The 72,089-nt window shown below is 48.5% G+C and overlaps 1 long non-coding RNA gene across 1 annotated transcript; it reads left to right on the forward strand.

Annotated features, from left to right (window-relative positions):
• The first annotated feature begins 13,394 nt into the window (after nt 1-13,394).
• Nucleotides 13,395-60,368, forward strand: LOC140218815 (uncharacterized). Its single transcript, XR_011895004.1, has 3 exons — nt 13,395-13,448; nt 15,859-15,963; nt 60,155-60,368. It is a non-coding gene; the product is annotated as an uncharacterized lncRNA (long non-coding RNA).
• The last annotated feature ends 11,721 nt before the right edge of the window (nt 60,369-72,089 follow it).

Consider the following 72,089-nt stretch of genomic DNA (forward strand, 5'->3'; position numbering starts at 1 on the left):
CTGTTCTTTTTGTAACGAGGAAGAGACGATACACCACTTTCTTCTATCTTGTCGCCACTTTACTTCGGTGAGAAAAAGATGGTTGGCAATACCTTTTCGAAGAATTGGCCTGGACTTGACAGAACCTGCAATTCTTTCGTTCGGAGCGTCCACTTTGGGATTTAGCCACAGGGATGCATGCTTCGCTGTCCGAACATTCCTTACGGAATCTAAACGAATGCCCTGCTAAATTCCTTTCTTTTTGTATTTACTTTTAAATTAATTATTACTCATTCAATATGACCTTCCTGATCTTATTTAACAGGTAATTCTGCGCTATTCAATGCTATTTCAATAGCTATTAGGAAATTTATGCTCCATAATAATTTCAAATAATCCACCCATTTCTTGGCCAATCCCCCATCGTGGTTAGGAGCCACACGCATCTCAGGCTACAACAACAACAACAACAACAACAAACGTCAGCAACCACGTCGAGAAGATCATTCCACAGTGAGATTGCTCGTGGGAAAGCACACAAATTGAATGCGCGTGTCTTACCAAAAATGAGCATGCAGCTGCGCTGATTTCGCAAGCGTGCCGACATGCAATCCGGTGCGTGCAAAGCAAAATTGTATAGTTGTGGGCATCGAACGTACTTGTGAAACAAGACAAAATAATTTATCTTGAGGCGGGATTTTGATGGCCGTAGGCTAACATCACGTTTAATTTTTTGTAACACGGCAACGACATCGGCAGTTAGTTGTGAAACAGGCTTCTCTGTCTTGAATTGCTTCCATCGTCTGCATTAAATAGTATTGATAAGGTGACCATACTGGCGAGGCGTATTCTAGTTGTGGACGTACGAAAGTTAAATAGGCTCATTTTCGAATGCTGATTAAGGAATGATGATGATTTCGACGCAAGCACCCTCGTAATTTAGACGTTTTTGAACAAACGGCAGTCATGTGGGAGGACCAAGAATTTTTTAGGCTTGTAGCGCTGCTCAGAACGAGCAAAAAGGAAGGTGGAGGGGGTAATGAAAAATAACGCAGAAGAGAGTGAGCGCTCACTTTCTTCTGCGTTCTTTTTCATTACCCCTTCCACCTTCCTTTTTGCTCATTCTGAGCTCCGCTGCAAGCCTAAAAAATTCATGACGTACCAACTCGCCCAAACTGCCACGCTAAGGACCAAGAAACATTACTATCAGTAACAACACCTAAGTATCTGTATGCCGTAGTTCGGGACACTTTACTATTGTTTATATTTGGTACGAAAAGATAGAACTACAACGCTTTCGGGAGACAGACAATACCTTACATTTTTAGTTCAACTTCACTAACTCCTTAACTTGATTCCTTAACTTCATTAATTTGTTCCAAGTGAATTCGCCTCAAGGACTCCACGGCTACAATTTATAAACTGGAATATGTGCCATAAGGGAATTTGATAGAAAATTAATTAGTGAATTTCTGTTAGTTAGTCGATCACGCATTTCAATATCTTGTGCAAGTAATGTCTGCTTCTTCGAGTAGACCAGCTGATGGACTAGAATTGCGCTTTCTGCTACAAGTAAGTATTAAAAGATTTGAAAGTGTTCACGGCAACACCCGGTATATGGCTGTTGCCCTTCTGCCTCATAGTGTTTAGCGGGCTTGGCTTATGCCTACGCCTGATCATGTTGCTTAGTAGCCTTGTAGAAGTTGATGTAATTTGCATGGATGTCATAGGCCGGTTATGACAGTGCTTGAATTATTGGTGATCGCGCTGCCTTTTGAAGCAGGCGCGAGCTTGTGCGCGAGAAACTGCACGAATTTCAGTGTAAGCAATGTGGAAGTCTCGAAATGTTAGCTGAAAAATCGACCAGCATCAATTCAAGCCTGCGTTTTGAGGTTGTGCGTGGGACCAGCAACATGCAAGAGCCCGTTGCATATAATGCCTGTTTCCCAAGCAGATTTACCGCAATACAGTCATGTCATGCAATGAAGCGTAAACAGTATATTGCGGTAAAGAAGACCCAAAGTGGTCAGGGCACTAAGTTACTATGGCGACTCAGCCCCTTATTCCGGATCCATTACCGCGCGCTTTTACAAGGCGCGAGCCGAGAAAAAGCGCGGTCGCAGAGCATGGTACGAACTCTGCCTATGCACTACATGGAAAAAAAAAAAGATTCGTCAGAGTTTCTTAAGACTGCTTACGTGTGGGAATGCCGTTTGCAGAGTTCGGAACATCATGAACGCGCTCATTTTATACCCTCAATACGTGGCGCCACCTCCTCCCCATTGGCTGCGCCGTCACGTACCCAATGACGCACGCACTAGACCACATGTTTAGTCAGCCAGACGACTGCGATGTGACGTGTGCTATGAGACACGAAATAGGCACACCTTTAGTCAGTCAGAACCGAGGAGCCGGCGTGGCGTCGGCCGCTCCACGGCGGCTCCATATATATTGTAGTGGGGAAGAGTCAGGATCCCTTGAGAGGAGATGACGAGGTCCGGCAGCACGGAGAGGCGCGAGATATAGCGACTGACGCTCCTGGGCCAAGGCTGTTGTTGCGTAGCCCTGCTTGTAAATAAACCCCCTTACAATTTCTCTCTCTCTCTCTCTATATATATATATATATATACATATATATATATATATATATATATGTATATATATATATATATATATATATATATATATATGGTAGCTTCTGTATGTAGCGTATACATATGGTAGGTGGCGTCCGTATTAACAATTTAATAAATTAATTAATAAGTAACTCTTTGTGGTCTGAATTCTGGCGCACAGGTGCAGTAACAAATATTAAGTGCTACCAGAAAATGTAATAAAAGAAAAACCAGGAAAAATGGAGGGAGCGCCAGAATATAGCATGGCGCTGGCGCGATGAGAGGGGCACTGATAGATTAAGCAAAAGGAAATAGGCGAAATGAGCTTCACCAGTGGTTCTAAACGGGTGTTCTAGCGCTTTCCCATTTAATTATATTTTATCATAAAATCATTCACTCCCATTTGTCTATTTTGATTCTAACGTAGCTACGTAAATAAACATATTATTTTCTTATTTCTTACATTTCTTATTTCTTATTGTATCTTGAACTACCCGGTTCCTGGCCAATGGCCTAGGGTGGATCATCATCATCATCATCATCATCATCATCATCATTATCATCCTATCTCTTTGTCCCCTGTCATTACCCTTCTCTTGAGCTTATTTCAAATCGTGCCGGCAAATTTCCTAATTTATTCACACAATCTAGTTTTCCGCCGTCCTTGACTGCGATTCCCTTGCAATGACATTCATTCTGCAAGTTCCATACGCCTTACATAACCTATCCAGCTCCCTTTTAAAGCATTAGCTTGTCTTTGCTCGTAACTTGGTGCTGCGCCAGTGGCGGCGTCCGGAGTACGAGTCGATCCCGGAGATGTGCAGTTCCCATGGGTATGGACCTCTGGGTATGTTCCACCGAGTATGTCTTCATGCCGCTGGGTATGTGCCACCACCATCACGGCGTCCTCGTCGTACAGTCGTCTTCACGTCATCACGATATCGTCGTCATGGGACACTCGACATACAGTCCTCGCTACCCGATCGTCGTCACAAAGACGTGGACACGCTGTCATTGTCACGCCATTGTCGTCGTACAGTCGTCGTTGTACAGTCGTCGTCATGCAGTCCTCGTCACGTCATCGTCGTCATTCCATTGTAGTAATGTCGTCGTCGTCATACCACCTTCATCGTTCAACCGACGTTATTCCTGCTTCGTCATGCAATCGTCACCGCTACGTCATCGTCATACACTAGTAGTCACCCCATTGTGATCGCGGCAGCGTCGTCAAGCCATCGTCGTTTCCTATCCTCATCATTTCTAAATTTTCATCGCATTGTCTACATGCCGTCGTCATCCTACCACCCTCGAACGGATGGATTATGGGATTTAACATGCCGAAACCACGATTTGACTATGAGGCACGCCACAGTGGGGGACTTCCGAGTTAATTTTGACCATCAGGGGATCTTTAACGTGCTCCAAATGCATGGGACACGGGAGTTCTTGCATCGCCCCTATCGAAATGTGGCCACCGCAGCAGGGATTTGATCCCGAGACCTTGTACTTAGCAGCGCTACACCATAGCCGCTAAGCCAACGTATGCTTCGAAAGCCGGCGAGCGCTCAAGAATCGGGGAAGAGCGCAGTAGTTTAAACGAGAACGCTGTGAAAGGTCATTTACATTCAAATGTCGTAGAAGAACCAGGACCTTCAGACACCCAAGCGATACGGCGTACTCGAGATCGGGAGAGAAAAAGCTCAGCACACACTACAACGAATGACTCAACAATCGCGTTACAAGCTCCTTAGTGCCCTGTGACTTTTTTTAGAGCGCAGTTCTTAGGCGTCCGTTCCTGCGTTGAGCGTCGGCGTCGGCGTAACCGAGCGAACGAGCACAGCGAAGGATGAAAGAGCGAACGCGGAACGCAGTGGGGGGATGAAAGGCGTCGATAGTGAAGTGAGCGCGAGAAGGAAAGTGGAAGAGAGGTTATGGCGATAGCGTGAAAACAAACGCGCAGTGCCGCGCAAGAGCGGCTTTGCGCTGACGACTGCTACGAGATGGCGCCAGAGTAGAAAAATTGTCCCTATTCTGCTATCGCGAAGTTTGCTGCTGTGCAGATAACGTTCTGGTATTTTAATCGCGCGGATCAGAAAACCTCTTCGAGTAGAAAGCTTCTAGTAGAAACATATTTAGGCCACCGGGCAAACTAACCTATTAAAAATAATTTAGAAAATGCGGGATTTTGTTATATCGTATTATTAGTGTAAATTATTTTTGGCCACTTCACAAACTAGACTTATAGTAGGGCTCACGTCAACCGAGGTCGACGTAACGGGGGGGGGGGGGGGGGGGAGGGGGGGCGGCAAGCAATCCACTGTCATCTCCCCGATGCTCTTCAATCTCGTCTTGATGGGACTCCCCGAAAAACTAAATCCAATAGAGTCCTTCAATCACACAATCTACGTGGACGATAAAACTATGTGCGTCTGTGATGGTAGCGACGGATCAATAGAACAACGACTCCGGACCTCGATAAACGTAGCAGAGGAACACATCATAGGAACAGGCCTCACATGCTCTGCAGAGAAATAGGAAATACAGCCCCACACTTAGGGGCAGGCCTCCCAAAGGATACAACAGAAACGAGGCTCATGAGGAAATCAAGCTACACACCAAGATCGGGCGGAATATCCCAATAGTCAACCAGCTCAAGGTGCTGGGTCTAGTAAGCGGGAACAAGAGTACAAACGGGGAAGCCATAAAGAAGTTAGACACAAAGGTAACAAACACAATCATATTGTCACTGTGACGAACACAGTAGCAAAACTGTAAATGGCGAAACTAAATCTATTGGGCGAACTTGTGCAGTCAAAAGCAAGTTACACTTCAACACAGCGATAGCGGCGAACACAGCCGGCGATCGCCGAAATCTGATCAGCGGGTCGAGCGCGTGGGCTTTTATAGATCAGTCGTCGAATGTTCCGGACTAATCGCTGGGACCCGCGTGCCTTCCACAAAGTTCTACGCCATTCGCGTCGCGCATGCACGCAATCAGATTACACAAGGTTCGGTGACAACAGACAGCGGGTGGAACCATCGATAACTTTCGAGAAACTTCCGATACATGCAGGCGCGGCCTGCGCTGTGCGATAACAATTGTTAGGCGGTGAAACGTGCCCACCCGATAAAGATAAACAGGTACATGTGTCAATATCAATCAAATGAATTATTAACAAGCACTAGGGTATGAAGGGAGAAAGTATCATACGGCTGATACAATCATTCGTAATCAGTCGATCGCGTACAAAGCAGCCTTCCACAATTGGTTTGCAATTGAAAAGAGCAAAATTAACAACCTGATAAAAAAAGCATACAAGCTAGCACTACGGATTCCCATCATTACGACTACGGATCTTTTACTAAAGTTAGGAGTCCACAACACACTGGACGAACTCATAGCAGAACAAACATCTCAGGCGGAACGACGAACCAAAATCAAAACGGCAAGGCATATACTACGCAGAGTAGGAATTAATTACCACACTCTACACGGCGAAAAGAGGACGATAACGAGATAAATTCGCCACAAACTCCTAGTACGAAATATACCGAAGAACATGCGTCCAGTTTACAAAATGGGCAGACGCACTAGTTGAGCAGAGAAAATGATCCAAAGCTATGGTTCAGACGACAGAGAAACCGTTGTAGACGCGGCTGAATACCCACACAGAAATAGCTACGTGGCAATAGTCGTAAATCACACCCAAAAATACCTTACAAATGTGTCGGTGAATACCAAGCATTCCGAGACAGCAGATAAAGTAGCCACTGCAGTAGCATTGGTCTCCACGAATGCTGAATACATGATTAGCGATTATCAGGCGGCCATTAGAAATTATGCTACAGGTAGGATCTCTTCTGAGGCGTGGCACATCATCAGAGTCAATGAAGCAATATCATCCAACGCAGAGAAGAATGGCATGCTCTGGTTCCCAGCGCATACGACTCCAGGCATTCCGGCAATCAACCCCAACGAGGAAGCACACCGCGAAGCTCGAGGTCTTACTTGCCGAGCTGAGCAAGGAGCGACTTCCATCAGTCAGGAGAACGCGGAGGAGGAGATATGGAGAGAGAAAGACAGATTAACAAGATTTGGCCATATTACCAAATTTTATCAAAGCCTGAAGCCTCACACTATACTGAAAAGAGCCGAGTCCGTTTGGAGGCGATTACAAACAGAAACCTATGCGAGCCCCGTGCAATTAAAGACTTTCTACGCCGAGATATACGAGAGAGATATATATGCAAGCTATGCAAGTCTGCTAGAGCCATCCTTCAACACACGTTGTGGGGCTGTAAAATATATCAAGATAAAATGGCAGTCTCTCCAGAAAATCTACGGGCATGGTGGCCGGCCGCGCTGCTCGGCTCACAACTCCAAGACCAACCTTGGGCCGCCCAGCGAGCCATAGAGGCCGCACGGGAGAAACAGCTCCCAGTGACCATCTAGGCGGACCCAGACTCGCGCCTGCCAATCGCCGGATTCAGATTCAAATAAAGTTGTCTGACTCACTCACTCACTTCATAAAATGGTCAATCAAATTCGAATTCATTCTAACACCGCCATGTTTCCTGTCCATAATTAAATCATACGTTTTTTTTTTCTTTTCTTTTTTTTTTACGCGCAAGCTTACACGCTGCCTCTGTGAAATCGGCGAGATTACGTGCGTCGCCGCGCGGGAAGCGAGCGGCGGAGGAGGAAGGCGCCTGGAGGTGGAGAAGAGAATCGCGCGCCGGTCAAAGCACGGCGGAGCGGGCTGAGTGCTCGGCAAAGCAACGTCACCTATAGAGGAAAACCTAGAGGTTGACCGCCTCCGGCAGTTGCTGCGGGTTCTTTGTGCGCTGTGGACGTACCGGGTCCGTCTCGTGATCGAGAGGCCGAGCGAGAAGGACGGAGCAGCGACGCAAGCGGCGGCAACCCGAGCGCGTGTCGACCGACCCTGGCGTCATCAGCTAGCGCTGGGCAGGAGCTCAAAAAGCCCGGCAAAAGGAGCGGGCTTGGCGTGCACAGGAGACTCCAGAAGAGGAAGAAGGAGAAGAAGGGGAGAATGAATAGTGTGAATAGTACATTACCAAACTGCCTGAAATAATAAAGACTGCGCTTTTCCTTACAGTGCCTTACCATTTTTCCTAACGGCACTTACACTTTATAAAAAATTGAAAAAAAAATTATGGAGTTTTACATGCCAAAACCACTTTCTGATTATGAGGCACGCCGTAGTGAAGGCCTCCGGTAATTTCGACCACCTGGGGATCTTTAGCTTGCACCTAAGTCTAAGTACTATATAAAATCGAGAAATGGACACAAAACAAACAAAATAACAAATAATCCTTGAGGAAATCGCAACACTTTCACACCGTGAAAGCATTTTTAAAACATTCTACGCGCAATGCACGAAAAGTGGAATAGCACCCATACGCTCGCGCGTAACCTTGCGTTCACCAAGTGAAACGTCACTGTAACTTTCTTTTTTGAGTCTTACTAAATTTCGTACACTTGCACATTACTCGTACGATTCAACCCTTACCTTCCCTCCCTTTCTTTTCTAAATTTTCCCTTCCCCGTTCCTTTAAACCTCCGGCCTCTTGGCGATGTTCCGTAGCGGATAAGGCGCCATGGGGCAAGGAGTAAGCAAGCAATCCAGTGCAGCTTTGAGAAGAAGAAGAAGATCAATGGAGACCCCACGGCGTAAGCTCATTTCTTCCGACCTTATGTTATTTTGAACTTACACTGTAAAGCTCTGAGCAGCTTTTAGCGACGTATTGTAATTTATTCTGGCTAAGCGTTAAAATATCCAAACGTCTCCGTTTTTGGTGTAGATCTAAAGATTCCTGCGATAAAAGATATTGTCCAGGCATACCGAGCAACGTTCGTGAGAGCTTAGCTATAAGAATGAAGCCACTGATTTCACTTGAACAGACCGTACACAGCGTTTGAAGCACTGAATATTGAGTCCATATTGAGCAGGCAGGTTAGGCAATACTTGCTTGGCCGAGCACGGCAGTTTTTTATCGTCGTTTCAGACTAAACGATCAAATGACTTGGATCCCCATGATTCAATTCAGTGGTTTACGCATGTAGCTTCAACTCGTACATAGTATAAAGCAACCAAGTTAAGAGTCAGCGTCTTTACTGTTCTTGTAATCCTAATTGCTGCAGCCGCTTTAAATGTACTATTAAAGCAGCAACCGCTTTAAATGATTTTAAATGAGTGATTAGAAACGAAACGATCGCTTTTGCTACTCAATACACATCAAAGGCGAATAGAAAGAATTGCATATGCTAATCGCCAATAATTAGGCTCTTTAAGTACTAAAGTAGCCCTACGCTCCATTTCACAAGCACTATGGAAAATGCGGGGCTCCTTAGCCAATAGGAAGGCTATATGCTCCTCTACGTGTGTTCATCCGCGCAGCGTCGTCTGTTCATCGTCACAGTGGTTCGCGGTATAAGCGTGCATACCAAAGGTCCTAACATGTTCCGTGTAGCTGTAACGTATCACCTACCAAGCAAACATTAAAGATCCGTAATACCGCCAATAATCAGACAGTTATGCGCAGAACTATTTTCCACTGCAAAATGATATTGCCTGTGCACGCCTCGTACCTTCGGCGTGCTGCAAACGACTTGTGACTTATATGTATAGTGTACAGTGTATATATATGTATATGTATATATGTATCTGTATATATGTATATGTATAGTGTATATATAGTGTATATATTGTATATAGTGCACCTTTTTTTTTTAATCTGGAACTGTATAGCGCTCATATTGCAGTTGCGGGATTGAATTCGCCCAGTTTCCCAGGCTCGGTCAATTAGTATGAATCCAGACACTCTACAGGGTGTCCCAATTATCATGATGATTATGATGATGATGTCGTTAGTGATAGCGGGGCCACCTTTTACGTGTTACTGGTGTGCTTGATTTCGATATTGCCTGGATTTACTGTTGAGATATCTTAATTGTTAGAAATATCTCTAATTAGGTGCCACTTTCAAGAACTTTTAAAATAAGAAGGTGCACAAAGATGTGACTGCCGTCAAATCCACCATTTAAACAAATGACAGGCAGCAGTAAAAAAAAAAAACTAATTATCGAATTTTTGTTAATTAGTCTTTTGAAGCTCATGTTATTAGTGGAAAAGCATGTTGCCCTCACCTGGGAACTCCTCTGCAAGAACGCCACGTTTGCTTTACTTGAAGCCTGATACGATTAAATCTGCATGATTCGTATCCTCCCCTTCAACAGTGTGTAACGTCAATCCGTATGCGGTTACAATAGCTCTTGGAAGTTTTGTCAAACATGGGACAATGATTTACTCACGTTAAATAAGTGGCATGCACTTACCGAAGCACTTGAGGTTAAGCTGTCGTTTTTCTTGTATGATTAACACAGCCGCTAAGAGGAAATATTTTTTTTCGCAATACTGCAAGCGTTCAACAATTAAAGTTAGTGCTTATCGCAATGTGTTAGGCTAACTTTGGTGTAATTGTTCTTTTGTTTATTTCTTTGTACGTAAACAACAAATAGCTAAAAATCCTGCACCGCACGTCTTTCAACACTTGTGAATACTAAAGCGGAACTTTTTTCTACGTGCTTGACAATGCCCGATCATTTATAACCTTTACTTTCGCACATGTTCTTTTTGTCCTTAGGCATGACTTCAGAGAAGTCCCTGTGAGTATTACTACCTCATGTAACAGAGAGAAAAAGGAATGTTTTGGCAATTCGGTGACGATTCATCATGCGGGAATCACTAATCACATCAGTAAGCTTGATCTAGCCGGATTCATGCATTTCAACTTTCAGTGAACGCTGAGGATCCTGTCGGTGAATCTGGAAAAAAAAAAAAACTCAAAGAAGGGCTCGCAGTTTTCTCGGGGCAGTCGCGAAGAACCTAGTTTGCGCCGGTCCGCGAGACATTTGCGTATGCGCACGCACTACACGCGTGGTGCGCGTGAGTGGGGGTTGGCGGTGTCAGCTCATGAATCAATATGAGGTTGTTTTCCATCATCATTAGCTTTAGGGATTTGCGTAGCTTTCGCACGCCACCATTCACCAGGATAAGAGGAGGGCCGTCGCAGCCTCGGAAGTCAACTCCTTGAACCCGCCACTTTTGCTTCTGTGCCCGATATATGTTGATTAATCTATCCAGTGGCACTGTTTAACCTCCCGAAGCAAACACGAGAGCTGTATAGAGACGCGGTAGAGAAGGGTACCGGACTAATTTCGATCGCGTTACGTTTTAATGCGCGCTCAACTCTAACCACACGGGCGACTTCCCTTATCCTGTCGATCATGCATCGTGTTGACGAGGGTTGTTAAATGAACGACCTCGGTGTGCTTTACTTTTTTTTTTGATAATACGTCGGACTTATCCGGCCACTCTGAGCGCGTAGCAACGAGGCCTGCGCGCGCTTGGTCTCGTTTGCAGAACTGCAAGAAATTTCCGAGCCCCATTTCCCTTACTCAAATTGTTTGCATTAACGGGTCTCTCATTACTTGAATTTGTCTCACTGGCGTGAAGTGGCACAAGCAATTTGAATGGCATTTGAATTGAGCGCGAGCAAAAAAAAAAAGTTTGCGAGTATATTTGAACACCGTTTTCTAACCTAACCTAAACTAACCTAACAAGTCTGGATAATCATCCTACGCTTCCTACACTCTACACAATAATCATCCTACAGTTAGCTGCATGCGTAGTTGTACCGACGTCTTCTTTTTATACAGAATCATTCATTGAATTATCACATGTCCCGATCTACTATAGCTTCTTTTTCACGGCGGGTGCCGCAGAAGGCTGCTACGGAACATAAACCCTTTCCCCGTTCCTGCCTCTTTCAGCAGACAATCGCCTCTCCAAAGAATGCAAAATGTTTACAGCTGACATTTTCTCCATCTTGATATCTTTCAAAACGTGCTGCCTTCTCTCTGTTCCGAGCTTCGCCCTCTGTGTTGCACCTCCCTTCTACCTGCGCTCCTCGTAGTTTCTCTCCTCTCCTGTACATGTTCTCCATATTCAGTTGCGTGTTATTACTGTATTGTTGTTCGTTATGTACCTGTTTATTTCGCTATTTCCTTTCTTTTATTTCATTGTTTTTTGATCCCATAACTTCTGGCCGTAGTTGTTTTATATTATTACTTTTTTATGTTCCCTTTTTTTTTCTATGCACGAGCACCCAGACCACAGTGTCGTTGCTGGGCACGTTAAATAACTTATTGCTTGATTGATCGATCATTATTGCATTCTTGGAATATTGTCATTAATCTATAAGCAATAATGCAATAATATTACGTTATTGATTCCTTTCCACTGGCGCCATAATGAAAGTGACACGAATGTTTGTCACAGAGGCTAGCCGTATCAGAGAGCGAGGTAGAGGGAGAGAGAGAAATCGGCTGTCAGAGAAGAGGAAAGCTGCGTTTAGGCCTGACGGCCTATGCGTTTTCCTTTCTCAGCTTGAGTGACTGCCGCAGTGTCGTCCTGGTATCTCGTCGCGAATGACACCCTTTCCCTGTATACGAAGCCTAACTTTCGTATGCGCATGCGCCGCTGCAGAAACGACGACGACGCCGAGCGCAGCGCACAGCACATGATCCTGGCGCTCATCATCGTCGTGGTGCCAATCTTGGTCATGGTCGCGGTCGGCGTCTGGCTGGGCCTCTCTCTCTCCGACTCTAGTGAGTTTGTTCGCCGCTCGCTCGATCCAACAGAGTCGCAGAGCACAGTAACGAAGAGACTCTCGGCGTCGCATACCCGTTTCATGCGTATAGCCTTCAGAACCGCGGAAACCGAAGTCAAGGACGACTGAAAGCCTTACGGAGAAGTGCCAATCGAAACACCGCATGCCCGGTATATTACTAGCGCGAAGCCTCTTTCTTTTTTTTTTTTTTTTCTGCAGAACCCCCAGAAATTTCCTAACCGGGAACGGCTACTGTGTGCTGATGTTGGCTTTTAAGTATAGAGCTCACACTAAAAAAAAAAAAAAAAAAAGAAAGAAAAAAAGAGAGTTCCGTACCCGGCAGAGGGATCGTACCTTGCTTGGACCCCCGACCCATGTTCGAAATGCTTTGTCCCTTGCTCGATATGGTGACCGAGGAATCGATGCCTGGGAATCGGGTGCAGCAGTGGTGGGAGTTAGACAGTTTCGCCTTTGCCTTCTGAACGAAAAAGGCCGAACTGACGTTGTGCTGTGTGTGCAATAACTTGAATCGTGTTTCGCATGCGTGTATGCTTTTCACGTCCTCGAGAGCTATTCTGAAGAGAGCTTTACATTCCGATGGCAGCGTTTTTGATCTGCACCATGTACGTGGGCTTTGCAGCATTACTCACATGGTGCCCCTTGCGAAACGATGGTGCCCCTATACTTGTTCCTCTGAACCTTAACATTCAACAGACGCTCTAGCTACTTCTCACAGTGCGTGTTTTCGTGTATGGTGTTTATGTTTGCTATGCATAAATGGGCCCCTTCATGTACAACCCTTGTCAGCTGAAGTAGAAAGCTAGGCGCACTGCAAGGGAAACAGAATCGAAATCCATTGAATATGTCTTTTTCTCGCTCCAAGCTCAAGTTCTCGGAGACCATGGCACTGAGAACTACATTTGCGGTGCACCTTAAGTGTTCCTCTCGGACGCAACATTTCTGGTGGCGAAAAGCACCTCGTCCTCTCCACTCTCTTCGCTCTCGTCTTTGTGCGCTTTTACACTTTTAAGATGCAAGTAAACCACTTCGCCCAGTTGTCTGTTCTGTTACTGATGACTAAACTGGCTCAAAACTTTTCCTTTGCAGGCGGCGCCTCTACTCTTCCAACTTTCTCGAGCATGCGAGACACCCCATCGACCAGTAAGTGACGACGTACTGGCGCGGGCTCGCGTCACCGCCTTCGCGCTAATGCAACTATTGCGTCCCGATATACGTATCCGCCAAACAGACCAAGTACGACAAATTTTCAGAGAGCGGGTGGCACGCTCTTTTCCGAGCGCTCGCGGCACGCGTTCGTGCAGGTGGTTATTGTCGCGATCTTTGTCGGGCTACATCACCAAATGTACCGCGTGCACGCTTCGGTAACGAACGACCGCATCAGAGTGCTAAACATATAGGATTCGGCACGAACTGCATGACGAACTTCGTAGCAACTGTGGGGGTGTGGATATCAAAATTTGTGCGATGATTTCCGAGCAGCATTATTAACTGACATTATTACGCATTATTTTATCGATTAAGGAGTAGTAGGGGTACGATTTATTAACCTACATTTTTCAAATACTGCAGCCACGTTCAGAGCTATGGAAGGGATGGGTGCAAGTACGAAATGATAAAAAAAAAGGCACTTTCGAAGCTTTGACAGTGACAGCAATGCTTAGCGTATCGCTGTAACTCCTCGGGCGATGTTCTAACTATACTCAGATACGACAAGGGGTGGTGCTGCCCGCAAGGCGGCTGCAGCTGGGTGTAAGTAAGAGCATCGCGGCAGCTACCAGGGGACGTATTCTCGGACGATCACCTTTGGCGATAGTGTTCGCCAACCAGCCAATCAACTCACAGGGTTTTTCTCGACCAGCCAATAAGCGCGCACTGAAAGTGATATCGCCGAAAGCGGCGCGTCTGAGAATACGTCCCCCAGACGTCTCACTATACGCTTGCGGCGTGGGGAGACCCGCCACTGGCTCTGCAGGCGTCGTGCCCAAAACTCCTCGGTCCCACCTCGATGGTGGGACTATCGAGCTGTGCACGCGCCGTCGTTAGTGGGACAGCACGGCGACGGCGGCGGCGGCGGCGGCGGCGAAAAGTGACCCTCGAGCTTCCTTGTAGATGCCGTAGCAAGAAAAAATAACCTGCACAGCGAAATTAAATACTGGGCGGTACATTTCAGTGGGATGACTGGAAATCCCACAGTCAGCAGTTCGCGGGAAGAACTGGGCATCCAGTTGCGATATACGATAACGCCTGAAATATAATGCCTTCGAATTTGTTGGCGCGCTAAAAGAAAGGGTTGATGCTGTTGCATCTTTCTTTAGTTTAGAAAATGCAATAGAAAAAGCGGGGTAAGTATCGGCAAATAGACAAGGTGAATGAATAAAACTAATCGAATCAAGGTGTTTTACGTGTCAAAAATCACAACTCGATCGTGAGGCATGCTTAGTAGGAGATTCTAGATTAATTTTGGCCACGGATGCACGGTAAACGAGTGCAACCTTTTTCATTCTGTCACTGTTGGAATGCGTACGCCATTGCTGGTACCGAACCCGCGACCTCGTGCTTAGCAGCGCCACGCCGCAGCCACTGAGCTCCCGTGAAGGAAGATGAATGAGCTTTTTCTCACTTCTGCTGCAATCCTATAATAAGGCCACAGTATGTATAAATACATAAAATAAGTAAATGTAAAATTAAATAATACAGCGTAATAGTCCACTAGACTCAACGTGTCGCCACGAATGTTTAGTAGAGGAAAATTCAAGGATCACAGGGCGGGCGATCGAGGAACAAATCCCTATCGCCGCTATCACAAATGAAACTTGATAACGTCGGAATATGGGTTCGTTGGGTGATCATCTTGACTTTATAACATCGCAACACGGTACGAGGACACAAGGGTACGCACATAGCGTCCGCCGTCTTGCAACTCCTTTATTCTGAAGTAGTAGACGTACATAAAGAGACCGAATTCATAACAACACGCGAGAAAAAAAAATGATGTGTAATCACGTCATGTTACTCGCGTCATTGACACCCAGATAGCGTAACTTATTATCGGAAAATACCGATGACGTCACATTAACGGATGACGCTCCTAAGCGACTAATTTCACTTGCTTCGATGATTCAAACTGATTGCAATGCCCGTGAGGAGTCTTTGTGTGCCTGAAATCTACGCTACAGCCACACTCCTGACAATGACGTAACGATGTACTATCTTCTCTCGTTCTGAGGTTCTTTTGATGTTCATTTCAGCCTGTCATAAATATACCTTTTGGCGCAAGAAGGGGACGCACACAGCGCTGTGTACGCCCTCCTATGAAACCGAAAGATTTGTCAAGAGGATATCTATCATAATATATAAACTCCACAGAATAATGTCTAAGGAATGTAGATGCCCGCAAATGAGGTTTTCTGTAGTCGATGGAAAATAAAATCCACCATGTGTGTATGCAGCATAAATGACGCTTCGCTTTGGTTGTGTGCCGTCGTTCAATAGTGAAAATAACTGCAGTTGTAGCGCTGCCACTACACGCTATACTATTCTACTTTTGCAGGTGCTACACCTGATGTGGCTCTTAATGAGACAGCAACAGATGAGCAAACTACAACCTGATGTACCGCCTCAATGTGCAAGCCTATACAACGAAGCGGATCTTCTGGTGAGTACTACAGCATCGGCTGTTCGAGAGAAAAAATTCAGTTGTGATTTAGCGGTAATGCGCACTTCTTTGAGGTCCTCGATCCGTTATTTAAACCGCGTTCACCACGTTGCAAAGTGCTGTTCAGGAGCTCAATCGAGACATGTCCTGTCTCTTCAACAAGAGAAGTGCAATTGACGGTCTGGAGCAACCCACCGTCAGTTGCAGTACACACACACACACACACACACACACACACACACACACACACACACACACACACACACACACACACACACACACACACACACACACACACACACACACACCCACACACACACACACACACACACACACACACACACACACACACACACGCACGCACGCACGCACGCACGCACGCATGCACGCTCGCACGCACGCACGCACACACACACACACACACACACGCACGCACGCACGCACGCACGCACGCTTTTCCCACTTCGACTATCCTCATGCGCACGCATTAAAAAAGTAGCAGGTGCAACCGAAAGGCGAAACATCGATTGCGATAGCAAATTATTAGGTATTATTAGGTATACGAAGTAAGGATAGTAGTTGTATCGGCCGTATAAACTTGCAAACATTCGCTTACTAAGTGAATTAGCAAGCATAGCGTCACCCGCGCACAAGCAAACATGAACACGTCTTACTCGATGGCCGCACATCCTCGCTGTCAAAGCGCTGGCGTTGAAAAGCGCGGCAGCAGCAGTGTGCGAATTCACCTTCGCGCTGCCTCTCGCTTCAACGCGAACTAAGCGGCGAGAACACAGCGTACACGAAACTATCAGCACAGATCGCTTTCAACATAGGACCCGCGCGGCCGCGCCAGACGCAGCCGACGCCGTACTAGAACGGCCTCCCCCCTCCCCCGGTGCCTTGCGCGCGACGAAAGACGGCGCGCTTCCTGCCCGCTCAAGCGGGGAGGAAGCACGCAATCTCGCCGGCGCAAGGGAGGAAATTTCCTCCCTTGGCGAGATTGAGATCGTCGGCTTACCCTCGCACGTACAGCACACGGCGCGAGGTGACGATCTCATCGCACTTGGACTTTATACGGAACATCGCTGCAACCCCGACGACGATGGCAGAAAGGCGCCCGGAATGTCCGTATAATTGCAGTAAAAATGATTCACGTTCAACTCGTGCTGGATGGTTGGAACAGGGCTATCTTCAAGCGTCTTGCCCCGCGTTGTTATCCTACGTACGCTGTGGCATCGCTGCATGGTTCTGCCACGACCAGCCTGGAGAGCGCGCCTCGCGTTTGGAATTTCCAACGTCAGACGAGCGCTCTCGACCGGCGCTCGATCGGCATGCGCGCTGCTTCTTCTGCGCCTCCTCCTGCAGCAGCACAGTTTATCGCCTTGGAGACATGGAAGAAACTAGCGCTCGAGTAGCTTGTCTCGCTTAGAGAGAGAGAGAGCGAGAGTGATTTTGAAGAGAAAGAGGCACTCTCGCTTACATAAGCAAACATTATTATTATTATTATTATTATTATTATTATTATTATTATTATTATTATACTATTACTAATATTATTATTATTATTATTTCCTATAGTGCCAGTCTCAGTGAGGCTAAAGGAGGTGGTCACTGTATTAGACCGTCTTAGAAAGGAAACAAACAGCTCATGCTAGATAGTACAGTAAAAAACAAAAAAAAAAACAAGAAAAGCTACTTGAAGTATTGCAAAATATGTAGTGGTAGGAGAGTAGCAAGTTTGACAATTAGTCCTTCGTTCGGTGTATTTTAGTCTAATGGATCGAACAAAAATTAAGCGCCGTACCCAAACGCCAGTCCGCGGCACCGTAATGATGACTATACATACTATATGGTTAGCGATAGGCCAAAAATGCAGCGGAAAGTGCCTTGTTAGGCCAATGAATCACCTAGTGTATGGCACCTCCTCTCCATTCTTGAAGTTTGTATCTTTGTCCCCGTCTTGACGCTTCCTTGTCGCGCAAATCCTAAACCTGCTGGGGTATCTTTTTCTGCGTCAGGCGCGAGCGATACTCATTGTGTCTGGAGGGATCGATCGGTCTATCATCTATCATCAAATGATCAATCAATCGGTATATTACGATAATGGCGCGCACCCACGCATAATCTGAGGGGACGGAGGGTTGGCAAGGAGGTACTTTGTGCACGAGGAAGGTGAAATAATTATTCTTATCTATCTATCTATCTATCTATCTATCTATCTATCTATCTATCTATCTATCTATCTATCTATCTATCTATCTATCTATCTATCTATCTATCTGTCTGTCTGTCTGTCTGTCTGTCTGTCTGTCTGTCTGTCTGTCTGTCTGTCTGTCTGTCTGTCTGTCTGTCTGTCTATCTATCTATCTATCTATCTATCTATCTATCTATCTATCTATCTATCTATCTATCTATCTATCTATCTATCTATCTATCTATCTATCTATCTATCTATCTATCTATCTATCTATCTATCTATCTATCTGTTTTTAATTAATACAACAACAGTAATTCATTAGGAAACATGCGAAAAGGAATCCCAAGGTTACAAACAGCAGGTGCTACCTCGTGTGCAAGTACACTGAAACAGTATTATAGCAAACGAATAACAAAAACTAAAATCAGGAGGTTAACAGTTACGACAACAGCATAACACATTGGTAGTTTCGTCCGGAGACGAGGCATTGAAAGGTTCCATAGCAGAGTTTAGCACGGCGCTGAAGACGTCTGAGAACGCCGTTGGGACGAGGAGCGCCTCCAGCGGCGTTGCAGACGTCGCACTTCGGTGGTGCATGAGCTGCCTCCCCTTCTCACGTGTACAACCCGCTCAGCCAATCAAAACTTCAGCATCAGACGCAATGGAGATGTCCACTAGCTAATGGACGCTCACAGTATAGCCTCCTCCTGCCCCCTAGCCCTTGGTGTCGTAGCTGTTTCAGCCAAACGCAACGCGGGTTTCTGGAGACCTCCTATGCCACCCCGCACGGACGGCGTGAAGCCTCCTGATCGCTCTTGAGCAGTCGTGCTATCCTGTTGTCGATAGCGAATGCGCGGCCCTGAAGCCCCTCCCTCGATGACGTTTTGCGCCTACCTGTTCGGAAGGGCGCCGACCAAGGGGCGTTACGCCTTGAGCATCCGTACAAGTGCTCTTGCAATAAAAGTTCCGAGGTTAGCACGCAAACCCTGATGAGCTGCTTGGGAGAGTCATCTTCGTGCCAGTGAAATTTTAAAGCGCTGAGCTTTCTTTTGTGTTCCTTTTTGCGAGAGGCCTCTCATGCTATCTTGACTTCTGACTGACCATAGTGACTGCAAAGCTTGCTATGCAGTGTCCGGGCACGGCTGCTGTTTGCCTCATGGGCAGACATCAACCACGGACAAGTTTATGCCTGTATATAGTGGGACAAAAAGAAGCAACATCGAGTCACGTATACCTAATTTTGTGAAATATGACTAATTGTTAACAGTTTTATTTCGCAGCGTATAAAGTAGACGGATCAAGGACGATTAATAAAGCCTGTGAACAGAAACGGGCACTTGCTTATAAACACCCCAACGCCAACCTGCTACGCCTTGCATTCCGCCCGTATATAAAGTATGCGTACGCTGCTATACGGCAACCGATAAGTCAACATTACAGTCGAAGAGGGAATTCGAAAGCGGCTGAACTCGTAATCATGTGCCTCATTTTCTACTACTTTCAGGTCACTCGGCTGGTTGAGAAGCTGTCTCGGACCAAGCTCAGTGATGCATCTACATAAACTGCGTGTGCATTTTTGCGCGCTGTTTCGAGGATACTCGAGTTTTCGATAGGGTAACAGACTCTTCTTTGCAAAATAGGGCGAACTGGCTTGCCCGTCATGAGGAGCATTGTGGATTGCACGCGGCAAAGCAGGGCCGCTATTTTGTAGCGATGCCTTTTGCCTTATTCTATGCTATTCTTATCATCCACCACGCACGGCCACCTGATCCCGTTGATAATGTGGTGAGACCGTCGCTCTGACCACTGGCCAAGCGCAAAAAGTCTGAAAAAGCGTAGAATCGGAAAAGGCATCGCTACAAAATACCGGCCCAACTGCGTTCGGAAGGCCCGCCCCATGCTCGCTACTTTCTCCCCAAGCAGCCAATGAGAACCAATTGTGCGGAAACACGCCTTCTTCCGCAGCGTAGCGCGAAGGCAGTGTGGTTTTTGGTTGACATTAACAAACGCGTGCTGTGTTTTTTTTTTTAATTGTTGCTATCGCATGTCGCGAATACCTTATTTTATTTGTTTTTAATCATGTTGAAGCATGTGTACGCATGCCATTCTTCGCGGCACGTGGCTAATTGCAGCGTCGGTGCTACGACGAGTAGCAACTCTGAATATTGCCGTCAGCTAAAATGTCAGAGTGCTGCTATTACGGTCGAAGCTATACTGTAAAATTATGGACATTTACTATCGCAAAAAAAAAGTGATGCTTCTGACAGCACTTCTGGAATCGTGGATTTTGCCTTTCATCAGATTTTTTTTCCACTCGATAATATACGAATAGCAGACCGACAAGAACCGACACACGACGTGCGTGCGTGCGCGTACGGTGAAAATAAGAGGACATTTGATCAACACGTATTGCGGGGATAGCTGGTTCATAACGGCAGCAAACAGCACCAGAGAGCCCCATAGGCAATATGGTGGATAGTTGAGCTAGTTGGTATTGGAGTCTTGGGTAAAAAATCCAGAGCGTATATAGAACTACGAGACATGAAGAAGTGTCGTGTTCTGTGTCACCTTGTTCGGGGAGGTCTCACCTTTCCTCCGCTCAAGGCTTTTCCGAGAGACAAGCAAGCAGCGTGATCGACTCGGTCTCGTTGCTTGTCCGCTGTGTTCGCTGGCGCCGTGCGCAGAACAGTTGAGGACCCTTACACTATGCTGCAACTAAGCTTTCGCTGGTGTATAATTTCACTTGTACAAGTGTAAGCGAAACCATCTAAACACACGAACAAAGGGGGAGGGGGGGGGGGGGGGGGCAAGGGAAGCGGCCACCTGCCTGCTACCGTATCGCACATTTTTTTTCTTGTAACGGAAAATAAAAAGGAAAATGAGTCGTTATAGGCAACGAGTAATAGCATTTTCTCTGTGAACAATCTAGGAACAAGAGAAGTTGTTGCCCTGCGATTCAGCTCATTAGAAAACGGTGAAGTGGGCAGTGGTCACCGAGTGCATCAGGTCAGCCTTATGAAGAAATCATGCACACACAAAGGATCGTTTTGACAAGCAGATTGCAAGGTTGGAAGAAGCTGGTTTCCCGCAATCACTCATTTCAGCAGTAGCCGATGCAGTGCTCAAGAATATAAAAACGGAAATAATAGTGGAAGATGCAAGGGGACGCAAAGACGAAAAACATGATGTTGTGCCTTATGTTCACAAGACGTCCCAAAAAAGGTTGTGAATCGATATGGAGTTGAGATTGTGTCCTCGGCTCCCGGCAAGCTCGCAGGAATACGCTCGCGCATAGGAAGTGGAGATAGGTTGCAAGGGTGCGGGGAAAAGAACACCAATTCCTACGTAGATTGCAGTGTTGGGATAGCCTATCAGATACCTATATCATGTGGCAAAGTCTGCGTAGGCCAAACAGGAAAGTGCTTGAATGTGCGCTCGCGTGAGCATGGGTTGTCAATTGGGAATAACGCAAGTGGGCACCTTCCTATCGACTGCTTGGCGCACACGTGTAAGCCGATCCCGAAAGAAGTAAAGATTTTGTGTAAGACAGCCGAGCCACAGAGATACGCGAGGCGTGCCATATAAGAATGAAGGGACATGATTGTGTCAGCGATGCCCCAGTTTATCCGCGCTACAGTGAGGTTAGGCTTATTGAAGAGCGTGGTCAGGTTCCGTGTTGTATGTACAGAGTTTTTTTTTTTTTTTTTTGTGATCTTGTTTTTGCTATGCACGCGCAGTGGTGCATTTCTGAGATTTAGTAATATGTGGCCTTTGTGAAATAAAAGTTTGCTGCAAGTCTGCGCCTGTCCCTGTTTCATGCTCTCTCTGTGGTCGTCAGTTCACGCAGTCAAAAAACAAAACAAAAAAAATGTTTGCTAGATCTGCTTCTTTCGGGGGCGCTGCCAGCCCTGCTGCTCATGCTGGTGGTTGTGCTTCCAAATCCTGGGAATTCTTCGCCGCCTGAGCTCCACCGACTTTCTCTCGCTTTGAGCGTGTCCATGCGTATGTTGAATGGCGGCGGGGTGGATTTCAGTTTTCCTCGCAATCTCTGCTTGCAGTTTTATGTCCTTCTCGGCATAAATTACTGGTGGGTTCGCACTTATGGTCCGGTAGTTGGTCGGTTTTGCCACATTTATAGCAGAAGGTTGGTAGTGGTCTTGGGCGGACATCTTGGTGGTGTCCCGTGTTGCCGCAGGTTCTGTAGTACTGCACCGACTTGCGGTAGGATGGGCATCGCAAGCCGAGACTCTGGAGGCGGACGTAATAGGGCACGTACGGTGCTTGGAAGAAAGATCACCGCGGACGGTTGCCCGAGCATACGGCAGACGGATAGGTATTATTTAATGGTAGAAAGGTGGAAAGGTCGGCCTGCAGAGTGAAGTGCCTCTAGCCTGCTACTCCACGCTGGGGAAGTGGGTCGGGGAATAAGAGAGGTAGGATGTGAAGAGGAAGGAGGGTGGGGGTATGGTGAATATGAGGAGGGCTGCACAGTATGCTGTTTCTGTACAATGCATACGTGTTCACTTCACAGCACAGCACAGCCATCTTCGCGGGCAGAGGTAGAAGTTACTGCAGTGTAGCCAGGAGGCTGTGTATAGCGTTCATAAATTTTGCCGCTGTTAGCACCACTGGCGTATTTAAACAGGACACTAGCAGCTGCAGGCAATCGATTATCTGTCGCAGCATGACTTTGAGGGCAGAGTCCGATGGTGATATCTGAGTGCACAGTCCTTGCTCGCGCTGACAGTCTAAGACCCGTGTGCGCGGCGGCAAGCGTGGTCATACATTCGGTTCCGCATACGGCAGTGGATGACCGTGCACATTGCTGGTGCGCGAAGACTTGCCTCGAGTTTTCTTCATTCATGGCGGACTTACTACGCCTCTGGATACATCGTCCTCGGTTCAAGCGTTGCCTTTTACGGCGAAGGAAGTGCCGCTAAGTTGCATTCCGCCAACATTTTCGAGTTTCTTGTCGTCTTCCCACTCGGCCGTGCTCGCAATAAACACGCTCTCGATTCTCCAGACTTGAACGCACGCTTTTTCGCCGAAGTCTTGCTGCGAGAAGCCGCTGGCTCTTCCGATGGCGTGCACGATGGCAACATTGTTCCCCTTTCCAAGCTCGAGGCCTGCTTGTGGGCCATATATACGACCTTGTAGTCGTCGGCTGGTATAGAGGCGGCAGCCTGTGCTTTCGCTGTTGCGCTACTGGTGGCTTTCTGGTCGTTTCTTCCTTGGTTAGGTCGCTTTCTTGTGCCGTTTTATTCTCCGCGTCCTTCTTGCCTTTTCTGCCCCTCGTGGTCCAGACGCACTAATGTTCAACTGTTCTTCCGCTGCTTGCGTCATAATTGCGGGTAGTTCCTGTGTTGTTTACTTCGGTAGGGTCCATCTGCGTTGTGCTTGTATCTTCCAACTGTACTCTTGGTATTTCCATTGGTTCTACTACTGCTCGGTTCACTTCGAGAGCTCCGAGTTGCCGCACAGGCGGGCGCCCGTGCTCTGCTCATAGATACGCCAGCACACGACACGCACCACAGGTGCAACAGCGCGTTCATGGACGGGGTTGCGGCAGCTCGTCCGGCGTTGGGCTTAGCCAGACGGGTGTGCGGCCGTTGCAGAAATCAGTAAATAGGGTACTCACTTGGTGGTGGTGGTTCGTGTCCGCCGATTCCTCTCGACTTGCCAGTTATGCAGTTTGCAAAATTAGGGTAGTCACTGGCCGTGATCCTGTGGTTGAGAGGCAACGATAAGCGGCAGCCTATGTGCGGCACGTACGCTGTTGGATCTCTTTGGACGAAGGTTCATCCCTAGCGCTGCCACCAGTTGTTGTATCTGGAGGACAATCCCAATTGCTGTCCCCCAGATTTTGGACCTTGCCGTTGGGTGCGGGAGTTGGCCGAGGTTGAGGAGGGCTTTGACATGAAAACTGGAGGTTTATTTACATTATTTACAGTGAGAGCACAAAGAAATTAACAGTCATAAAGTCATTACGGGCCGGCAGCAACTCGGACGCTGCGGCCCGTGGCAAGAAGCTCGAAAGAGAAGAATGAAGGAATGCTCTCTTGCTGCTCCCGGTCTCTGGCTTTTAACCCCTTCGGTGTCTCGAAGTCACGTCCCGTTCGGCCAATCGTCTAGCCCGCTCAGGTGTCATTTTTGGCCAATGGTAGGCGCCCGTGCGAGTGTACGTCACATTCGGCTCAGAGGGTCACTCCTTGGGCTCCAATTGTCCGAGGGATTATTTGTCTGCGGTATTGCCTTCCCGGTCTGCAACTGCCTTCACAAAGGCAGATGGGGGGATTGCTGCCAGGGCTTCACGGTGCATTACAGCCGTCTTGCCTCGGGACCCACGTTACCTGGAACAGTGCCAGGCTCTCGCTACACTTTCGGGAAGAGTCAAGCAGTGAATAGCTACACCTGCGGCGCACGGGGTGGGGGACGCCAACTCATTTGCACGTGCCGCGCTCGGGAACGGGGTAGATGTGCTTCTGCGCTCCTTAATTAGCTGTGACGCGATTCGATGTGGTCTGGTGAACTCGAAGGAGGCTCAGGAAAAGGTCCCGTATCTAACACCGCTAACCACGGCCCTTAGCGGGCTTTTCTCGGATTTCTGACAAGACACACTAATTATTTTTTGGACATAATTATACGCTACTGAACCCACAAATTACATTTGTGCATTGCCGGCGCTGTGTTTCCTTCCAGAATGCAATTTACGCGCTTGTCTTCTATATTTCAAAAAAGGGGGTGATCGAAATAGTCTGGGCAACTGTCGTCCGATATCAATTTTAGCTATATTCTAAAGGTTGGCTGAAAAAAATTATTTTGTCACTTCAGAGGCCTTGAAGAAACACATGACATACTCTTAGATTCCAAATATGGCTTTTGCAAAGGCCTCTCTACAGACTGCTATCTCGCATCAAAAGGAATTTATAGTAAACGAAATGGAACAGAACAGAATTGTGATCGGAGTTTTTGTTCATTTTGCTAAAGCCTTCGACCATTTACGTCAACAACTGCTAATTCGAAAGCTTGAGCGCTATAGTTTCCGCGGCCATGCCACTTCGCTTATCGCCGTTGTATCGAAGGCACCACAAACAGGCCTTGAACGGCCTTGAGTCATGCGCTGAGCCTGTTCGCTGCAGTGTTCCGAATGGAAGCAGTTGTGGATGACAAGAAAATTCAGAATGTCCCATGAATTACAAACCTTAGAAAACAAATTGCTTCGTTTGCTGAATGTACTACACAGAAATAGACTCGTTCTATATGACCTATGATACCGGCGTCACACGTAATCTTCTGATCGCGATCGGGGCCTGTCTGGATCGAACTCTATCCGGATCGGGTGTTGCTACACGGTCATTTGCGATCGCAATCCTGCGGCATCCGGATCTGGGCGATCGCGATCCGAGAATCGCGATCCGCCCCTTAATCGCGATCTCTACGCAGTTAAGGGGCGCCCTCTACGCCCTCTAGCGCAGTATTCTAAAAACGCTAAAACAAGAAGTGAAGCCAGTGCAATAAAAAAACGTTTAAAAGTCTTTTACGAGCAATAGTAAGCAATAAAATTGAATTATTCTCAAAATTTAACCATATTTTGTAAATCTCAATTTGTAGCTAATAGATTATGCAGTTCTGAGAGTTTCTGACGATCAGCACACGATAATAACTCGATCCGGATTGTTGGACCATGTAGCAGCGACCATCCGATCGGGATCAGCACCGGTCGCGATCAGATATGAACGTGTGACACCGGTATAAGGGTTTGCTCCCTTATTATTTTGTGATCGAATAAGTTTTGGTGTGGTTTCGTGAAGTTGTGTGTTATTTATATCGTGCTCTCTTTCTTGTGCTCGGTATGCCATATCTACTACGCTTTTTTTTAATGCGCCTGAACCCGTATGTATTGTTTTGAGGATAATATGTATTTCGTAATCTTACTTGTTTGCTTTTTTGTATTTTGTTTTTACGGCGGTAGCTCTTATTGTACACTCCAGGCGCATTTCTACCGTCGGCGTTGCCGTCGCCGTTATGTGCCGTGTAAAGTCCAAGGACGATAACACCGTCTCCGCGCGCCCTACGCTGTATGCGACAGTGAAACGTGGTAGGGGAGCCGACGATCGTGGCTCAATCTCGCACGCGCGAAAGGGAGGAGAGCGGGGAGGAAGCGCACAGTCTTCCGTCGCGCGCTGGGCACCCAACGTTGCGAGGCACTGGGAGGGGGGGTAGAGGATGGAATGTTGCGGCGTTCTATGCCGTCTGCAACTGCGTACGTGGCTGCTGCGCTTGGTCGCGTGGCCGTATTTCGAGAGCGATCTGCGTTGGGGGCAGAGTCTAGGTGCGCGTATGGCTCGTAGCTTTGTGCGTGCTGTGTGTTTTCGGCGCCACGTTTACGTCGAAGCGATAGATATCAGGAAGGTCCCTTCGCTCGCTGCAGTTGCCGCGCTTGCTCACGCCAGCGTTTCGAGAGCGAGCGTCTGCGATCATCGAGTGTGATGTGTTCGTGTTTACGGTGCGCGCTGTGTTGTGCTAGAGCTCCCAACAAAGGTTCGCTTTGCCGGCATGCAGCTGAAGCCGGGCGCCGAACGAATTCGCCCGGCCCGACGGCGGGTCGTGTTCGGTTTACATCCGGTGGCGCCGCCGGAGCGGCGCCGTTGAACCACTTCACCGGGATCGCCTGATGCAGGTGCCTCTCGTCCATTCGTCGAAATTCGCACAGCAACCCGTGGTGGGTCCTGATTGGAGGTTCGAGCCGATGGCAACTGCATCGACTCCTGTGGTTATAAAAGCCCGAACCACGGGACGACGACGACGACAGCAAGCAGAGGCGTGCTCCCGTTTCTCACCGCACGCTTTAGTGCGAGTCCATTATGCCCCGGCCTCTGGGCCGTTCATGTAACGCCCTTGTACATACTGCATATAAATGTTTCGTTTAATCACCGTCGCCTTGGATCCTCCTTCGCAACAGTGGCGGCAGCGTTGAGACGTCTCCGTCACAACAGTTGGTTGGCAGCTGCGGGATCGACCGGCGTCAGCTACCCCGGCGCGGTGAGTGCCTGATGTTTTCCCCTCAGTTCACCAGACTTCTCTAGCACAGGTTATCGTAGTTTAGAGTAGGGCTGTGTGAAGCACTGTGGAGAGCTTTGATTGTTTCAGACCTAGTGAGAGTTTTGAAACCAAAGCTAGTGCCGAGGGAATAAACAAGACAGTGTAAAGAATTACCTGCGCGTGTCACGCTAGTAGCTCGATAGTAGTGAAAGGCAAGGGAATTCTAGCAAGGGCAAACGGCAAGAGGCCACTGTGAACAATGGAGAACTTTCGGGTAAAGGAACTCATCGAAATTTGTGAGGAGCTAGGCCTTACCGTAGGCCGTGCGAAACGAAAGCAAGCAATTCTTGATATCATGAAGAACGAGAACGTAACTGCTGAGGAGGCCAATGAGGCCTGGGCTGCGATCAAAGAGCGCCGTGAACGCGAGCTCGAGGAGGCCGAGAGGCAGGAGCGTATACGTAAAGAGGAGGCTGAGAAGCAGGAGCGTATACGTAAAGAGGAAGCCGATAGAAAAGAGCGGCTCGCGACAAAGAGGTTGGAGTTAGAGCTTGGGCAGTCCTCGCCGGCGGTAGCTTCTACGACAGTTCAGGCGAGCGGTCCAAGAATTCGGGACCAACTGCCGCCGTTCGTAATTGGCGAAGACATGGCCAAGTATCTCGTCAAGTTCGAGCACGTTTGTGAACGAAACGACGTTGAGAGGTCCCTTTGGGCACAGACCCTGTTAGCTATGCTTCCTGGGGAGGCATCTGACGTGATAACGTGCCTGTCAAAGGAGGCGTTTGAGAGGTACGATGATGTCAAAGAGGCTCTATTGAGGAAGTATAGATTGTCACCCGAGGCTTTCCGGCAAAGGTTCAGGTTCGCAAAAAAGGGCAGTGAGTCGCACATCGACTTCGCATTCCGCCTTAAGGCTGATTTGATTGAATGGCTTAAGGGCGAAGAAGTTTATGACGATCGAGATAAAGTGGTAGAGTGCGTAGCATTGGAGCAATTCTACCGCTGCATCGAAGATGACGTCAGGCTCTGGCTGCAGGATAGGCTTCAAGAAGTAAAGCTGAACAAGGCAGCAGAGCTAGCTGAGGAGTACTATATCCGCCGAAGCTTGCATAATAGGGCCGTGCGAGTGGAAAAAGCGGAGAGGAAGGACGCTTTTACAAAGCCCGATGAAAGGAAACCGTTCGCGTACCGCAGTTTTCGAAAGGACTCATCTCCTCCTAAAGAGACTGTGAGGAAAGAGTTATATGAATCGCAAAAATCAAACGATGATGCCAAGCAGCGAGCGGATGCCGCACGTGCATTTGAGACGCGGAAGCCGCTAATCTGCTACAACTGCAAAAGGGAAGGGCACATCGCGGCAAACTGTAAACAGAAGGTTGCTTTTGCAACGATTCGAGGAACAGAAAAGAACATGCGGTTGTTGGAACCCTATATGCAGGAGATAAGCGTTAACGGAAAAAAATGCCGAGCACTCCGGGACTCAGCGGCCACTATGGACGTGGTCCACTCTTCACTAGTTTCTCCAAACGACTTCACAGGAGAATGCGCGTGGATAAAGCAGGTTGCTGAGGAGCAGTGTGCTTGCTTACCGATCGCTACGGTGATCATTGAAGGCACTTTTGGTAAGCTTAGTACCGAAGCGGCCGTGTCGGCAGCCCTCCCAGAGCATTTTCCTTATCTTTTCTCTAACAGCTCGGAGCAGCTCCTAAAAGAACAGGGAAAATCGTTCTTTGCCAGCTTGGCGTGCATGGCCCTCACGCGATCGCAAGCGCGGAAGCTTACGCAGAAACTTGATGCTGCCCCAGAGAGTGAGACAAAAACAGCGGCCGAGCAGCGTAACCCGAGCAGTCAGTCGACCGGGCTGGAGAACTCCCGCAATAGTGCAGTCGGGCTGTCTGCTGCGGAAGAGGGTTGCATCGTCCCCACCGGCGGAGAAACCGAACCAGCGCCGTTGGGCGAGGTGAGCTCGACGTTGACCCCAGTCTCTGACAGCTGGAATGAGCTACTGAACGTTGACCGAGCGACGTTCATTCGAGAACAGCGGGGGGATATCTTGATAAAGGACTTGCTTGATAATGTGAAACTGGGAGCAGCGAGAAAGAATGTTTCATTCCATGAGAAATCTGGCTTGTGGTACCGCAGTTATACGGATGTACAGGGTCGTAAATATGAGCAGCTTTTAATCCCTCTAAAGTATCGCCGACAACTACTGGACCTCGCGCACGAGAACGCGTGGGCAGGGCATCTCGGCTTGAAGAAAACGAAAGCTCGACTTGCCCAAGAGTACTATTGGCCTCGTTGTTGGAAGGACATTGAAGAGTTTGTGCGCTCTTGCGATACATGTCAAAGGGTCGGCAAGAGTACTGACAAATGGAAGGCACCAATGAAGTTGGTACCAGTCATAACTGAGCCTTTCCGTCGGCTGGTAATCGACATAGTAGGGCCACTGCCCGAGTCCGAGAACGGATGTCGATACATTTTAACTGCCCTGTGTGTCGCAACGAAGTTTCCGGAAGCGGTGCCACTCAGAGAGCTCAATTCTCCTCAGGTCGTTGACGCGCTCCTTTCTATATTCGCTCGAGTCGGATTTCCATCGGAAATTCAATGTGATAATGGTAGCGTCTTCACTAGCTGCCTAACCTCTACTTTCCTGGAAAGGTGCGGAATCAAAGTGTTCCACAGTTCGATCAATCACCCGCAATCCAATCCAGTAGAGCGAATGCATTCAGTGTTGAAACGAATATTGAGAGCTCTTTGCTTTGAGCGGAAACGTGATTGGGAAGCATGCGTTCCAGCCGCAATGTTCGCTTTGAGATCTGCTCCCCACGAGAGTACGGGCTTCAGCCCAGCGGAGCTTGTATACGGTCGAAGTTTAAGAACCCCGCTGCGCATGCTACGAGAGGCGTGGGAAGGCTACGAGGAGGACCCAAATGTAGTTGCGTACGTTCTTAACTTGCTTCAGAGGCTCGGAAGAACTAAAGACCTTGTCGAGAGCCACCTTAAGGCTGCACAGGCATTGTCAAAGGTTTACTACGACCGGTCAGCAAGGAAGCGTACTTTTGAAGCAGGTAGCCAAGTGATGTTACTGCGGCCTTCTAAGAAAAATAAACTCGAGGTTCATTGGGAAGGGCCAGCGAAGGTTGTATCGAAGCTTTCCGATACAAACTACGAAGTGAAACTAGGCAAACGACCGAACAAAATCTACCACAGCAATTTGATGAAACCATACATTCAGCGTCACGCAGTGGTGAACGTAGTTTTGAGTATTCAGGACGAGGAAGGTACGGAAATCCTGACCACTGCTGACATTAAAGAAGGTGGTCCGAATGTCCTGCTGGAACAAGTAAAGTTAGAACCTCGCCTAAGCGAAGCCCAAAAGGAGGACTTGAAAATAATTGTTTCTGAGTTTGAAGAGGTCTTTTCCGATCGGCCCGGAAAGACGACGCTAATTGAGCACGACATTGAACTAACGTGCGAAGAGCCGATACGTAGTAAGCCGTATCGTTGTTCTCCTGTACAGAAACGGATTATAGCGGATGAGATTCAGCGCATGTGTGACCTAGGAGTCATTGTGCCGAGTGAGAGCGACTACACCTCCCCTCTAATACTAGTCCAAGTACCGGGAAAGGATCCGAGGCCGTGCATCGATTATCGACGCCTCAATGCGATAACCCGAGATCAGACCTATCCGATACCGAACCTCGAGGAAAGGGTGGAGACGGTATCGAAGTCGAATTACATATCCACACTAGACCTTGTGCGAGGCTATTGGCAAGTCCCCCTCACAGAGCGGGCCAGTCGCTACGCTGCGTTCGTTTCCCCGAGCGGAACGTTCCGCCCCGTCATGTTGAGTTTTGGACTCAAAAACGCGCCGTATTGTTTCACCAGTCTAATGGATCAAGTGCTTCGTGGCCTGTCTGAGTACGCACTCCCTTACCTCGACGATGTCGCCATCTTTTCAAACACCTGGGTAGAACATCTGGCGCACTTACGAGTCGTGCTGAGCAGGCTGAAAGAAGCAGGTCTTACGGTAAAACCTGTGAAGTGTCACCTTGGTTGCGCCGAAGTGACTTATCTGGGGCATGTGGTGGGGCGCGGCCGAAGAAGACCGTCTGAAATCAAAGTAGCCGCGGTCGTGAACTACCCCCGACCAACCACCAAGTCCGAGATAAGGGCCTTCTTAGGCTTGGCTGGATATTACCAGCATTACGTGAAAGATTACTCTGCGCTTGCTTGTCCTCTAACTGACGCACTTAGAAAGTCTGAGCCAGTGAAGGTGCAATGGGACACGGCAAAAGAGAACGCATTTCAAATGCTGAAACAAGCCTTGAGCGAGAAACCAGTTCTACTGGCGCCAGACTTTTCAAAAGGTTTTTTGATCCAGTGCGATGCGAGCGACCGTGGTATGGGAGCGGTGCTATGCCAAGAGGATGATAACGGCCATGAACGGCCAGTTTTGTACTTGAGCCGTAAACTAACTTGCAGAGAAGAGGCTTACAGCACCTCTGAAAAGGAATGCGCCTGCGTCGTGTGGGCCGTGCAGAAATTGGCCTGCTACGTTGCCGGTTCCAAGTTTGTGGTGGAGACCGACCACTGCCCACTGACTTGGTTAAATAATATGTCGTCTAAAAGCGGCCGGTTGTTAAGATGGAGTATGACGCTCCAGCAGCACAATCTTGTCGTTCGCTATAAGAAAGGAAAGTTGAACGCGAACGCAGACGCATTGAGCCGTGCGTTCTAAACAGTGCTGCCTTCGAACTCCTCGTAGCTTGCATTTCGTTACTTCACGAAACGCTAATGGTGTTGTTATTAGCTGAGGGCAAAATTTAGACACCTCATTTTCAGCCTCAGCTTAGTGTTTTCTGACCAAGTGATCTCAAGAAAACCAAAATTTTGTTTTGTATCCTAATCATTACGGGTCATGTAGTGACACATTGTTTGTGCCGCGCTTGAGAGTTCTGTATACCACATGTATCTCTTGTCGAAGAGGGAAATAAATTGGGACAGAGACAAAGCTAGAACCATTTCGATACGTTTGAGTCTGGTATTCTGACGGGTGACAAAACGGCACTTGCTCGTGTTGGGGGTTGCCTGTTGTCGGTTGGTTCCCTGATGCTGCAGAACTAACCCTTACCGGTGCCGAGAAGAAAGCCTGTCGGAGCTGCCAAATAAAGCTGGTCGAGACACTTGGGCGACAAGCCGGAGAACGAGTGACCCTGGCCTGGCGAGTGGGGCCTGTTCACGGGAAGGAGCGTGGAGCCACCTATTCCCCGGAGCACGGAGGGGAACCTGGATGGGCCTGACCAACAAGCGCGCCCGGCATCCGAGCCACGAGGGAGCAGCTCGTCTTCCTGGCGCATGGTCTGGCGGCGGGGGTGCTGTTGTGCTAGAGCTCCCAACAAAGGTTCGCTTTGCCGGCATGCAGCTGAAGCCGGGCGCCGAACGAATTCGCCCGGCCCGACGGCGGGTCGTGTTCGGTTTACATCCGGTGGCGCCGCCGGAGCGGCGCCGTTGAACCACTTCACCGGGATCGCCTGATGCAGGTGCCTCTCGTCCATTCGTCGAAATTCGCACAGCAACCCGTGGTGGGTCCTGATTGGAGGTTCGAGCCGATGGCAACTGCATCGACTCCTGTGGTTATAAAAGCCCGAACCACGGGACGACGACGACGACAGCAAGCAGAGGCGTGCTCCCGTTTCTCACCGCACGCTTTAGTGCGAGTCCATTATGCCCCGGCCTCTGGGCCGTTCATGTAACGCCCTTGTACATACTGCATATAAATGTTTCGTTTAATCACCGTCGCCTTGGATCCTCCTTCGCAACAGTGGCGGCAGCGTTGAGACGTCTCCGTCACAACAGCTGACACTATGCTCGTTAATTTAGTTAGCAAGCGAAGGTGGCAAGTTGATAAGGCCGATAAAAGTGCTATCCTTATCTGGTGTGGCTGTCTGCTAATTTGCTATCGCAATCGATGCTTCGAATTTCTGGCAAAAATGCGACTTTATTATGCAAATTAAGATTCTACAAAAGCGGCAATTTGCAGCTTTGTCAAGATGCCGATTTTTTTTTCGGCTGCTTTTACTGCTTCCTTCCACCATCATATGAGGAACAATCAAATTATTATTACTAGTGTTGTTATTACACAATCTCGTGCATAGAGAACGTCATTCTAAGTAACGCTGAGAAACACTTGAATCCACGGGAATATAATTACTATGTTACTGCTCATTACTAGTTTTGTTTTCAAAGTAACATTTCCGCATAGTAACACATAGTAACCCATAGTAATGATCATCTAACAATAAATCATAATTTGAAGGTATGCAACATGCAAGCACACAATTCACGCATACAAAGTGCGAATTTTACGTTGGGCATATTATAACCTCTGTGTCAATGCAATACAGTATAAATATAAGAGATGCATTTTATAACGTCTAAACAGGCGGAATCTTCTTTTACATGTCATCAGGTGTCTTTGTCATTGGAAAGATATGCGTCACGCAACGATCGGACACATAAGATCACGCAACGCCGGTTACGTCTAGCGGTCAAGATTACAAAAGAAAAGGAGAAAAAGAACGCGACAATACTACATGCGACAGTCGCCCATGACAAAATCGCTCCTTTTGCTGCATCCGAAAGTGTCGGCGAAGGCCGGCATGTTGTGCATGGGCAACAGGCACCGCTCCATCGGGGTGAGCGGAGACGGTTGCTGGCTCGCGCTGCACGACCACAGGCAGAAGCGCAGGAAGAACGTGGTCTGAGCCTCGGGCCACAGGGAATCGTACGTCTCCCGGTTCGGGGCCGACGCTTGCAAGTTCGCCGCCAATCCGGCGTGAGCCAGCACGACGCCCTGTGCCAACGCAAACATGGCGTCATCCTGCTCTTGGGTCGACCCGGAGACGTTCTTCGCGAATCCTAGCCTCTCGTGGAGGCGACGGAGGCAGGTCAGGGTCACGTTACGCTGGCGCAGTCTTCCGGGCACTGGTCGCCCTTGGGCGTCCACTTCGATCGCGCCAGAATGCTCTACGGCCGTGGCCAGCTGCGAAGCCAGCAATGCGCCTACGATGCCGTAGTTGTAGTACATTGGCACACCCGTCGCGTACAGGAGAGGTTCGGTGAGAAAGACCGCAGGTAGCGCCACCAGCTTCAGCAACGGATCGTAGACGACGTCCCCCAAAGGGTCGAGTGTCGAGAGCGCTAACTCAGTCCAGGTGGGCGGAGCGCCGAAGCGCACCTCTTGGCCTTCCTTCAGCGCTTCCATGTAATCGACGACAAAGTGGCGCGGATCTCCAAAAGTGGGCGCGTAAGAGCCGTAGGCGGCCGCTGGCTCTTCAGCGCCGGCTCGCCCGTAATAGCTGGTCGTGAGCGACGTCTCGTGGACAACCTTCGTGGCCGCCAGCCGACTCTTCCGGCGAAGCCAGGAGAATACGGAGGCATCGTCCGACGTCCGCTGCAGGGCGTGGAACATGTCGTGTACCAACGCGTCGTCCGCTTCGGCTACTGCGGCCAGCTCCGTCACGATACGGTGCCACGTGACCGCGACCGCTCGCTGGGACAGACCAAGGCAGAAGCGAATGGTATGATGCTTGCTCTCTGCCGCAAGGTGCTTCTGCATCTCTATGGCTGCCACCTCGGCCTGTAAGCTCACTGCCAAGTACATGGCGGCCATTTGCAGGCCAGACATGACAAGCGTCTCGAAGCACCGCCTGACAGAATCTACGCCTCTGCCGACCACAATGTCGTTGGCGCTTAAATGGCGTTTGGACGGCAACACGGTGTTCATGGCAGATAGCCAGGTGTCCACCTTCACGCCTGGCACGAGACCATCCAGGAATGTTTGCAAATCTTGCGTGTCGTCACGGGCGTGCCGCTCGCGCAGCAGTTGGGCTATTTCGGCGTCGAGGTTCACAAGATTCGCTACAGTCTCGTTCGCGTCGTTGGATACTGACGAACTACTTAAAATTTGCGTCAGAGTGTGTTCGAGGTGGGATTCGTCGGAGTAGGCCAGCTTCGATGTGAGACTTTTGCCGGCCGAGATATGAACGATTACGCTCTGATCGGACACGTTGACCAAGTAGATGTTCATTACGGAGGAGAAACCGAACGTTAGGGAAGTCCTCACGAAGTTTTCAATGAGCTCAGGAAAGTTCTTGGCGCGAAGAATGCCTGGGATGTTTAGCACACCTTTGACATATTGGAGAACTTCCCCAAGGGTGGTCTCCGACTCCGCGTACCTGCACAGAGTTTGGCGACAACAGTATGAATAACTATAAATGTAACGTTTATCTCCTGCATTTAGGCTCGACCACGTAGATGTGAGCATATGTTAAATTTACAGGTGGTGTCGAAATGCAGCCTCCAGATACCGCTTCTTCGGAACATAAACATATTTTGAAGGACGTTTTTGCGGGCTGCACGCACCAGAAGCGATTCCCGGAGCCGGTAAGACGTCATGGACACCATGTTTTGGCCACAGGGTTTCTTTGTAAATATATGAGTGCTTGCTCAGCTGTCTTTATTTTCTGGCCTACGATCACCTTAATTCTTATTACTTCTGCACTGTGCTCTGCAACAATGAGAGCAGTATACTAGCTATCATCATTAACTTGCATATATGTGATCACCTGGCACACTCTATGGCATTCTGCTTGAGCTTCAACCTACAGGGGCCGGTCATTTGTTTAATACATGGCTGCTGCCAATTGCATTCTCGAATGAGCTTGATTACAAAACAAACGTTTCCATCAAGTTTCAACATAAAGAATGCTGTCGAACTTTAGAGAAATGCTGGCCAGAGACGTTGGAGCTCACGCATTGAGTTTATTCGAACAACATAAGGAAAATTTTGACGACGCTTAAGCTTCGCCTTAAAAAGTGGAACGCGATAGCGTTCAAAGATCCCTTACTGCTTTTCATGCCTCCCGACAACTGCAGCTTATGTAACCGTAACGTCAACTGGGAAGCGATGGGTGCGAATGCTATGCACGAAGGTGAGCTTTCTGGTAGAAATGCGGCCTCTGGCGTGGGTCGATTCCCTGTTATTGATTTAGGCTTTTAATATTTCACTCTGAGATGAGCTAACATTAAGGAGATGCGCTGTCGGTGTTTTTTTTTTTTTTCATTACATTTGCTCGTGGGCTGCGGTCTCAAAATTCCGAGGAATAACTTGTTAAAGAAGGCAAGACAAGGCCTGAGCAACTTTGGTGGTAGAGAAGTGGTTGGGTATGCGTGGTTCGTAGTTTGGTCCCAAATTCTTGTTGCAGAGGCGACGTCCGGCGCCAGCCGCCGGATTTCCTGCGACACGGGCTCCTTAACGCTATCACGTCAAAAGAAGGCACCATGTTCAATATTGTAGTGATTTCTTTGACGACCTCATCTGTTATGTCAGAAACCTTTCAGCTTCAACTTCTCAAGATGACTTACAATTTTACGAACTTGAATTTCTACGAAGCGTAATTGTGCAATGCGAACTCTGGAATTCGTTACAGCTTACTCTTTGATCGTTGCACTCCTTTTCGCCTCTTTAAACCGTACTTCAAGAAAACGAGATATTGCGGTTGCTGCATCCTAAAAAAGTAGGCGATACAAACGAGAAGGGTAAGCAACGGGCCCGATGTTTGTTAGACACAGCTGTAGGAAGCCAACCTACACTTGGGATCCGGATACAGCTGTGACTATGTGATCACCAGCTTCTGTATTTGGGAGAAAAATCGATCCTTCATTTCCTTCGTTTCACTAACGCATTTGCGAGTCGCGGCTAACACGACGTCACGGGTATCTTTTTTTTTCAATTATTCGAGCCATTTCTCGTCTGCGAAAGTTCCCTAAGTTGGCCAGGCTTAGTCATCGCTTAATTTATGCCTATTTCTATATAGACAAGCCTATACAGAGCCTCGAGCAGACGCTGTCAAAATTATGACGTCACGGAGGGCTGACGCGGGGTTATCAGGATGGCGCTGCCATCTGCCTTTCGTTTCCGAGTCGCTTCCGATCAGGACATGACCAGCCTATTTATTTATTTGAATACAGTAAAATATCAATACGTAATTGGCGGGTAACGTGGATTAGGTACGCACTAAGTGATGTATAATTAACTGACCATGGCAGATGAGCGGCTATAGACTTACCGGCTCCCAAAAACATGTTGATTCTCGGTCAAACACACACACCGAGAACTTTTATTTGCGAGCAGACAACGAAACATTCTAGGACACCTAAGCACTTCTTCTTAGTTGTGAATGCGAAACTAATAATGTCCAGTCGAACAGCGCTGAGCGGCCCTTCGAGTTTTGCGCTGCGAGTAATGTACCTTATCGGTACGTGCTGCCCGAGCCAGCAAGAAGCCACAGCCTGCGATGGCAGCGCCGCATGCCACCGACACGGCGATGCCCATCGGTCGACACATTGGGGCGACGCCCTCTCCCCTCACGCAACACTTGGCGCGCTTACGCGGCAGGAGGTGTGCCCTTTTACCCGCTCTGAAAGCAGCGTTCGTGCCGAGAGCGAGGGTGACGTGGCATCGCGACGATGCCCTCTCCCCTCATAGAACACCTGGCGCGCTATCGCCGCAGCCGGTGTCCCCTTTAGCCCGCTGTGAAAGCAGCGTTCCTGCCGAGAGCGAGGATGACGTGGCGTCGCGGCGATGTCCTCTCCCCTCGCGCAACACTTGGCGCGCTTACGCGGCAGGAGGTGTGCCCTATTGCCTGCTGTGAAAGCAGCGTTCGTGCCGAGAGCGTGGGTGACGTGGCATCGCAGGCGATGCCCTCCCCCCTCATAGAACACCTGGCGCACTATCGCCTCAGCAGGTGTCCCCTTTAGCCCGCTGTGATAGCAGCGTTCCTGCCGAGAGCGAGGGTGACGTGGCGTGGCGGCGATGTCCTCTCCCCTCGCACAACATTTGGCGCGCTTATGCGGCAGGAGGTGTGCCCTTTTGCCTGCTCTGAAAGCAGCGTTCGCGCCGAGAGCGAGGGTGACGTGGCATCGGAGGCGATGCCCTCTCCCCTCATAGAACACCTGGCGCGTTATCGCTGCAGCCGGTGTCCCCTTTAGCCCGCTCTGAAAGCAGCGTTCGTACCGAGAGCGAGGGTGACGTGGCATCGCAGCGATGCCCTGTCCCCACGCGCAAACCTGGCGCGCTATCGAGGCAGCAGGCGTCCTCTTTAGCCCGCTGTGAAAGCAGCGTTCCTGTCGAAAGCGAGGGTGACGTGGCATCGCAGGCGATGCCCTCTCCCCTCATAGAATACCTGGCGCGCTGTCGCGGCAGCCGGTGTCCCCTTTAGCCCGCTGTGAACGCAGCGTTCCTGCCGTGAGCGAGGGTGACGTGGCGTCGCGGCGATGTCCTCTCTCCTCAGGCAACACTTGGCGCGCTTACGCGGCAGGAGGTGTGCCCTTTCGCCCGCTCTACTAGGATCGCTCTTGCCGAGAGCGAGGGTGACGTGGCACCGCGGCGATGTCCACTCCCGTCAGGCAACACCTGGCGCGTTAGTCGATGTACGCTTTCACTCAGTCGGCTCCATCGAGGCGCTGCTCTTGACGTGACGTCGCAGCAAACGGTAATGCGAGTTTGGGGGCCATTTCGCTGCTGCAGAGGACAGCTGCTGGCTTCCTCGCTCAATGGGTCACTTGACGCTTTCGCATCAAAATCTGTGCTTCTCACTTGCTGCCGTAGCGGCCTTGCAGTGACGATGGCATCTCAAACTCAGCAAGGCCGTGAGCCAGTTTCTCCATCAGGCCCGACTTCTTTGCGAACGCCCTCATGACGGTCAATGAACAAGCCGTGTCGGATACGGAAGTGCCATCGTCCGCATCGTCGATCATGATGACGACGTGAAAGCGCTAGAAGTAACGGTAGCAGGAAACACGACATGGCTACCATGTTTTGACCTCACTATCGGTGGCGACTGTAGTCCAAGGAAGGTTGCTGCGACGCAATCTCGCTATCTGCGATCGTCGCGCACGTTTCGCCGATGCCACGCTTGTACACACCGAAAAGTGGAGTAGATACTATGCACTAACCGTTTGACACGCGTTAAGCCACTACGGCTTAAGCGGTCAGCCAATACATTAGGTTCAATGGCGACAGGGCGGAGAATTCCTCGCGACTATACATTTAAACTAGAATTATATTAACGAGACTGTACATATATTTGGGTTCAAGAAATGCACGATAACTACAGCTTGAAATGCCATTTCGCTTCAGCGTCCCTTCAAGCGGGCGCGCGCCGCACAGCGCCAACTGACTTGTGACAGGCCCTGTACGTCTCGGCGGCCACGTGTTTTCCGAACGGGTCTCTCGTCGCCGTGCCGGTGTCCACAAGTAGGGCATCGTGCAACTTGGTGGCGAGCGCGGCACCGACGTCCTCGGCGAAGCTCGAGTTGCCGCCAGTCCAGGAGCTGCACACGTACTGGTAGAAGCCCGTGCACGTGTCCCAGCCCAGGTTGAGCAGGCCGGCCAGGTAGTCCTTGGCGTTCCGGCACTCGGCTGTATCGCACGCTACGCCTGCGGAGCCGATGCGAGCCCGCGACATGAGGTACGCGATGCTCGCCAGGATGGCGCTGAGCGCGAGCAGTAGGGCGCAGCCGACGGCGGCCAGAAGCATGTTCTCTTCGGGGTTCAGCCCGCTCAGCTGGCTCTCCTTAGAACCTGCAAGAGCGGGAAGTCTAAATTATAAAATTACAGTGCTGTATGGGCGACCAGTGTATTTCGGCTGCCACGCGTTGATCTTTTTAAACGTTTTTATCTTTCACCGCAGAAGCGGTCTTTTTCGAGGTCTCGCAGACTTCCATTGTCCGAAAACTGCCGTCAAAGCGCGACACGGCTGAACGCCGGGAAGCGCACTGTTAACCACTCGGCGTGTACGAGCCGCTGTGTTACCGCTTTGTAGAAATGTCGGCCGTCGTTTCCGTTCTTCGTGTAATTAGCAACGAAACGACAAATACCGACTAAATATGCTCGCCACGTCAAATATGTCGGCCTTCAAGCGCATAAAGTACTTTCACAAACCGAATAGCTCTATGTGGCTATTGCACCCTGTTTTTATACTTTCCCGCTAAAAACAGTCTCCCCCGAGAACTGACCTACGCGGCTCAATCGTCTCCAGAACGCAAATTATAACAGCTACACTCTCGCGAGAACGTTGTGGTGTTTGAAGGTTAAAGGGATACTAAACGAAAATGGGCAAAAAACGAGGGAAGCATCGAAATTCGACTCGGAAGACGCGACTGTTCCGATACGCAATGTTTGTTTCACATACTTTTAAACGGGTGGTTGTATTTTGGAAGGATTGTGATTGCGCCGCAGCTCCGTGCCGACCGCCATGACGTCATGTGTGCCGGCTTGCACCAGCTGGTCAATCCTCCACCAGACGCCAAAGAGAGCGGACGTGCGTTCCATGGGCTCCGTCGACTACGGCCGCTCGAGCACAATTTGGATTCGAGGGTTTTGGGTTTTTAACTGGAATCAACAGCACTCGACGAACGGAGATCTAGGATATCAAATTTTCCAAGGTGGGCCCTCGTTTTTCATGATTTTTGAGACTGAAGTGTTCGACGCGCCGGATGGTGAGCTAAGCCTAAGGTTCGACCCAAGAAGCCACCGGTGGCGGCGGAGGTAGAGTGGCTAGAATGGGGAGGCGTGAAAACCACGGCGCTGCCACCAATGCCTATAGCGAGGCCCCGCTTCGCGTACCTGCCACTGGGAGAAAATTCGGCGCTTCCGTGGGGGGCGCCGTCAGCCTGTCAGTCTCGTAGGCCACGGCGCTGCGCAAGGTAGCTCTCGTGGTATATGTAGTGCAGCTCTAGTAAGCTCTTACAGTTGTGCATGAGCTTTTACAGCTTGGCAAAGAAAGAGCACCAAAGGGGGATATGTGTCCGCTGGAGCTTTGGAGTCCCTGCTAGCGGAGTAGCAGCTGCTCCCAGAAAATTAAGAAACAATATTGTCTCAAGGCATGCAAGGATCGATCCGGAAGAATTGAACGTGCCGGGGCAATGGTACGTTAGAAAGAAGAAAGGGAAAGCGGCGCCCCTAATTGAACAACGAGGCACGCCATACGCAACGGCAGCGAGTCACCGAGAAGCTCGCAGGGAGGAATATGGTGGCTAAGTCGGTTGAAAGGCAATTTGCCCGACTTCCGGACGGCGCCGAGAAAATAGTGATAAGGCCGCACGGCGGTCTCGTACGTCTGACGAAATACGGAAGTGCGTATTTGGCAGACGTAATACTCGGGGCGACTGGCGTCAGCCCAGACGCCTCCGGAGGGGACGTCATCTCGATGAATGTGAATCAACATTCCATTGTCGTCGCCACTGTCAGCGCGGAAAGGAAGCGAAAATACGTTGACTTAAAGATCCTTGTGTTCGAAGGGGAAAAGATCGAAATGACTACGTACGTCGATATGCTGGAGGACTGCGGGAAAGGCATCGTGCATGAAGTCCTTTTGTCCTTCTCGGACGCATATATCTTGAAAAGGCTGCAAATCTGTGGGAATCCTCCGGTCCTGGGATTGCGACGACTCGGAAGAACGTCGAGGACAGTTTTAATACTGTTCGAAGACAAAGAGGCGCCGCGGTGGGTCAGACTTACGCCCGTGGCGCAACGCTGCGTAATCTACAGCAAGAAGTACGTAGTTTGTAACGCTTGCGGGCGGCTCGGACACCGCGATGACGTATGCCCGGACCCTGCGAATGTGAAATGTCGTGGCTGTGGCATGGAGCAACCACCACAAGACCATTTATGTGAGCCCAAGTGGCAACTGTGCTGGAAAGGACACCCGCTCGGTTACAGAAAATGTGGAGAATTCTACCGTATTCCTTACGAGGCGCAAGAAGAAGCAGTGGGAAAGAAAGGTCCACATGCTACAGCAGCAACTTCAGAAGCAGCAGCAGCAAGCCGGAGCGACTGCCGAGGTGAATCCCCGGGTTCGTTCCAAGGTCAGGAAAGGAAACAAGGACTTTCGAGCCAGAACCGACTCCTTCCCGAGGCTGGAGGAGACCACCGCAGAACACCAGCAGCGTGGCCGCTCGCTCTCCCGCACCAGGGGGCGCTCTTGATCCAGACGCAGGGGGAGATCGAGCTCCAGGGATCCGGCGCACATATGGGCTAAGAAGCGGAACCAGAGCAGGGACCGAAACAGTGTAAGCTTTGGCAGTGAGGTTTCCCAGGCAAAAGATAAGAGGGACGAGGAGATCCATAAACTACGGAAAGAGGTTGGGGAGCTTAAAGAGGTCATTAATAAGCTCACTCAAGAGTTGCATAGACCAAAAGTGCAGGCGCGTACGGGGTCCCGCTCCCTCCACAACGCGCAACCAAAATTGGTACCGAAAGCAACCCCTCCGGCCCCTAAGGCTGCGAATTCCACGCAGCCTGCGGCACCTGCGCAGGAAAAGATGATTGTCGAATCAGCTAGACCATCCCCAATTAAACGCAAAGGGGAAGACGCTGTTCCGTTGGTGACACTAGAGAAAAGATTAAAGGCCAAAATCGAAGCTACATTCGATCCTTTCATGGTCCAAATTATGAGAGCAATACATTAGACTCAAAGCCAGATCCAAGCCCTTACGGGCGAAGTGCAAAAGCAAAGAGCAGAACAAGTAGCCATCGGAGAATGGCAACTAAAAGCGGAGGAACAATTCGACCAACTCCAACATGGCCAGAGGCGCACCAAGTGAGTCTTTAATCTGGCAGTGGAACTGTCGCGGCTTCCAACGCGAGCGGGCGTTAGTGCAACAGCACATGATGCTATTAGATGAGAGACCGCTAGCTATAGCCCTGCAGGAGACGGGCAAACTAGCATAACTCTCAGGATACCAAGCTTTTTCAAGTGACAGAGGTGAGAAATCTCGCGTCGCAAAGTGGATTAAGAGAAATATTGCGGCAATCGAGAACGAAATCAACTCTAGCGAAAATGAGACAGTGGTACTGGAAATTCTTACGGGTCGAAAAGAGGAACCGAGGGTGTTCCTCTTAAATTTGTACAGTACTCCAAATCATAGAAACGTGAGATTCCGGGCCCTCGATCGCAAAGCGATTGAGGCAGCCGGGACCCACACCTTGCTAATAGTCGGTGACTTTAATGCGGCGCACCCGAAATGCGGTTACGCTAAACAAGATCCAAAAGGCAGGCAGCTATGGGAGGACGCGCACGGGCTAGGACTCATCCTACACACGGACCATAGTAGTCCGACCAGGGTGGGTAACAGCGTGTGCGCAGACACCTCCCCTGACCTGACCTTCTCCAAAAATGTGACAGATCTGAATTGGAAAAACCCGGAGCGCAATTTCGGAAGCGATCATTTCATTCTCTTTTCGGCCATTAAAAAAGGGGTGAAGACGCGTCGTGCGCATCAACCGAGGATCACGCAATGGGGATTATTTAGGGAGAAGTGAGAGAAAGCTGCCATAGGAAGAATCACGAACGTAGAGAAATGGACGGAGGTCATCACGCGTCACGTTCAAGAGGCAACCAAGACGCTTGAAGGGGACGATGCCCCGGAAATAGCCGATAGCAAACTGTTTCACATGTGGGAGGCAAAACGTTGTATGGAGCGCAGACTAAAGAAGCGAAAATGGAACCGTAATCTTAGCAGGAGGATCGCTAGACATGACAAAGAAATGGAAAAGCATGCGATCAAATTATGCGAACAGAATTGGTGCAGCAGATGCGACGAGAAGGATGGGGGGCATGAGCCTGGTCTGCTGAGACACCTAATAGATGCGACCGATTCGAAAACCAAATCGCGAATTAGATTATCAAAAGCCAGGCACGCGTATGTGGGTGCAGACGCGGAATTTATGGACAGACTAATCACCACGTACATTGGCGATGCTCATAGTAGCCTCCTCCCGGAGTACGACGGAGCTCCCAACGAGGAGTTCCACGCACCCATCACGGAGGCGGAGGTCAGGGCAGAAATATTGGGACTAAGAACTAAATCAGCCCCGGGCCCTGGCGGGATAACTAACAAAATTTTAAGAAACCTGGACGATGTCTGCATCAGCACTCTGACGGAGTACATGCAAGAAATTTGGACTAAAGGCCGCGTGCCACGCAAGTGGAAGATGGCAAACGTGATCCTAATCCCAAAGCCGGGCAAACTCCCGGAGCTAGAAAATCTAAGACCTATTTCCCTAACCTCATGCATGGGGAAATTGATGGAGCGCGTAGTCCAGACCAGACTGACGCGCTATGGAGCAGAACGACCTGTGGCTGCACGAGATCGTCGGCTTCCGACCGGGCTTGGGCACGCAGGACATGATGCTCCAACTCAAACATGACGTAATCGACTCGCGTTCTAGAGACGCCAAAGTAATTCCCGGCCTGGACTTGACAAAGGCTTTTGATAATGTTGAACACGAAGCGATACTCCGCGGTCTCCAAGAAATTGGGGTAGGCGCACGAATATACGACTATATCAAGGACTTTTACGGCGAAGCTGTATACCTCTACCCTCCAAGGAAATTTTCGTGCCGTAAGCAAAATAAAAAAAAACTCCCCATACGTTGGCCAATCCCGGAGATAGTGCAATGCCGGGTCGACCCGTGGCGGAGGTGAAGCAGGCGTTAAGCACTCCCGATACGAGTGCAGATCCCAAATATAGTGCAATACCGGGCCGACCAGCAGCGGAGGTGAAGCAGGCGTTAAGCCCTCCCCATACGTGGGCCGATCCCGAAAATAGTGCAATGCCGGGCAGACTCGCGGCGGAGGTGCAGTTTGTCATTAAGGGGCCCCCATACACAGCTACGCTGATCATCCTTCGCATAGTAGAAGGGCACTGAGTTTTTTTGTCAGACAGAACTGCCTGCATGAAGTCCCAAGACATTGAATCTCCCACACTGAAATTAGGGAGCAGAGGCACGCCGCAGGGCTCGGTTATTTCCCCTTTCCTCTTCAACGTGTCGATGAGGGGCCTCCCCGAAGCTCTCAGAAGCATAGAGGGGCTAAATTTCAGTATGTATGCGGATGGCATCAACCTCTGGGCCAATCATGGGAGCGATGCGAGCATCGAGGAGCGCCTGCAGGCGGCGGCGGACACTGTCGTGGACTATGCTGCCAGTAGGGGTCTCATGCTCTCCGAAAAATCGGAATTCGTCGTCTATAACCCAAAGTCGCTCCGATGCAAGCACAACTGGGAATTTAACATTGAAGTAGAGGGGCAACCAGACCCAAGGGTAAATAAAATGAGAATCTTAGGATTTCTCATACAGGAAAATAGATATAATGATGGGGCAATCAAAAAGCTGCAGAGATTTGCCACGCAAGCACTTGGCATATTTAGAAGGGTCGCGCTGAAAGGACGAGGCCTGAAGGAAAGAAGCTTGCTTAAACTAACCCAAGCATACGTAATAGGCCGCGTGTGGTATGCCATGCCTTTCTTAAACATCAGTTCAGAGGAGAGGAGGAAACTCGACTCGCTCATTCGACGGTGCATATTAGCCTTAGCCTTTGACATAGCCTTAGGCTTACTAAATTAGCACCTCCACAGAGAAGCTTTTCTCTATGGGAGTTCACAATACCTGGAACGAAATAGCGGAGGCTGCCAGAATTTCGCAACTCGAATAATTAAGCCGAACGACCACGGGCAGAGCTATCCTCGAAATGGTAGGCCTGCAAACAGATAGGGGACTACGAGGCAAGACAAACATCCCACAGGATTGCCGAGAAATACTAATCATTCCCCCCTCCTTCGTAACATGCATCCCATATTCAACACGGAGAGGAGGGGAAAGAGAACGGAAGTACTAATCGGACGCTTCGATTCGATGGACAGCAAGTCCGTTGCGTACGTGGACGCGGCAAGTGGCAATTAGGGCGCGGCGGTCGCCTCGGTGGTCGACGGCCGAGGTGCCCCCGTATCGGCCGCCACCATTAGAAGCCGCAACATGGAAACGGCTAAAGAAGTTGCGATAGCGCTCGCTTGCGTTGGAACGGAAGCAAATTTCATAATTAGCGATAGCAAAACGGCCATCTGGAATTTTGGAAAGGGTAGGATCTCGCCGGAAGCGGCATTGGGTTCTGGCCAGTAGAATGCTCACTGCTCACTGACTAGGAACGGAGTCGTTACACTACGGGGATGAAACGTACACGAAACGCAGCCCTCGAGGAAGTGCAGTTAGAACAAAGGCGAAAGATCGAAGAGGCAACGTACGGGCAGAAAACGCAAGCAACCAGAGAATTGCGTGTGCAATCGGAGATGGAAATTTCTCAAGACAACGCGTTGGAATGCAGGCGAGCGCGTCGGCGGGCAAATTATGTGAACAAGAAAGCACACACACACACACACACACACACACACACACACACACACACACACACACACACACACACACACACACACACACACACACACACACACACACACACACACACACACACACACACACACACACACACACACACACACACACACACACACACACACACACACACACACACACACACACACACACACACACACACACACACACACACACACACACACACACACACACACACACACACACACACACACACACACACACACACACACACACACACACACACACACACACACACACACACACACACACACACACACACACACACACACACACACACACACACACACACACACACACACACACACACACACACACACACACACACACACACACACACACACACACACACACACACACACACACACACACACACACACACACACACACACACACACACACACACACACACACACACACACACACACACACACACACACACACACACACACACACACACACACACACACACACACACACACACACACACACACACACACACACACACACACACACACACACACACACACACACACACACACACACACACACACACACACACACACACACACACACACACACACACACACACACACACACACACACACACACACACACACACACACACACACACACACACACACACACACACACACACACACACACACACACACACACACACACACACACACACACACACACACACACACACACACACACACACACACACACACACACACACACACACACACACACACACACACACACACACACACACACACACACACACACACACACACACACACACACACACACACACACACACACACACACACACACACACACACACACACACACACACACACACACACACACACACACACACACACACACACACACACACACACACACACACACACACACACACACACACACACACACACACACACACACACACACACACACACACACACACACACACACACACACACACACACACACACACACACACACACACACACACACACACACACACACACACACACACACACACACACACACACACACACACACACACACACACACACACACACACACACACACACACACACACACACGCCGAAACTCCTCTAGAAGTTGTCTAAGTATGCGTAAGCATTGTGCCACTTGCTAACATCCATGTCGCGCGGTGTCATGTCGCCCGGTGTCTTGAATCACTTCAAAACAGAGCATCCCGATTTATTCACTTTTCATATTCATACGAAATCAGTGTATAATCCTTGCAAGCGGAATCGCGTTTATTACGACTTTCACTCCGTCGCCCTATCGCCAGTCTTCGCATATTTAACATTTTTCCACGGTTCACTATGCTCCTCACCCTACATTGTCCCGCCAGCCCGCATTTCTCACCACACGCGTCATCCATTTCACGCTTTCCGGCCACGTGCCTGCACTGTCACTTTTGCAGCCTCATTTGCTTCCGGTGTTGCAGCAGACTAGAATAACCTATCCAACGACATCGCTGTCATTATGTCCTCATCCACTTTCGCGGAAATTATTACACTATTGAACACTACAAGTCACTTGATTGTTTGTTCTCAGCCCTTATGTAACACTCCTCGGGGGTCCTTAAGGTAATAAAATGATATGAATGAAATGAAAATGTTATGAAACGTGCTCCGACCAATATAAAGTTTATAAACTCTTCGCAGTCGTTACCAACATTGTCGTAGTCTATGAGATTCTTATCAACCATTTCCTGCCCTTACCAGCCATATCTGACATGACCAGATTCTTATCAACAGTTATCGGTCGTTATCAACCTTGTCGTACTTGATCCAACCCTTATGGTTATCAGTGCTTATTAATATTATCAGAATTGACACGACCATACGGAGCCATTATCGCTCTTTAGCACCTTATCCATCCACGTCCAACAATTATCAACCGCGATGAGACCCCTATATCTCCTCATCACTCCTTATCATCCTTATAAGTCATTGACTGCCTATCTGTCGGTTATTGCGCGGCGCGAAACGCATAAGCCCTATACATCGCTGGCATTTCGGCTCTCAAGGAAAGCCCAAATGGAAGCACATCCCGCGACCACCGAAAATCAACATGCATGCAACAACAAGCATGGGGCGTCTTTGACAATAAATTTTTGCAAAATTGAAATTTTCCTGAGCTACACAATGCACCAAGTCGGCTCTGCATGTGGTTCTAGAGATGGCTTTTATTCCACCATCACCAAATCTTACAACAAAGCCTTCATAGAAACTCTAGTTCCACACATAATTTTCTTTATGGCAATTCGTCTTTCGTGACGGACAGGTTTCCTCGTTGGGGAGGCATAGAAATGCTTACGCATTTAAAAAAACAGAGCACACCGCTGAGAGTAAATGTTTATTTATTTTGGGGATTTACCCTTCCGCGTCGTAGAACACCCTGCGAACACGCACAATCGCTACTAATAGTGGCTTAACCTGTCGAGTTGTTCAAATTGAAATGCGCCAAGCGTTTCAAGATGCTAGCATGTCCGTAAGAAATGCATAAGGACGTTCTATGCCGCTCGTGGATGCATACATCCGTAGCGTAATGGTTTCAACGTCGGACTTGTGTGCTAGAGGTCCACAGTACTTTATACACACAGTATATAGTAGAAGCAGCGGAATAATTCTATACTGACCTCTACAGTACCCAGAGCAGCCACGATACGTCCATTCGAAGTAGTAATGAACAGGTTATAACTAGCTATGAAGTTAGAAGGGCCTTGTAAAATATGGAATGTGGAAAAGCGATAGGCGAAGATGGAATAACAGTCGATTTAATCAAAGATAGAGGAGATATTATGCTTGAAAAGTTTGCGGCCTTCTGTACGAAATGTCTCACGGCTCCAATTATGTATTGTATACTATGCATAGTAAACTATGTATTGGGTGCTTTCTTAGCTTTCCTCTTGCTACGCCAGGTGTCAGCACATGCCTTACTGATTTGCTTTGCCTCCTCATAGAGGGCGCATGAGTTTTGAGGCACGGATATTGAAGAATGTATCGGAGGGTAGACATATACAGCTCCACTGTAACACATTTCTTTAATTTACCAAAGACAATATTGGCGGTAAAAACGATTTTATTGGGGAGACCGTCATAGTGTGCGTGGTATACTTTGAAGCAGCTGATCTCTTAAAATAGGATAGCCTTGGGTTCAAGGGTAGAGTATAAGCTTCATAACTAATGATTCCAAAGAACGCTAAGCATTATCTGACAATTCCCCAGGGGGGAGTTTCTGCTGCAATTTTAAAATGAAGCTTTCTTGCCGAATTCCAGGCACCTTTATAGCGAAATGTGTATATGACTAACCTTCCGAAGTGTTTCGGCGTCCGGCAACAGAAACGGACTTAGCGATTTCTAACAAATCCACACGGTAGCAGTGCGGCGGCGTAGATGTCAACATGTGGAACAGATTAGAACGCTCGCCGTGAAAAATAGCGCGACGTCAAGGTTATCGCGGTACATAAGCAGCAGAGGCATCGGCGCCAAAACAGCTGCGTTATCAATGGGTCGGACACGTATAGGTCGTACACCCGAAGAACAACATGCGTAAGAGGAGCGCCGCAGGGAACAGCAACGAGAATGTAAACGGCGCTGGCGCGAAACAACCACTGACAATCGCGACACGACAACGAGCACACGACGAACGAACACGACAATCGCGAGCCCGGGCAACCATTCCACTCTGTGAAGATGGAATGGCAGCGAAAGCACTTTGCTTTTCCTTTGAGAGCTTTGACTGTCGTCAACTTTCGCTGCCATTCTATCTTCACAGAGTGGAATGGTTGTCATCTTATTCGCACGTACATCTGGTCTCTAACACCGAATGCGTTTAATGGAATGGCACCATTTTGGAACGGTACAGAGAAGTAGTTTACAGTTTCAAGCATGGACTTTCATATAATAATTACTAGAGGGAACTGCGGCGCTATAGTGTCTACGAAAGCTGGAAGCAGGACCATTGAGCCAGCATGGGAATGATGGTTAGTGCATTGATTTGCCCAAACTTTGTCCTTTTGGCTTCAAACGGCTTCGCGTCTTTGGGAACTCGATTTTCAACAAAGTACGGTGCTATGAATAATTAAACAAACATTGAAATGGTTCGACAGCAGGATTCGAACAGAGGAGGAGGAAACAACTTTACTGGCACCAAGGAACTCTAGCACACAAGCCTCATATTAAAACCGATACGCGACAAATGCATGCGTCGGCAAGCGGCATAGAACGCTGTTTATTGTGGGCGAGGAGAGGGTGTTGGGGCGAGCCAGCACGTTGGGACGCTTGGCACGTTTCGATCCGCAGTTGGACTAGAGGAAACCGACGCATCAGATAGACCGCGAGTGTAGCACGACACTATGGACACAACCTGAAAATTTAAACAAATGATTATATATGTGTTATGCACAGCATGTAAATATGTGTGATACTATCCAGACTGTCTACAATTTACTGCAAACAAAATGATTTCTTCGTATAACATGCTGTTATTGAATAATAATACCGCGTAAACCAAACTTCATATGCACAGATGGTTCATGAGCGAATCACATCAAGAATGCTTCGCCGCGTACGCGTACGTAACTGTCAACTGCAGTTGAGTCTGTCTGTTTATAATTATTCTTATTATTTTATTATTAGAAGCTGGTTAATAAACTCTCAGACTGCACACAGGGTTTTGTCGGTGGTTATGGCGTCATGCTACTTGGCCGCGGGTTGGTCTCAAGATGGTCAAGATTGATCCGAAGCCGCGATCCGAAGCCCCATAATGGCATGCGTTGTTGCGTTTGACCGGTGGGAGCTGGCGATCTTCGGGGAAGCGACCGTCCGAATGGCGCCGGCAGGTCAGCTGCGCCGACTCGCTTTGAAAACATAACTGGCTGGCAGCGGTGAGGCCGACTTTGCGACTTGGTACTGTTGTCTGCGGTGAGTGCTTGGTTTTTGCTTTGATTCTCTAGGCTTCATTTTGTGGTTGTTCTGTTAAAACAGCAGGGAAGCTGGATTGTTGATCGTTAGCTAGGTTGTGCTTTTCTAGGTAGGTTTAGCGAGCAAGACCAAGGCAGTAAAGCAGCAATCATGGACCTAAGGACACTACTGAGAAACGAATTGTCGATTGTTGGTGAGGAACTCGGCCTGGAGGTACGCAAGGAAATGCTATAATCGGAATTATTGCAGCAGATTTCCGAACAGGCCAGTGACGAGGACATTGGCATTGGGTTGGAACTTCTTAGGAAAAGAGAAAAGAAGGGGACAGAGAAAGAGAGGAACGCGAGAAAGATCGCAAGTTAATAAAAATGCAACTTGAACTTGAAAGCAAACGTTTGGAGTTGTCTCAAGGAAGTGAAGCTGCTCTGGAGCAATCAAGTGAGGCAGAATCATACCGCATGGACAGGCTGTTAAACTAATTTGAGGTCGGTAATGACATAGGCTTGTTCCTCGGAGATTTTGAAAGGCCTTGCTAGAAGATGAACTTCGGTCAGAGTAAATGGCCACAGCGGTTGTTGTTTATGTTGCCGTGTGAGGCGGCGGAAGTAATCACCAGACTCAGTGCACAGGATGCATATGATTATGCGAAAGTTAAGGCTAGTCTCGTGAAGAAATACCGCCTTTCAGCCGAAGCTTCTCGGCAAAGGTTTAGGAGCACAGGCAAGAAAGATAGCGAGGGGTATCGGGAGTTTGCATACGGCTTAAAGGCCAACCTAGTCGAGTGGCTGAAAAGCGCGGAAGCGTACGACAGCAGAGACATGATCATTGAATGCATGTGCCTAGAGCAGTTTTACAAAAGCATTCCCCAAGCTGTGAAACTGTGGGTGCAAGACAGAGGGAATTTAAACAATGTGAAAAGGGTGGCTGAATTAGCCGAAGAGTACGCAACGCGTAGAAAGCTGAACGATGAGGACGGAAATTGGGACGTTCGAAATGGACCGCGGAAACCATTTCCGTTCAAGAAGGGTTGGCAGACTAGAAGACCGGAGCTTGCAAATGGGGAGAAAAAGCCATGAGAAAAGAGCAAGGAGAAACTAAACGGGGAAACCATGCAAAAAGAGCGCAAAAGAAAATTTGAATCTATTAGACCGATCCGCTGGTATAAGTGCCACAAACTAGGACATATCGCTGTAAACTGTGGGAAGCCTAGCGTAGTTTTCTCCTATGTGGATGAAAAAGACGAGAATATAGAACTTTTAAGCCCATATCTTCATGACCTGAAAGTTAATGGCAAACCATGCCGGGTGCTGCGAGACAGTGTCGCCACTATGGACAATGTCAATCCGTCTTACGTGACGGTAGATGACTTCACTGGAGAAGTAGCATGGCTCAAACAGGCTGTAGAAGAAGACAGCCTGTGCTGCCCATGGCCAAAGTCAAAATCAGTGGACCGCTCGGGGAGCTAGTGAACGAGGCTGCAGTTTCCAAATTTTTCTCGCTGCAGTACCCTTAAACTTTTTCGAATCAGTCGGATCAGTTACTGCGTGACAAAGGACTTAAACTGGTTGAGGGCGTAGTACAGGCGTTGACGCGAGGCCAAGCTCGTAAAATCACGTCGCTTTCAGCTGAAAATGCAAAAACTGCTCCAGCGGAAGTAGCAAAAGAGGTAGCTTCAGTAACCAAATCCGAGCTAGGCTCGAAGGACGAAAAAACGGTTGAGGAAACCTTGCCAGCTGACCAGCTCAATGAGAGCGGATCACTAGGGTGTCGAAGTTCACGCCTGCAGGAAGAGCCAGCTGACGCACTCGCAAGCGAGACAGGGTCTTTACTATCACCGGCCTCAAAGAACTTTGATCAGCTCTTACGTGTGGAAAGAGAGTCACTGGTAGCCAAGCAAATCGATGATGACAGCTTAGCTAAATTGCATCACACAGCTAAAGAACGCATTCCTAGGCGCAACGTGATGATACAAGAGAGAGGAGGATTGTTGTATCGGCACTACAGAGACCGAAAGGGTAGGATTCTAGATCAGTTAGTCGTACCTATTAGGTACAGGGAGGACCTTTTCACTCTCTGTCATGGAAATGGGTTGTCTGGCCACCTAGGCATAAACAAATCAAAGGAAAGATTGCTTATGGAATACAAGTGGCCTGGCTGTTTCAAAGAAGTAGAAGACTTGCAAGATCATGCGACGCCTGCCAGCGCTCGGGTAAACCAGGAGAAACATGAAAAGCTCCATTAAAGGTAGTGCCCTTAATAACAGAACCTTTCAGACGACTTGTGATAGACACGGTAGGGTCTCTACCAAAGACAAAGTCGGGTTACAGGCACTTGTTTACCATGCTGGGTCCGGCTACAAAGTTTCCAGAAGCAATCCCTCTGAAAGAGCTCAGCTCCACCGAAGTAGTAGACGCGCTTTTGACAGCATTCGCACGAGTTGGGTTTCCAGCCAAAATTCAGGCAGATCAAGGGTAAGTATTCACCAGCGCACTGACTTCCACATTCTTACAACAGGGCGGGCTAAAGTTGGTACACAGCTCCATCTATCACCCTCAGTCAAATAGTGTAGAGAGGTGGCATTCGGTGCTTAAGCGAGTTTGGCGGGCGCTCTGTTCAGAGCACAAGGAGGACTGGGAGAATTGTCTCCCGGCCACTTTGTTTGCTTTGCGAACGGTTCCTCATGAGGCTACAGGGTTCTCGCCAGCTGAACTAGTGTATGGGAGGACACTCCGTTCTCCACTGAGAATGTTAAGAGAGATGTGGGAGGAAAGAGGAGAAAGTCCAACAGTGGTAGAATCCGTGCTAAATCTGCTGGAACGGCTAAGTGCAACCCCAAGAACTAGTCGAAGAGAACATGGGGGTAGCTCAAAAGAACGCCAAATTCTATTACGACAAGAATGCGAGGCTTCGTACGTTTAACGCCGGAGACCAGGTAATGATCATCGAACCGTCAAGGAAGAGCAAGCTTGAAGTTCACTGGGACGGACCCGTTAAAGTGTTGTACAAACTTTCAGATACTAACTATGCTCTGAAAATGCCCGGTCGCAGGAAGGAGGTGAGGATATACCACTGCAATTTGATGAAGCGGTACGTAGAACGGAGCGGAGTCGTTAACTGTACCATCAAGGAGCAGGATGACACTAGTACCGAGTTTAATGAGTATAAGGTGACCTCCAACTCTGAAATCAGCCTACAAGTAGTAGTAAAACATTCGGTAAGCTCGCACGCTCTTAGACCCGAGCAGCTAGATGAGCTAAGAAGGCTGTTAGGGGAATATCTCGACAGATTCAGCGATCGGCCAGGTAGAGCCGAACTAATAACGCGTGAAATAGAGCTGAGATCAACCGAACCCGTGAGGCCAAAGCCTTACAGGGGGTCTCCACGACAGAGAGAAATTATGGAGGCAGAGATACAGCGTATGCTAGAGTTGGGAGTTATTGAGCCTGCTGAGAGTGACTACACGTCACCACTAATACTTGTAGGAACCCCTAACAAAGAACCTCGTCTGTGTGTTGACTACAGGAAAATAAATGTCATCCCTAGGGATCAGCTGTATCCGATACCCAGCATTGAGGAACGAATTGAAAGAGTTATATATAGCGCTGCTAAATACATTTCAACTATAGATCTCGTGCGGGGATGCTGGCAAGTTCCCCTTTAAGAAAGTGCCAGCCGCTATGCCTCATTTATCTCACCTGTAGGCACTTTTCGCCCGCTCGCCCTCAGCTTCGGGCTGAAGACCACGCCGTTTAGCTTCTCTAAGTTAATAGATATTGTCATAAAAGACTAGCAGGAGTTCGCCTTCCATATCTTGATGATGTAGCAATTTTTTCGGACAGCTGGGAACAGCACGTATGGCACCTCGAACAGGTGTTCTCACGGTTGAGGGAAGCCGGAGTAACGATAAAGGCGGAGAAGTAAAGGTTTGGCTACTCGCAGGTTACTTATCTGGGCCCTGTTGTCGGTCAGGGCACGAGACAGCGGGCCGAGCTGAATATAGCTACGATTGGAGAATTTTCACAGCCGCGCATGAGAACAGACGTTTGTTTATTTTGGGACTTCTGGGGTACTATAGACGGTACATTCCGAATTACTCGCAAATAGCAAGTCCTTTAACGGACGCCCACCGAAAGGGAGCACCGAATAGCGTGCACTGGGTTAAGGACATAGAGAACGCTTTCCAAAATTTGAAAATGCTGTTGGTTTCTCGTCCTGTGCTTCGCGCACCGGACTACGCAAAGAAATCCATAGTTCAGTGCGACGCAAGCGACAGGGGTATGGGCGTGATACTCAGTCAGGTCGGCGACGATAATGAGGAACATCCTATCCTCTATGCCAGCCGTAAACTCATTGTAAGAAGTCCACAGCGCTTCAGAGAAGGAACGTGCTTGTTTGGTTTGAGCAGCCCAGATGTTGTCGTGTTACTTGTATGGGGCGAGGTTCATCTTCGAGACCGACCACTGTCCTCTGACGTGGCTCAATCAAATGTCACACAAAAATGGCTGCTTGCTCCGTTGGAGTCTCACTCTCCAAGAGTACAACTTCTCCGTTAGATATAAGAAGGGAAAGTTGCAAAGCAACGCGGATGGTTTGAGCAGGCTAATTTGAATTCTACGTTTAAGGATCCCGCCTAAATTTTAAGGTTGGTATTGTTAATTTTGTTAAGCCAAGAATATCCCCTCTCATTTAACAGGACTCCTCCACGATTGCTTAATTTGTCAGCACGTAATACCTGCAAAAGTTGACGTAGCGAAATGCAGCATTTGTTGTTACTGCACTGATGTTTTTTTTTAAAGGCTAGTGGGTCTAAAGTGAGATCCAAGATACGTCATCTCGGCGCAGAGCCGTGTTGTTGGCTTCGCTTTGCAGTTGCCTGTCCTTGTTGGGTGTTTTGGGTCGGTGTCATCATTTCACAGCTGGTCGCTGCAAGCCAAGGCACCCTCCCCCCCCGCCTTTGCCACAAGCCATCCTCTTTCTGCCCAGCGGTTATGAGCACTGGCCAGGCGAGATTATCCGGGCCATGGAGGAGCTGTTACGTTTGACCGGCGGGAGCTGGCGATCTTCGGGGAAGCGACCGTGGGAATGGCGCCGCCAGGTCTGCTGCGGCGACTCGCTTTGAAAACATAGCAGCGTATAAAGATTCTCACTACAGCGAAGTCGTATTAAAGAGTAGGGTGCTGCCGCGAACACTTACGGCGGAGCGCCATATGCATGGCCTTGGATGCCGTGGTCGGCGCCGCAGGGTGCCAGCTGGCGTCTATCCTCCTCGTGGACCAGGCGGTACTGTCCTTCCGGGAAAACTGGTTCGGCAGCCTTGAGGGTCTTCTGCCGACCAATGAGGTCTCATTCTTCCCGGATTGTGGCACGGACTCGGCGATGGCAACCTGGAGCCGTGTTGTCAGTAATGAATTTTGGGCACTGCATGCGAACTCAAACAGAACAGTATATAATATTTGGGTTTACGACCGTCTTGTGGATGGTAACCAGCTCACGTGACGATCGACTAACGAAACTGCGCACCACAACTGTAAAAGCTGCGCAGTTTAGAGAAAAAAAAAAGGAAAAAAAAGACCAACCCTTCGCCTACTGGAAAATGGGGGTAAGCGAAGGTTGTCCTACGTGCACTTGACATTCGTCCCGGTTTAGTAACTCACAGGTAACGGTGCCGGATTGCTTCGGTTCCCCGCTCCCTCAAGCTCGAGATTATATTCTCGCTGCTGTCGGATTGCTTGGGCTCGAGCGGCTCTAACGGCTGGATAGGCGCGCCCACAGCGATTACTTTCATGAGCGAGTTCTCGCCGCCGCTCGTCGAACGCTGCCAGTTCCTCGGGGGAACGTCCCATCCGTTTTCCGTGAATGAATTGAACGAAAACGAAGCCGGCGCAGCGCGCGCGGGACCCATTCCTGCCCTTCCCCTCCCCGGTGGAAGCGAAACAGCTCTGATTGGTTGCGCGCGTGGCGTGAGTGCGCGCCTATGCAGCTAAAATCCTTGCAAATGACTCAAGCTCCGGTGCCGGCGCAGCTGTCAGCTCAATAAAACCGCCCCTTCCCGCAGTTGCTCTGCTGTGCGAGCAACTGGGGTTTTTTTTGCGTGACCACAACGCCATCGAAATTTGTGAGACAATACAAGCTTCGCTGGAAAAAGAGGCAATCCTTTACATTTAATACAACGACAAGACACCGATGGTGACAATCAAGGCACGACTTGCGACGACGACGGTGGCGACATGACGACGAGAAGGACGAGATGACGCTGACGATATTGGTACGGATATAACGACAACGGCGTGAATACACGAGAACGGCGAAAACAGCGTGGCAACAACTACGACAACGAACACGCTACCATGGGCGACAATGGAATCTGCAGCGACGACAGTAGCAGCTCGACGATGACGACACAGACTGCGGCGACAAAGCGACACTTCTTTAGAGAAAACTGCCCAATCCTGCTTACGCGTGCTTTTTTCAGCCAGTCCATGAGAACCATCTGCGAGTAGAAAGAAGCACTAAATCTTTCTAGATTGACAAAAGGTGTGTTGAGGTAAGTGCGGCCACGCATGTCCGGTGACAATTTGTAATTCTGCAGAAAGAAAATTATACTTTTCTGCCTGAGTGCCAAATGCAAGGAAAACAATCCTATTTCCGCGAGAAAAAAAAATGCCATCACAAAAGAAATGTTTAAGAAGCGCCCTGTCCTGCAGAAGTAGCTTTTGCGGATTTTCTGAAATCCGCTTTTTGTTTACCTCTCAAAGAAAAAAGCGTTGTGACTCAAAATATATTTAGTGACATACTGCGGGGCGATACCAATTGATTCTACCGTACTTCCACTAGGGGTGTGCGAATATTCGAAACTTTCAAATAGCGACTCGAATGGCGTCCTATTCGATACGCAGTCTTCGAATCTAGTAATCACTTTCGTAAAGGCAAAAATTTCTCGAATACTTTTCGAATATTTCAAGATCGTCAACTGCGCCCTATCAAGCAGAAGATTGGAGCAAAATTACGGTAAATTTTGTCCCTGCGGTCATATTGTAGACATAAACCATGAGAATTTGCGCAGTGGAGCCGGGTACGTCATTTAAGCGGCCATACTTTACAGGCTGCACAGCGATCATTTGCACTCTCGAGAGAGTCCATGTGCATTTGAAGAAACAGCTTGTTTGCTCCTAATGCAGCACCTGTGAATTTAATAAACAACGCTTCATACCGTACTATGTAATGACAGAAATTCGCTAACTTTAAGTATATTAGGCGGTGAACATCATTTTACATTAATTGTTGTAAAGGATGTTCATTATTCGAAAACTATTCGATAGCTATTCGGTATTGGATTCTTCTCTGGCCCTTTCTGATTCGTATTTGATTCGGTCTCAAAAATCACTATTCGCACGCCCATAATTAGCACGGAGTATCATTTCTTTGACCCTCCGTCTTAATCATCTAGGTTCCCTAGTGGACATCGAGGCACCCTAGTCTACGCTCGAAATATATTGCAAGAATAAGCATGTGCCTGTAGCCCTTACGCAGGAACGGTGCGTAAGGTTCATTCCGTATATTTCGTATATTTTCACAAACATCTGGTGGCTATTTATAATATGCACTGTGCGTGAGAGGATGTGTTTGCAGGTGACACAGCTAGATCACGCCACCATATCCTGCGAGGCCCGGGATCGCGTCCGATTGCGCGTCTTGTCTGAGTCGCCGCTCTGTACAGAGCACATTAACTCTGTGAGATAGACATTTAACAGCACCATACCCATGGGTGCCACCATGGAGGAAGGAAAAAGTTAGGAGGGAGGATCTCGCAACGCGATTGAAGCCAAACCTGTCGGCCCTATACGTCACGTCAAAGTGCGCGGTTGGTTTTATTGTTCCCGCTCTACAGGCAGAGCCACGGCAGGGCAGCTGAACAAGCGCGAACCGAATAAAAACTACTGGTATAGCTTACTGGGAACTAAACGTTCCAGCAAATCTCGATTCTTGCTCCGTGATCTCGACGCAAGAGGCCACGCGTTGGGCGGCGCCACCGAGCAAAAGTATGGGCTTCACGGAACATTCGCTTGCGAAGGCTGGCTGCGTGTAAAGCTTTAGCTGCACGATGTAATACTCTCTACTAACTTTTTCCTTCCTCCATGGGTGCCGGCAAATTTGCTCACCTGACAGCGCCTTCCATTGAGCGCCTTCGGATGAGCGTGTGCTCACTTTTTTGTAAAGACCATGGCGGCCGCAGGTACGACTCAGACAGCCGCCATTTCGGCTACTGCGGAGACCAGTAAGTGGGTAGAGGACATAAGACTTTGGCCAAAGCTGCATAGGCAGTGTAAGTATAACTTTCGTTTACCCACTCTGTCTGTGCTGCAGTCTTATTAGTGTACAAGCTTACTGGCTGAAGGCGACGAATGCAGCAGCCTGATGTTTCTCTTTACCCTTTATATTCTAGGGTTTACAGGGGTAGATGTAGGGGTGTTATTGTGCTATTGCTCCTTGTTTGACTTCGCTGATATAGAAAGTGAACTGGCTCGAATATGTCAGCCACGCTTGAGTGGGGAGGACGTAAGTCACGTAACGCTGACTTGAATGCTTATCGAAATTCAACATGCCATGATATTTTGTGCCAGCGGTGGCGGTAACGCTGTGCATCTATGGTTGCTGCAGGTCGTGCTAGCCTGGATATCATCGCCCGGCAATGAGTTACCGGCAGTTGGCTCTTAAAAGCTGGCAGAAGAGCTTGTTGTGCTTGCCTCGCGAAAAAGTGTGCATAGCGAACGGTCCGTAAACATGGGCATGCTCCTTGCGCAGCCGAGGCGAATGGAGCTCGCCCAGTCTCATTCTACACATTCCAAGTCGCTCACGCAGTACTTTCAGTTCACTGCAGAACACGTCTTTCGTGTGCTCTTCCTCATTTTTTAGATAAGTAGTACTAAGTGATTCCAGGCATCTCGCCGAAACGTTGCTAGAGTGGCGGTGTTGATGCCTAATTGTTGACGCCTGATTGCTTTCGATTAAGAAGGCACCAAATGGCGGTGCGCCTGTGGCGGCCCCTGGTGCGCGGTACGCAGACTGCTCGCTGGAAAAAGGTCCATAGCAGCTCGTTGCCTGCGCGTGTGTTTTGCTTGCAGCGACAACTCAGCTCTACCTGTACTGGACGCGGCAAGCACAGATTTGTTAAATACGTTGAACCGTTATTCTTCTGCGGCGCACGTGGTCATTGTAACCGTGGTAATGACACCGTCACATGGCGCGCGGCTAGCGCGGCTTCGGCATGTGCTGGGAAGGCCACTGTTGGAATGAGAATAATACCTCGCTGGGTCAGTAAAACGCGAAAATGTGTGCCTATTTCTATCTTCTGCATTTATTTTGAATTTGTCACTTGAATAAATCTGGTTGTGCCGCGCAAACTTTCGTAATTCTTTTCGCAATCACCTTATGATAACACATGAAATATGTTGATTATTAACGTACAAAGGACAGTCCTAATGCGGTCGCAGGGCCCTTTTAAGTAGTCCCAGGGACCGCAGTATGTAAGGATCCTTTCCCACCGATTCTGATATCCTTTCTTGTCCTATGTTTGTCTGAATGGCCGATGCCGATAGCGTGGACGTCGCTTCGTGGGAGCCAAGAAGTTAAAGAAATATTTACAAAGACTATTTTATAAAGATTATTTACCAAATATTCTATCTTCCCCAGGTGGTCTCCGCAACCCTCCACTACGGCATTTCTCATAGCCCGCGTATTGCTGTCGGGCTTTAAATTTAAGGTTAATTATCCACCAGCTAGCCAATCGACCGCTCACTCAGTGCATTTACGTATAGACGCCAACGCGGCGTTCTCACCTTGGACTTCCGTCTCTCCGGGGGTTGGTTCGCTTTATCCCCATTCATGATGGACGGCTCTTCGGCGGGTTTTCCACCGGGTCCGGAAGACGCAACGACATGTTCCTGGCCTACGCCTCTTGGCACGTCGGGTGGGCCTTCGTGTGCCTTGGCAGAGGCCCTCGTGTCCTTGGGACTGCCGTCAGGTAAGCCGTCAAAACCTGCCTTTACGCCTTCAACGTCGTTTTCGCCCTGCCTAGAAGAGGCCACCAGCTCAGCAGGTCCCCTTTCGCGTGACGTGGCAGCGGCAGCCGATTCGGCCGGCTTGCCGTCGTCTTGAGCGGGAGAGGTCAGCGACTGTGGCTTTTGCGGGTCCTCTGGTGTCTTGCTGCCCATGGATTTGCCCCTTGCCATCTTACCACCTTTCGAGGGACGGTGTCCCCGGCTTCTCCTCGTCGGGCCGGTACTCCCGTCTCCGTCCTGATCCTGGAAAGAGAGTTAAGGCTGGGACAGGTTCTCTGCACTCGATGAACAAGACTCGCTCTAGCTACAAGAGAACGCTATAAATAATGAAGGACCAGAGTACGGAAATCTAATCGTCAATTTTACGGGTCTCAAACGAATGAATGCACGGGTACCGTATGATACCACAAAAACAAGCGAAATAACAAATAAGAAACGTTGTACAGGTCTCACGCAGAGTGGGAATCGACGTAAGCGAAACTTCCATAACCACTGCGCCGTCGCGGTCTGATGACACCAACGCTCACGCCAACCAATAACCGCCGCTAAGCTTCCTTTCCACACAAGATGACGTGATCGTTTGCGCCAACCAATCAGCGGACGATACTACGTCGTCTCGCGCCTTCCTCCTCTCAGCACAGCCACCTCCTCTAACTCACCGCTCCCACACTCCTTTTCAGAGTCCAACCTACACCATCATCACAGGCATTGACCTCTAAACCCATTGGATGCTGCAACAAGGGATTTGGTTTGATAATCAACGAAAACATCAAAATGAAAAAAAGCATATAAACGCGGTTTGGACTTGCTCAGCACGACCGTTCTTGTCAGAGTGAACTGCATCATTGCAACTCAAAGAGTAAACTGCACCTTTGATCCCTAGAGTGCAACCAGGGGGCGTGCTTGCGCCCACACATAACTTGTGTACAAAAATATACACACATTGTAAAGCAGCGTACAAGTACTGTGATGCTCATGAGTGATCCAATTACCAATTCTTTCCGGCTCGCTTGAAGACACATTGCTCCCCATGTGTGTATAGTTATAACAGCAAGGAGACGACTCCGTCGAAGAACGTTAAAAACTGTTTCCTTACTACCTGCGCGAATCCCGGAGGCGGTACAATGCCGCACAGCATCTCAAAGCCCTAGCTGCAACAATGAAATCACAGGGGAAAGTAGTCTGATCTCGAAAACAGTGCCGTGTGAGCCGTGTTACATAGAGTTTCAAGGCATTAGCCGCCACTATGAGGGAAACTGGCGCACTGACAATTTTATAAGTAACTTGTTGCTATGCAACTTCACGCATGTGAAACACATCAGTGGTAAGAATGGTAATTATTTGCGCGCTCCATTCCTTCGTCTGTAGTCTAACACAAACTGCAATGTCCGCACGCGCGTTTATTTATTTATTCAAGCACCAAAATTGCATTATTGTAGGAAGGTTACATTAGTACAGTGTTATGAACAAAGGAGAAAAATGCCACTATAAGTGAACAAGTACAAAGAAGAATTGCCACTATATAAACGGTATTAGTCAACAAGCCAGCGAGGAGGCGGAAGAAAAAAAGTACATGCTCTAGAACATATCTTGTACAGCGGTGAAAAATTTAGGAACATCTACTTCCCTATTGTAACGCTAATGCTTTCGTTAAATGAGCGAAGAAAACATGAGTACCTAAACGCGCTAATGCGACACTTGTTGCGTGCACGTACATATTTTCGTTCACTTTCATCTCTTCTACTTGAAACAGGGTGACGATAGGAGATAAACGTTTTTATTGATGCGAAAGCATCAAACGGCCTATTGAGCGAAAAAGCCGGCGTCTGGCAGCGAAACGGCCCCTAAATTCCCTTTAGTTGCGACGCCACGTCACGAGGACGCCTGGGCGGCGCAGAGAGGGCGAAACGGTGTTGCGCGAGGGGAGAGGGCATCGCCGCGACGCCACGTCCCCCAGCGCGCCTCCACGGAGAAGATGCGGTGGCGCGATGCCGCGGTACAGTGAACTAGAAGCAATTGTTCTAGTACATTGTAGCGCGACTGCCTCGCCGACGACACCCTGACTCGCCCCGCGGCTACAGTGTACTAGAATACTTCTAGTTCACTGTAGTCGGCGTGACGCGCGCGTGCGGATGCCGCCGTCTCGCTCTCGGAAGCCGGCGCGCAGTCCCTATCTCTCGCTCTCTCGCCCCCTCTCGGCTTAGCTGCTGCGCGCACCTGCCGGTCTTGCTGGCCGCTCCTGCTTCCTCGGTCTCTCGTCGCTCAGGACGTCGGTAGCACGCGGCGTTGGCACCGCAGGCTGCTGCTGCTTGCTGGCTCGTGAAGCACGTACCCCAATGGTGCATTACTCACAGCGCGACTCGAAGGGCCGCGCAGCCGCGTTCAGCTGGACATCAGTGCTTTCGCATTCACAACTCAGACGAAGTGCTTAGGTGTCCTCGAATTCCGTTAAAGTTACCAGCAGTTTAATTTTGATCACCCTGTAAATGTTCCTTATTTCCCACTTTATATTAAAAGTGCTACCCAAAACTCCTCAAATAAGGAAAGTTTCAAGAGGCGCGTTTTACTCCACATGAGCAAGTACATCGAAAAAATCCCTTGGCCACACGGCTAGCCCATGTGCCACAGACGACCGACGGAGGCAGCTATGTGGTACTATGTGCAGCTATGTGGTACTACCATGTGTAAGCGCCGAGCGCACCAACTTACGCGCAGCGTCTTGGTTGCCAGCGAGACGTCCTCCTGCCCGGCAACTTCAGCGAGGGACCTCGCACGGTCTCGGTGCTTGGCTTTGGTGGTGTGTCTCTTGCGCGCTGACTTGACCTCCCGCGTGGTCTGCCAGGGCTCCTGGTTGGCGCGAAGCGCCGCCGCCGCCGCGGGCCCATCGCGCTGCTCCTGCGTCATGGTGTGACAAGTTCCGCCTATAGGGCGCTCTCTTCCTCTCTCTAGATCGGTTTTTCTATTTGTTTCAAGTCTATTAAACGCGCTATTTGCATATGATTGAGTTGGAGGCACATTAGGGATTGATTGATTGATTGATTGATTGATTGATTGATTGATTGATTGATTGATTGATTGATTGATTGATTGATTGATTGATTGATTGATTGATTTGGGCGCGAGCATATCAAAATGATCAAGAAAGAAGGTCGCCTTTTTAAGAAGTTTTTGCGCACACGCGATATTAAGGAATTTGAGGCCTTTAAAACTTACAGAAACAAACTAACTGCCGCGCTGAAAAAGGCAAAGGCCTCCTACTATAACCACATGTTTTCTGACATCTGTCGACGGCGCCCAAACCAAGTTTGGAAAGGTATCAATCAGGCGTTGAACCGCAAAGCGGGTCAGAATACATTAACGGAAATAACCATTAGCGGGACCAAACTTTCCGGTGTGCATCTAGCCGAGCACTTCAGTGAGCACTTTGCTAATGCGGTGCAACCACTGGGAAGCATTGCTCATACTAACCTTAATTACCGTAATACTGATACAATTTTTCTCGCACCTACAGGTGAAGCAGAAATAGTATGCGCATTTCTTTCTCTAAAAAACAGTAAAGCTGTCGATGTCGATGGATTTCAGGTAGAGGCGATTAAGCACGTAATTGGCCTCCTTGCTCTTTGTCTAACCTACGTGTTTAATCTAGTCTTTCAGTCTGGCTGTCTCGCAAATCTCATGAAAATCTCAAAAGTTTCTGTTATATTTAAAAGTGGAGATAATAATGATGCTAATAATTACCGACCAATTTCTATAATTCCTGTATTCTCCAAGGGATTAGACAAGATAATATTCTGCCGCGTAAATAGCTTCTTTAACAAACACAACATACTTTCGGAGTATCAGTACGGTTTTCGACGTCGTAAATCTACACAGACTGCACTGTTAGCTCAAAAAGAACTGATAATTAATAACATCGAAGAAAAAAAGCTTACGCTGGGCGTTTTCATTGACTATAGCAAAGCCTTCGATACCCTGAACCATTACATTTTACTCGGGAAATTAAGTGCTTATGGGGTACGTGGTGTAGCTAATTCACTATTTAGATCGTATCTGTCTGAGAGAAAACAATGCGTCTCAATTGCTAACTGTTTTTCATCTTCTAAAACCATTTCTTGTGGCGTACCTCAAGGAAGCATTTTAGAACCAATGCTCTTCAATATCTACATAAATGATATTGTTAAGATAAACAATGACGCCTCATTCCTGCTCTATGCGGATGACACTAGTATTTTTGTTTCTGGACAAGATCCAACTGAAATTGTTGCGAGAACTCAAAGTGTACTTTCAGATGTGCTGCAATGGTCTACAGCTAATGGCCTACGAATAAATGCGAAAAAAAAAACAAAAGCTGTCTTTTTCAGATCCCAAGGCACTGAAGTCAACGTGAACCAATCATTAACGCTTGAGGGAATACCCGTCGAAATAGTGGAGAAACAAACTTCTGGGCGTGACTTTTTCTGCTCATATGACATGGACGTGTCATATTGCATCACTGACTAAATCGTTATCGCGTGCTGCTGGTGTTCTGTCACGATGTAGGCACTTTCTTCCAGAAAATGCTAAACTTCAGATTTATCATGTTCTGTTTTCTTCCCATATAAATTACTGCCTGTTAGTCTGGGGCACCACAACCTTTAGTAACATAAATACAATTCACCTATTGCAGAAAAGAGCACTTCGGTATATTGCAAACGTCCCGCGCAATAGTTCTACAGTTACATTGTTTACCCGCTATAGAATATTCAGTGTGAAACGCATGTTCGATTTTCGTTTAATGTATGCTTATTTCTTTTCAAACGAACAATTCAAAGTGTTTATTAAAGATTTATCTAATATAAGCATGCGTTACACTGATTCACGCACCCGCAGCACCGACAAGTGGCTTGTTCCTCGTTCCCGCACGACCTATTTTTTTGCAGTCTCTTAGATACACACTGCCGTCCCTACTTAATAAATATGAAGAGAAAGACGCCAACTTTTCTACGTTTACAAAAAAAGAAATGCGTGAATTTTTTCTAACTCTTGTCTAATGTCTTTTGTACTGCCCGAACATGATCAAGTATGTTTCATTACTCCTTGTAACGTTTATTTTCGTCGTTTTATGATGTGTGTTCACGTGAACATTGAATATTTCAACTATAATGTACAACTGTTCTGGAGTGTACTTATATATTGACTTTATTTGTTCTATGGTTCCGTTGTTGTATTTGCACAACCTCTTCTTAATTTTTTTGAACTGTATTTTTTACTTGATTACTGTAAATTTGTTTTTAAACGTATGAATCGTAATACCGCTGTCATGTACGTGGGCCTTTAGGTATTTTCAAGTGGTGTTACTGCCGCTTTTCGCCTAAGGGACCCCTAACTGTCGTTGGAAATAAAGATTTGATTGATTGATTGATTGATTGATTGATTGATTGATTGATTGATTGATTGATTGATTGATTGATTGATTGATTGATTGATTGATTGATTGATTGATTGATTGATTGATTGAGCGTTTTATTAGGGGCTTTCGGAGTTCTATTAGGCAAATTAGGAAAGTTGTGGTTCATTTTGAGCTGTTGTATAAGAGCTGCGAGACCTTGGTGAAAGCTAATATCGAGTATAGGAGAGGTATATGAAGAGACGCGAAAGAAAAGCAAGCTAGAAAAAGCCTATCGCGGTTCATCGAAGTGAGCTCTGTGGAAACCCGCAAAGTGAATCCTAAAGGGAAAGTTTCGCTGCATTCCAAAATACCACGTGAAAAGCCTACTTGCCAAGCTCTGGCGCAGAAACAACCGGCGATACGTGCATAAGGCGTAGGGAAAGTTGTGCTTTTCTTTTTTTTTTTTGTCTCTGATACCTTTGCGCTGCAATCACAGAAACAATGGCATCATATCACGTGAGATATGTTGCGCTACCTACAGTTACCTGAACTATGTTAACGAAGGAGAACGCCACAGAAATTGCCCTCTTTGGTGTCTTATCACTTTCGATTGAAATGTAATTATTTTTTAATTAGCAAAAGCAACCATCGCCCGAAATCTGTGACGTCACCGTGCGCCGGTGCGCGTGTCGATCTACCAGTCCGCAACATATAGATAAGGCTGACCAAGCCTTACTCCCAGCTGTGCCAGTCTAGGTTCAACAAAAGATGCTCGTGTACGTACACATTCGAACGGGTTCTGTTAGCATGCCTCCTGATACAAATTTGCAACCGTTCGCGCCTGATAAAGCAATGACCATATGAATTCATGCAATGTCCGGTTTTCGGACCTTCGAGGTACAAATAAGTGAATAAATAAATAAATAGATAAATAAATAAATAAATAAATAAATAAATTTCTTTACAGTGTCGATCGTACCTCTCCTGTCATACGTTGGCAAGAAAGACCCTCAGAAAGGTGATTATTACGTTTATTTGAAGTAAATAAATATACCAGTAGAATTATGAGATCCTACCCTTAAATACTTAGCTGTCGACATCCCCTTGATTTTTCTCCTATCTCATGATGAATAAAATTAAATTATGTGGTTCTACGTGCCAAAACCGCGATATGATTATGAGGCACACCGAAGTGGCGTGACTACGGTATAATTCTGGCCACCTGGGATTCTTTTAATGTGCACCCAATGCACGGCACAAGCGCTTCTTTTTTGCATTTCGCCCCCACAAAAACGTGGCCGCCGCGGCCGGGATTCGATTTCGCCACGTCGGGCTTCGCAGCGCAACACCAAAGCCGTTACGCCCCCACGGCGGATATCTATCCTATGGTCTTCTGTGAGGTCTTATGGCATTATTATCTATAATGACACTGCCTGCTGCTGTCTAAGAGACTACAACGTCGCCTGCGATCAATCTAAACACAACAGCGAGACAAAATGTGCCATGCGATATTCTGTGGTGACAGACACGTGAACCTGTGGTATATAGTAGCGGCTATTTCGTCATTGAATTTGTTTCCAACAGGCGGGGGGGGGGGGGGGGGGGGGCGGGCACAGGGAAGAGAAATTGCAAGTGCTGCTTGAAAAACACCCTTCCCCCCAAGATCACGAGACACGGCCAGCGCGGAGCTGCCGCTTGTTTTTGACAATATAAATATACACAATTTTGCAAGAATACACAGTCCAAAACGAAAATCATCAATGAATAGTTGCTCGTAGAGCAGTCACACGGGGTTTCACACTTCACAGAAAAAAGCTAAATAATTTAAATGTAAACAAGAAGCTGTAGTCTCAAATACTCTCCATTCCTCAAATGGCTGACCGTATAAACATGAATGTTAGTCCTGCTGATTAAGTCGAAAAACTTCTGATGTGTAAGGGCACATATATGAATACAAGATTTGCTATCATAACTTAAAAGCCTTGGGAAATTGTTTATTAGCATTTGTGAACTGTAATTAGTTCTAAAACGGTGCATTGTCCAATATGTTCTGTGTTCTTTCTGAAACATCAGATGCATTCTTCTGAACATGATAATTTAACAAGGGATAGATCGTTCTTCATGTTCGTGTAATAGAACTTCTGTGAAAGTCGACGGCTATAAGTTTCGTGAAGTCTGATAATAAATGCTAGGTGTGTGCATCGTACGGGACATTTGCAATGATGCGTACTATCCTTTTCTGCAATAAAAAAACAATTTATTTAAATTCGTAAGAATTGTAGTGCCCCATATTAAGTGACAATTGATGTGAGAATTGGATAAGACGTTATATAATAGTATTTTAACCAATGTTGGATGAAGGTATCGGTTTAGGCTTATTATACCTGTCATCTGACTCAGTTTTTGCGTTACAAAGTTTACATAGTCATTCCATAAAAGTGGTGAAAAAAAAAATTACCGACGATTACGTTACTTCCTAATGCGAAATTTGAGCGCAGCAAATAAGCTGTTTCACCTTTTCGATAGATTGAGGCAAAGAAATCGAGCAACACATGTATGCGCTATCACAGAATTTTTTTTTTATTTTTCACACGTATTCCTTTAACAAAGACTCCACTAACAGTTCTTGACAGTCATGAAGGAAGCTTTGTGGTCGGAGAAATAGACTGATATATGTTCGACTTGGTACACCAATGCTTGATTCTCAAAGACGAGATCTATACAAGTAAGCTTCTGCTTCGGCGGCACGCACCTCTGGATTCTGACGGCGACGGCGCTGGGCCTCTGCTCTGGCAGCTCGTTTAGCAGCAGCAGCAGACGGAGGACTTCCATCGGTCGTCTCGCTCATGGCTCAGAAAGAACTGGCAGATAATTTCGCAGTGGCGAACGGCAGCGGCAATTTCGGCTCGGGCGGTGCACATATACAGATCCGCCGCCACCGATCTGGCTCTCTGATTGCCACCGCACAGGGCGAACGGCAGCGGCAATTTCGGCTCGGGCGGTGCACATATACAGATCCGCCGCCACCGATCTGGCTCTCTGATTGCCACCGCACAGGGGTTGCATTGGAGGAGGAGCGAAGAAAGGAATTAAGTTCGAGCCGGCGCTTTGACAACCGGAGACTCGCAGGAAGAGGGGGGAGGGGGGCGGCGTGTACACCCAGCGGCAAACGATGGGGGCAGAAGCGCGCGCAGCAAGCGGACAACACGATAAAGGGAGGAGGGAAGAGATAGCAGCGACTGACTGATGCCGCTGACGCCGATAGTGAGTCAACCCCAGCTGCGGAGTTGGTTTCAGGGACAACGCCGCCGATGCCGACACAAACAATATGATACCCTCGCTTCCGCAGCGCTAAGAACCAGGTCTAGCCGTGGGAAGGTGGTCACGTATTCGTCGACGTGCCGGGGCCTACGTGAAATAACCGGCGCGTCGGCAACTGAAGAGCACCCTATCCGCCACACAAGAACAGGGGGGGGGGGGGGGGGGGGACCCTTTCCTCCTCTTTCTGCATGGCGGCGACGGTGTTCTATGCAGTCACGTTATCTTGACTCTCTAGCGGCGTCAGCGGCATCCAGCGGTATCAGTCGGTCGCTGCTAGCGCTGGGGGGATGAAAGGGGGGCGGAGCTGGTTACGAGGCCGACGACAACGCCGACGACGCCGCGAAACCCAGGAACGGACGCCAAAGAGCTGCGCTCTAAAATGAACGCCTGGGATTTCGATGCCATGGATCTACAATGTAAATATGTGCACCATTATACGCTATGCCATGTAGCAATGGGGAGGTGCTTCCTTCGAGACGAAAAATTATAGCTTTAGTTTTGGTTGAATTCACACGAGCAGTTTTGCTTTGACAATGTGCTAAGGCTTTCCATAATTAACCAGTTGTCACTATTCAAGGTAAGGATGAGTATTTAAAGTCAAGCCATGGTCAAGCAGTAACTACATTAGGAGAAATTAGGAGAACTGGCGCGCTTAGCTCTAGTTTTGAGGATCGCGTTCTAATAACCTGTGGCGAAATACATTGACGTTCCAGTTAACACGCGTCGGCGCTTTACATTTTTCCACAGGTGTGGTTGCCAGGCTGTACTGGGACCGTGGCAAGGGCTAAGGTTTCATCACCTCTACTGAAGCTGCATTATTATCGTGGCAGAATGCATGTAGTGTGCTGTCTTCAGCCCGCTTCACGTGCTGCGATTCGGCGATGCGAAACGTTACGAACGAGCGGCACGAAACCGCTGCCGCATGAGGTCCTCTTTAAGCGTTCCGTCTACAGAGTTCGCGCGTCCGTCGACAAAGCGACCGCCGCACGGCCTTTGTGGCTCAGTCTAACTGAACAATCACCTTCACTTGAGCTGTTTTTAGGAAGCAGTCGATGTTCTCAGATTGTGAACTGCCTTTAAACTTCTTCTTATTGTCTACTTGCGAAAGTTTGCTTGCTTATATCTACTGTGTAATCATCAATATATCTCTACGTTAAATATTAAAAATATGCGAATGCCACGTAGCTGGACAGAATTAAAGTAATGTTGTTTGCCGTCGCTTGGAGATACACAGATTACCTTTCTTCATTCCGCCTAATTAGATAATTAGCCTTAATTAATTATTCAACTTCTCCAATATTAAAGTTAGATAAAAAGTGTAAATCAGACAATTGTAGAGCGACATGAAGCACTGCCGAAACAGCTTTCTGTTGCTCCACACGTGCTACATGAACGTGTTTTTCCGAGCGTGGAAGAAGCCCGCGAATGTACGCAAAGTGCCTCGAACGGCCATTCGCGTGGAAATATTGCGCGGTCAAGTTACGTCGAATGCCCTGTACATACAGTGTTAGCTGCATATGAAAGATGCATAGAAACAATGGACGATGACTGTCAACGTAAGCGAATAGCACGAACGAACAAACGAGTGAACGAGGCGAACAAGGCAAACAATTGAGGCTCAAGTTACGTGGGATACTCCTTATATACAATGTTTAAGAAGTACATGCAGTGTTAGCTGCCTATCAAAGATGCATAGAAACAATGGACGATGACTGTCAACGTAAGCGAATAGCACGAACGAACAAACGAACGAACGAGGCGAAGAAGGCGAACGGAAAGGTTTCCTTCCAGAGTTCAACCCCTAACCAAGCATACGCTTTAAAAAGCTCTTGTATGCGTGTGTGTG

Source organism: Dermacentor andersoni, chromosome 6 (genome assembly GCF_023375885.2).
Source record: "Dermacentor andersoni chromosome 6, qqDerAnde1_hic_scaffold, whole genome shotgun sequence".
NCBI classification, from domain to species: Eukaryota; Metazoa; Arthropoda; class Arachnida; order Ixodida; family Ixodidae; genus Dermacentor; species Dermacentor andersoni.